The 62,585-nt window shown below is 56.7% G+C and overlaps 7 protein-coding genes across 16 annotated transcripts; 4 read left to right on the forward strand and 3 right to left on the reverse strand.

Annotated features, from left to right (window-relative positions):
• Window positions 1–1,801: 1,801 nt before the first annotated feature.
• ACHE (acetylcholinesterase (Cartwright blood group)) lies at window positions 1,802–7,414 on the forward strand. 2 transcript variants are annotated; one of them, XM_058569098.1, is made up of 5 exons: window positions 1,802–1,833; window positions 3,314–4,403; window positions 4,757–5,241; window positions 5,983–6,152; window positions 6,259–7,072. In XM_058569098.1, the coding sequence occupies exons 2-5, from the start codon at window positions 3,336–3,338 to the stop codon at window positions 6,384–6,386; spliced, it is 1,851 nt and encodes a 616-aa protein (XP_058425081.1). In that variant the 5' UTR covers window positions 1,802–1,833; window positions 3,314–3,335; the 3' UTR covers window positions 6,387–7,072. The 2 variants fall into 2 exon arrangements, with proteins under 2 accessions (XP_058425081.1, XP_058425082.1); XM_058569099.1 differs by lacking the exon at window positions 1,802–1,833 and having other exon boundaries at window positions 2,935–4,403; window positions 7,005–7,414.
• Window positions 7,415–7,596: 182 nt separating this feature from the next.
• Window positions 7,597–8,538, forward strand: UFSP1 (UFM1 specific peptidase 1 (inactive)). The gene has a single exon (XM_058569107.1). The coding sequence runs from the start codon at window positions 7,970–7,972 to the stop codon at window positions 8,396–8,398; it is 429 nt and encodes a 142-aa protein (XP_058425090.1). The 5' UTR covers window positions 7,597–7,969; the 3' UTR covers window positions 8,399–8,538.
• A 68-nt stretch (window positions 8,539–8,606) lies between these two features.
• SRRT (serrate, RNA effector molecule) lies at window positions 8,607–19,640 on the reverse strand. 2 transcript variants are annotated; one of them, XM_058569095.1, is made up of 20 exons: window positions 19,491–19,640; window positions 19,141–19,280; window positions 15,924–16,052; window positions 15,519–15,665; window positions 15,074–15,262; window positions 13,095–13,264; window positions 12,778–12,962; window positions 12,466–12,564; window positions 12,271–12,388; window positions 11,954–12,108; window positions 11,542–11,603; window positions 11,348–11,426; window positions 10,853–11,041; window positions 10,341–10,514; window positions 10,107–10,260; window positions 9,730–9,923; window positions 9,383–9,539; window positions 9,138–9,227; window positions 8,890–9,016; window positions 8,607–8,792 (listed from the first exon to the last, which is right to left on the reverse strand). In XM_058569095.1, exons 2-20 carry the CDS (start codon window positions 19,260–19,262, stop codon window positions 8,717–8,719), a joined length of 2,616 nt encoding a protein of 871 aa, XP_058425078.1. In that variant the 5' UTR covers window positions 19,263–19,280; window positions 19,491–19,640; the 3' UTR covers window positions 8,607–8,716. The 2 variants fall into 2 exon arrangements, with proteins under 2 accessions (XP_058425078.1, XP_058425077.1); XM_058569094.1 differs by having other exon boundaries at window positions 11,954–12,111; window positions 19,491–19,639.
• A 1,103-nt stretch (window positions 19,641–20,743) lies between these two features.
• On the reverse strand, window positions 20,744–24,541 carry TRIP6 (thyroid hormone receptor interactor 6). Of its 2 annotated transcripts, XM_058569100.1 has the most exons (9): window positions 24,063–24,541; window positions 23,658–23,785; window positions 23,447–23,572; window positions 22,779–23,162; window positions 22,365–22,458; window positions 22,080–22,249; window positions 21,474–21,652; window positions 21,090–21,210; window positions 20,744–20,963 (listed from the first exon to the last, which is right to left on the reverse strand). In XM_058569100.1, exons 1-9 carry the CDS (start codon window positions 24,169–24,171, stop codon window positions 20,832–20,834), a joined length of 1,443 nt encoding a protein of 480 aa, XP_058425083.1. In that variant the 5' UTR covers window positions 24,172–24,541; the 3' UTR covers window positions 20,744–20,831. The 2 variants fall into 2 exon arrangements, with proteins under 2 accessions (XP_058425083.1, XP_058425084.1); XM_058569101.1 differs by lacking the exon at window positions 23,447–23,572.
• Window positions 24,542–24,636: 95 nt separating this feature from the next.
• SLC12A9 (solute carrier family 12 member 9) lies at window positions 24,637–34,010 on the reverse strand. Of its 7 annotated transcripts, XM_058569089.1 has the most exons (15): window positions 33,729–33,861; window positions 33,102–33,305; window positions 32,769–32,991; window positions 32,432–32,566; window positions 31,787–31,951; window positions 31,095–31,403; window positions 30,330–30,437; window positions 30,089–30,200; window positions 29,363–29,520; window positions 29,175–29,257; window positions 28,877–29,001; window positions 28,541–28,733; window positions 28,195–28,369; window positions 27,844–27,990; window positions 24,637–25,901 (listed from the first exon to the last, which is right to left on the reverse strand). In XM_058569089.1, the coding sequence occupies exons 3-15, from the start codon at window positions 32,947–32,949 to the stop codon at window positions 25,012–25,014; spliced, it is 2,781 nt and encodes a 926-aa protein (XP_058425072.1). In that variant the 5' UTR covers window positions 32,950–32,991; window positions 33,102–33,305; window positions 33,729–33,861; the 3' UTR covers window positions 24,637–25,011. The 7 variants fall into 7 exon arrangements, with proteins under 7 accessions (XP_058425072.1, XP_058425070.1, XP_058425073.1 ...); XM_058569087.1 differs by lacking the exon at window positions 33,102–33,305; XM_058569090.1 differs by lacking the exon at window positions 33,102–33,305 and having other exon boundaries at window positions 31,820–31,951; window positions 33,729–33,860.
• LOC131422897 (uncharacterized) lies at window positions 33,154–34,751 on the forward strand. The gene is made up of 3 exons (XM_058570531.1): window positions 33,154–33,183; window positions 33,684–34,152; window positions 34,524–34,751. The coding sequence occupies exons 1-3, from the start codon at window positions 33,154–33,156 to the stop codon at window positions 34,688–34,690; spliced, it is 666 nt and encodes a 221-aa protein (XP_058426514.1). The 3' UTR covers window positions 34,691–34,751.
• A 10,148-nt stretch (window positions 34,752–44,899) lies between these two features.
• On the forward strand, window positions 44,900–60,627 carry EPHB4 (EPH receptor B4). Its single transcript, XM_058569108.1, has 17 exons — window positions 44,900–45,365; window positions 48,155–48,225; window positions 48,445–48,732; window positions 49,529–49,925; window positions 50,908–51,063; window positions 51,251–51,583; window positions 51,932–52,056; window positions 52,460–52,625; window positions 53,980–54,082; window positions 54,291–54,355; window positions 54,470–54,583; window positions 54,670–54,917; window positions 57,330–57,545; window positions 57,851–58,000; window positions 58,411–58,604; window positions 58,769–58,924; window positions 60,022–60,627. Exons 1-17 carry the CDS (start codon window positions 45,314–45,316, stop codon window positions 60,149–60,151), a joined length of 2,964 nt encoding a protein of 987 aa, XP_058425091.1. The 5' UTR covers window positions 44,900–45,313; the 3' UTR covers window positions 60,152–60,627.
• The last annotated feature ends 1,958 nt before the right edge of the window (window positions 60,628–62,585 follow it).

Consider the following 62,585-nt stretch of genomic DNA (forward strand, 5'->3'; position numbering starts at 1 on the left):
TCACAGTTTGTTTTCATCATTCTAATAATTCACAATCACCACGCTCGGAAACCTGCCTCAGATCCTCTTCTCTTGTATCAATGTCCCCTACCCCCATCCACAGCCCTATGCCTGCTCTTCAGGGAGGGGGACTGGGGACGTGGTCTGATCAGTGGGGCGCTCTCAACCAGTGGGATCAGGACGCTGAAGGCCGGATGCAGGGAACCTCGGTGTCCAAGCAGGGGACTGAAGAGTGAACGGCGGAAAGCGGACACGGTGGGAAGAGATGGCGGGGTTCGTCTCCGCAACGTCCCCACCCCATCGCAGTCTCCGAGGCCGGAGCGGCTGCCTACGGCGCCACCTAGCGGCCACCGCCCGAGAACCGAGCGTGGACCAGCTGGGATCCCCGGGCTTGCGGGGTCCGGTTCCTGCGGGGCACGCGGGCGGGCGGGCTGGGGGACGCCCAGCTTGGAGAGCTGGACGCGCGGTCCAGGACTAGGCACGTCTCTGGATTCGGACGGACCCCGCGACGCTCCGCGAGACCTCGAGAGCCAGCGCTCTCCACTCCTCGTGCCGGCAGACCCAAGCCCGGGGCGTCGCGGAGGCGCTCGGCGACCGAGTGAGCGTGCGCGCGCACGCCCCACGCAGCGCCCCGCACGGCCGCGCGCACGCACGCCCCGGCGCTCGCCCGCGCCGGCCGGTCTCCCACGCAGCGGGGCGCGCGGGCTGGCGAGCAGGCTGTCCCGGGAGACAGAGGCGTTCCCGCGCGGCACCCGAGCGCGGGCGCGCCGCTGCACACTTTCCACTCTCCCCTTGGGCTTGGGGACGCCGCCCCGGCCAAATCGTCCCCATCGGTGCCCCCCTGGAGGGCAGGACGTAGGGGTCCGCGCGGCTCAGGCCCCTCGGAGCAGGTTAGGGACGCCAGGGCCAGGCCGCTCCCACCTGCCGGTCGCGGCGTCCAATGAGAGCCTGGCCTGGTGATGTCATGCCCCGACCGGACCCCGGTGACGAAAGTCCGAGGTCACCCATCAGGGAACCAGCGCAAACCCACCCGCGGGGGTTCCGGAAGTTTCCACTGCGGCGGGCAGCGGAGTGCGGCCTCGCCCCGTAGCCGTGCGCTTGCCGCCACGGTGGCCTGCCTTCTCGGGTGTCCCGGAGTCACCTCTCCCTCCCCTGGGGTCTCCTTCCTCCACGGGGGCCCCCTTCATTTCCACTCTTGATCTCATGTCCGTATCTTCATTCCCACAGGTGTGCCCTCATCCTCAGGAGTGTCCCACGTCACCTTTTCTCCACCAGTGCCACCCGGACCCCTGAGGGGGTCCTCAGCCGTATTTTCACCTGCCAGTCCTCCCATGCCACCCCTGCCGTGTCGTGGCCAGGGATGCTCATTTATTCGGCCCCCAGCCCCGACCGAGGCCGTCAGTGTGTCTGAGTGTGTCCGTCCGTCTGTGAATGTCGGTCGCTGCGTTTGTGGCTGTCACTGCATGAGACCGTCTGCGTGTGTCTGTCTCCGCGGGCTTCTGTTCGTCTGTCTGTCACTGTGGGTGTCTGCTCCGCCGCTGCGGGTCTTTAGGTCGTGTCTGTTCACCGCGTGTCTGTCCGTTTGTCGGCGTCTGTCACTGGAGTCCGTCTGGGCTCCGAGGGAGGGAGAGAGAGGGGAGGTGGCGGCCCGGGGAAGCGGGGAGGGGCGGGGGCGGAGACAGTGGGCGGGGGCGGGCGGGGGCGCCGTGCGGCCCGGAGGGGGTGTGTGCGGGGGGCCGGAGGCGGCGGCTGTCAGAGTCGGCTCAGCCTGCGCCGGGGAACATCGGCCGCCTCCAGCTCCCGGCGCGGCCCGGCCCGGCTCGGCCGCCTCAGGTGAGTCTCCCGTCCCGCCCGGGACCCTCCCCCGGCCCGCGGCGCATTCTGCGTCCGAGGGACACTGCGCTCCCCGTGGGATCCAGGCCCCCAATCGGGACGCCCACCGCGCCCCCGGGCCTGCCCAGCGACGCCCCCCGCCGCCCCACACGCATCCTTAACTCTTCCGTCGCCGCCGCGTACCTACGGTCGCCCGCGCGGGAGCCGGCACCCCGCAGGGCCGGCCGCCGCCTCTGCTCTCGAATTCCAGTGGGGACCCCCGAGCGCCCCTTCCCCCGCTCGCCCCCAAGTCGGGCCACTGGAAGACTCCCCCTGCTTAGGGCGGAACCCGAGCTGCGCAGGTTCCTGGCGCCCGGCTGGCCCCCCCGCCGCCCCGGATCCCGCGAACCCAGCGCCCCTGCGCAGCGCCCAGCCGAAGCCCCCTCCGAGGCCCAGGCGTCCCCCTCCCGCGGGGACTCCGTCTCTATTTTTGGGGAAGGGGAGGCTCAGCGGAAGCCCCGAGTTATAATTAGCACCACTCGGGTTTCCTAGTTAAGCTCCAGCACCACCACCCCACCTCAGGGCGGCCGGGACTGGGTGAGGGGTGACCACCGGGAGAGGGGGGAGTTCCGACCCGGGGAATTTTGATCCCTTGGCTGGAGATGCCGGAACCGCGGCAGCTGCTGCCCAAAAATAGCGCCCCCGCCCCTGCAGCCGGGGATCTCCGGAGCCCCGAGAACACAGGCGTCCCGGCTCGCCCTTCAGACCTTTCTGCAACGCCCGCGAGCCCTCAGACCCCCGCCCCAAGTTCCCGGCTCCTGGACTCCGGGCGGGGAGCGCCGTCCTTTTCTCGGTCTCTACTGCCCCCCGCTGGCGGCAGCGTGCATCACAGCATCCGACGGATGGGGGACTCGAGTCCTGGAGGGCCAAGGCCGGCGAGTCTGTTCTGAGGCTAGGCGAGCGGCGTGCGCAGCTGACGGGCACCAGCGCGCTGTGCCAGACAGTGGATGAGGCGGGGCAGCGTGGCGCAGGGTGTGGAGTAGGCAGGATTTGGGACCTGCGGCTTCCACACCCTGAATGCCCAACCCACCCCCCAGCCCTGGCCAACACAGGAGAGGCTGCGCCTTCACGCAACCGCAAGGTCCCCCATGGGTGGCCCCGACCCTGTCGGGGGGGCCGTGCCCACCCTGCTCACACTGGGCCCAACCCAGGCCACCCAGCCCTGGGAAGGAGGGGAGGGTGTAGCTTGGCAGGGCTCAGCTCTGTTCTGGCACTTGTCTGTCTGGGTGTGTGCGTGCCTGAGCTCTGTCCCCTCTTGGTTCTCCCTGTCCGCCTGTGTCCTTTTCTCCCTTCCTCCCTTCCTCCATTTCTCTTCTCCTCTCTGACAACCTGCGCCACCTCCTCTGCAGCTCAGTGATAACCCCTGGGCAAGAGAGTTACCTAATCTCCTCTCTTCTGGCAGCCTCCGGCCTTCACCCTCTGCCTTTCTTTCTCCCAGCAGACGCCTGCCTGCCCTGGCAGCCATGAGGCCCCTGTGGTGTCCCCTGCACACGCCCTCCCTGGCCTCCCCACTCCTTCTCCTCCTCCTCTTCCTCCTGGGAGGAGGGACAGAGGCTGAGGACCCGGAGGATCCAGAGCTGCTGGTGACGGTGCATGGGGGCCGGCTGCGGGGCGTCCGCCTTATGGCCCCTGGGGGTCCTGTCTCTGCTTTTCTGGGCATCCCTTTCGCGGAGCCACCTGTGGGCCCCCGTCGCTTTCTGCCACCAGAGCCCAAGAGGCCCTGGCCAGGGGTGCTGGACGCCACAGCCTTCCAAAGTGTCTGCTACCAATATGTGGACACCTTGTACCCTGGCTTTAAGGGCACCGAGATGTGGAACCCTAACCGTGAGCTGAGCGAAGACTGCCTCTACCTCAACGTGTGGACACCATACCCCCGGCCTGCATCCCCCACCCCTGTCCTCATCTGGATCTACGGGGGTGGCTTCTACAGCGGGGCCTCCTCCCTGGATGTGTATGATGGCCGCTTCCTGACCCAGGCCGAGGGGACTGTGCTGGTGTCCATGAACTACCGGGTGGGAGCCTTCGGTTTCTTGGCCCTGCCAGGGAGCCGGGAGGCCCCAGGCAACGTGGGTCTGCTGGATCAGAGGCTGGCTCTGCAGTGGGTGCAGGAGAATGTGGCAGCCTTCGGGGGGGATCCAACATCAGTGACTCTGTTTGGGGAAAGTGCAGGTGCAGCCTCAGTGGGCATGCACCTGTTGTCACCACCCAGCCGGGGCCTGTTCCACAGGGCTGTGCTGCAGAGCGGTGCACCCAATGGGCCCTGGGCCACGGTGGGCGTGGGAGAGGCCCGCCGCAGGGCCACACTGCTGGCCCGCCTGGTAGGCTGTCCCCTGGGAGGCACTGGTGGCAATGACACAGAGCTGGTCGCTTGCCTGCGGACCCGGCCAGCTCAGGACCTGGTGGACCACGAGTGGCACGTGCTGCCTCAGGAAAGCGTGTTCCGCTTCTCCTTCGTGCCTGTGGTGGACGGAGACTTCCTCAGTGACACGCCCGAGGCCCTCATCAACGCTGGAGACTTCCACAGCCTGCAGGTGACTAGTGGCTGGAGGGGTTGGAGCTGGTTCTTCTAGGCCTGTTCTCCCACCCATCCCTCCCCTTGGGGACCCAGGCATGAGGGCTCCTCAGACCCACTCCCGAAGGCTCTGGCTTCTGTTACCCTGGTCACACTCTCCTCCCTGAGGGCTGAATCCCAGGGTGGTCAGTGGGACAGAGGAAAGGAAATGTGGGTATATTTTCTCTCTCTCTGCCCCTTCCCCAACCTTGTACTCCTTGCCTCCACGGTTCTGGGTCTATAACCGTTCATTTCTCTGGCTCTTTGTCCATCTGTTTCTGTCTGCCTGTCTGTCTGTGCCCCCGCCCTTTTCCCTCCATCCTGTCCCCCCAGGTGCTGGTGGGTGTGGTGAAGGATGAGGGCTCCTATTTTCTGGTTTACGGGGCCCCAGGCTTCAGCAAAGACAACGAGTCTCTCATCAGCCGGGCCCAGTTCCTGGCCGGGGTGCGGGTCGGGGTCCCCCAGGCGAGTGCCCTGGCTGCCGAGGCTGTGGTCCTGCATTATACAGACTGGCTGCACCCTGAGGACCCGGCGCGCCTGAGGGAGGCCATGAGTGATGTGGTGGGCGACCACAACGTCGTGTGCCCCGTGGCCCAGCTGGCTGGGCGACTGGCTGCCCAGGGTGCTCGGGTCTATGCCTACATCTTTGAACACCGCGCGTCTACACTCTCCTGGCCCCTCTGGATGGGGGTGCCCCACGGATACGAGATTGAGTTCATCTTTGGGCTCCCCCTGGAACCCTCGCTAAACTACACCGTTGAGGAGAGAACCTTTGCCCAGCGACTGATGAGATACTGGGCCAACTTCGCCCGCACAGGGTCAGCAGTGCTGTGGGGAGGAGGGCCTCTGGGAGCCAGGGAGGCAAGGAGGGGACAAACAGAGAGAGAGAGACAAGCAGAGACAGACAGAAATGGCCAGAGAGGGAAAAGTTCACAAAGGAAAGGAGACAAAGGGGGAGAGAGAGCCCAACAAAGGAGACCCAGAGAGGAAGGGAGGTGGGATAGCAGATCCTGAAGAGATGAGGACAGAGGTGGAGGGAGGCGAAGCGAAGAGAGAGACCAGGAGAGAGACAAAGGAGTCACCACAGTAGTCAGAAGCATGAACTGTAGAGCCGGCTCAATTGGACCAGTAGTGATTTTATTAACTGTGACTGGGTGTGCACGCACGCACACATACACACACTCTTTACCTGTCTGAAGGAGACAATAAATCCAACATCACTTGGGTGATGTCAAAAGTACAGGTGATGTTTGTAGAGACAGGATGGTTACATAGTAAGGACTCAATAAACCGTAGCAATTTTTTAAATGGGAGAAGCAAAGACAAAGATGGAGCAGAAAAACAGGGAAAGGGAGAGACAGAAAGAGGGAGGGCAGAAGGAAGGGGCAGACTCCAGATGATGCCGGTACTGGAGAAGAGAAAGAAGGGTTAAAGAGCTGGTGGGAGGGAGGGCACGGGGTCAGGAAGCGGCCTGCTCCCTCCTACCCTCCATCTCCCGTCCCCAGCCCCCAGGGCAGGGAAGGCTTGGCTGAGGCTGAGCCTTCCCTTTCCTCCCGCAGGGACCCCAATGACCCCCGGGAACCCAAAGCCCCGCAGTGGCCACCGTACACGGCGGGAGCGCAACAGTACGTGAGCCTGAACCTGAGGCCGCTGGAGGTGCGGCGGGGGCTGCGCGCCCAGGCCTGCGCCTTCTGGAACAGCTTCCTACCCAAATTGCTCAGCGCCACCGGTACGCAGGGGCCAGCGGGCGGGGCTGGGTGAAGGGGGGAGAAAAGGGGAGCGGAGAGAGAGAGGGGAGCAGTCGGCCGGGTATAACCCCTCTCTTCTCCCCCCAGCCTCGGAGGCTCCCAGCACCTGCCCAGGCCCCGCCCACGGGGAGGCTCCCCCGAGGCCCAGGCCCGGCCTCCCCCTGCCCATCCTTCTCCTCCCCTTCCTCCTTCTCTCCCGGCTCCTGCGGCTGTGACAACGGCCTCTTCCCCCTCCGGCCTCAGGGGGCCCCTCCTCTAAGGAGTGGTCGGACCGTGGGGAAGGGCCCCACTCAGGGATTTCCGACCCAGAGCCCCCTCCCTCCTCAAGCCAAGACTCAAATTGGACACGGCCGAGGGCGGGGGGCGGGGAGGGGTGTGACCTACGACCCGTCTCAGGGACACACACGCCTTTGTTGTTTAAATGGAAATGAAAAAGCCAATTTTCTTTTTTTATGAAATTATTCTTTGGAGCCTGAGCCTGGTTTTGGGGGGAGAGGGAGGACCTGGGGCTATTAGCATACCCCAGTGAGGCTATAACCGTCAACCATTTCTGTCTCTTCTCTTTTCCCCACCAACCCACGGATCCTCCCCCTTCTGATCCCGTCTGTCCCCCTGTCTTCTGGTCATTTTCTCCCCCTCCCTCCTCCTCCCCGCCATCCTTCTCGGGCCCCGCCTCTACCCTCATCCTCTGGTCTTCTGTCTGCCGCTTATCCTCCTGATCCTCTCTCCACCATTCCACGTGTCCTCCCTGCACTCACGCCCCCCCACCATGTCCGTTCCTTGACCTTCCCCACGTCCTCCCCGCACCCACTTGCCGGGCGCCCTGGCCGCAGACACGCTGGACGAGGCGGAGCGCCAGTGGAAGGCCGAGTTCCACCGCTGGAGCTCCTACATGGTGCACTGGAAGAACCAGTTTGACCATTACAGCAAGCAGGATCGCTGCTCAGACCTGTGACCCAGGCGGGACCCCCATGTCCCCGCCTTGCCCGCCCCGCCCGGCCCCCTAGTTGTATATACTATCTATCTAAGGGCTGGGATAGAACACAGAGGAGCCCTAGCCTCTGCCCACCCCGACTTTCCCCGGGGCTCCCCGTCCTCTGCATGTCTTGGGCCGAGCCCCTTTCCCCGCGGTGCCTTCGCCCCTCTGGGCTGCCAATAAACTGTTACAGCCACAAGAGTGTGCGCCACTGGGGAGCGGGGGCCGGACAGAATGCCTTGACCAGTGGGGCCGACTGAACGGAGGAGAGGGTGCTGGAGGCGGCAGACTTGCGGACCGCCGAGGCGGCGCCCGCACGCCGCCGCCGCCGCCCCTTCCCGCGAGGCGGAGCTCGCGCCTGCGCAGTACAAACGGCGGGGGGCGGGCGCGGCGGTGCATTGTGGGAGCCCCGCGCATCCGCGTGGGTCCCGCGGCCGTGGGAGCGCCTTTCTTTCTGCTGCTGCTTCGGACCGTTCTGCCCGCCGCCAGCCCGAGACCCAGGGCCGAGAGAAAGCACTAGAGCCCGGAGTTCCCACCGACCTGCCGGGAGGACGCACCTGCCTGGCGCGGCGAGAGCCGCTCCCGCCCACCGCCCTGGAGCCGCTAAAGGACGTCCACCTGGGCCTAGCCCCGCCCGGCCGCGGCCCCGCTCGCGTGGCCGTTCTCTCAGGCCACTACCTCTACTATCACTACGGCTGCGACGGCCTGGACGACCGGGGCTGGGGCTGCGGCTACCGCACTCTACAGACGCTGTGTTCGTGGCCAGAGGGCCGGGCCGCGGGCGTGCCCGAGCTGGGTGCCGTGCAGGCGGCCCTGGAGGACATGGGCGACAAGCCCCATGGGTTCCGGGGCTCCCGGAGCTGGATCGGCTGTGTAGAGGCCAGCCTCTGCCTGGACTATTTCGGAGGGCCCCAGGGGCGCCTATGCCACGTGCCCCGTGGAGCAGGGCTTCAGGGGGAACTGGAGAGGCTTTACTCCCACTTCGCAGGGGGCGGGGGGCCTGTAATGGTTGGAGGGGATGCGGATGCCCGTTCCAAGGCCTTGCTAGGAGTCTGTCTGGGGCCAGGCCCTGAAGCCTATGTCCTGGTATTGGACCCTCACTGCTGGGGTGCTCCGAAAAACTCCAGTGAAATACAGGCTGCTGGGTGGGTGGGCTGGCAAGAGATAAGCACAGCCTTTGACCCCAACTCCTTCTACAACCTGTGTTTGACCAGCCCTAACTCCAAAATGCAGCAGCACGCCCTGGACTGAGGCTAAGGTCCCAGAACTGTCTCTGGCCCCATACACACTCACCTAGCCGCCTTTCAAAGGCAGAGGCTGCATGATGTCAGGCCCCCAGGAAGTCGCAGCAGAGCCTGGGGCCTTTGGGGTCAATAAAGTGGTAAAGAGTCAGCTAACCGTGGCCCCAGCTGATTTTTGGGAGAACTGGGGAAGTATATAATATATAGTCAGTCAGGAGTCTGTGGAAGTGCTTTTATTGGCAGTAGGGCTGAACGTACAAAAAATCAAAGCTGGATGGGACAAGGCAGTCACAAGTATAGGTATCAGGAGTAAGGAAAAGTAGGCGGCTCAAAAGAAATCCACGTCATCTGGAGCATCCAGGTCACGGTATTCCACAATGGCCCGTGGGTCTCCACGGACCATCCTGTGAGATGACAAACAGGTAAGATGGGATGAGAGTTGAGGGCCCCTGACAGAGTCTGAAGAGGCAAGAAAGCTTGGACATCTTGGCTCATTCTCACCTGTTTCGAGGTTTCCCAGGATAACCTCCCTGGCCTCGGAAGGCATCATAGTTCCCTCGGCCAGCACCATACGGGGCATGCGGGTATGGAGGCCCTCCTGTGGGGACTGCAGGGCGGACAGCACCAGCTATGAAAAAGATCAGTGTTGAGTTGAAAAACTATGACCTCAACTACATCCTAGCTAAGTTTTCTTTCTGCCAGCCCCTCACAACCACCAAGCCGCCCTTGCAACTCCCTCTTGCACTTACCTCCATAGCCCAAGATGGGGGGCCGGGGCTGACCATAGGGCATCAGGCCCTGGGGAGTCTGGTGTGGGTAGGGGAGTCCCGGGGTCAGGCCTGGGGGGAGTACAACACAGACAGGAACATGAATTACTGCGGGGGGTGGGGAGGGGGCAATGACAACTGGCTAAATGCAAATTAAAAAGAGAACCAGGAGTCTGTGAATAGTCAAGGGAGAGGAATGTGGCAGACCCTCATGGATCGTATCTTACTCTGCGCAGGGCCAGGTGGCTGAGCTGGCTTGATCTCCGGCAGAGCTGGGCGCTTGGCATCGGTGAGAAAGTTGTTAAAAAACGCCACCTCTTTCTTCACTTCCTCAATTTTCTCTGCATGCTTGTTGAAGATATGTTTGCGTACAAACTCAGGGCCCTGGGTGAAAAAAGAGAGTCAGAACAGAGCGAGCACTGGGGGTTCCCTAAATCCCAGACCCAACCTGGAAGGTAATCAACCACCCCTCCCACCAATCCCACTAAGCAGTTGCCTCCTCGGGCTTTGAGGAGGCTTCCTGGCTCAACCCCCTCCCCCACACTCTAACACACAACTCGCTAACATCCCAGACCTTGAATTTCTTGCCACTGAGAGGGCATAGCCACTTATCCTTGCCCAGTTCCTGGGTGTTAGAGGTGACAAACTTTTCCACTTCCTGCTCAGGGTCTTTGCGACCCATCTTCTGGGCCTCTTCCTCTGAAAGAGATTCCCGCACACTCAGTAGCGGAGTCAGCTTCTCCTCAAATGTCTTCTGCCACTCTAGCACTGTGGTTTGGGGACAGAGACAAGACAGCAGGTTGGAGAAGGGAGCCAGAGCAAGGAATAGGAAAGGAAGGGATTAGAGAAGAGGGTGGCAAAACATTGCTACCAGAGCAGAACTAAGACCAGAGGCAGCTGGGGAGAAAGGGAAACCAAAGGGGAATCAGAAGTGGGGGGCTGGGAGCTTACCTTCTCCATGACTGATGCGGTTGGGTGGCATGGGCCCCCGAACATGGATGATGCCACAACGGTTGGGCATTTCATCCTCATTGGGGTACTCGCACGTGTTATAATAATCCAGGGAATGCACAATGCGCAAATAGAGAAGGAGTTTGTCCAAAACCTAAGAGAAATGAGAAGCCGTGAGTTCACCAGACTCTTGCCCCTTTGCTGCCCCAAGCCAGGCTCTGCTCTCGCCAGCACCTTGATCAGCTTCTCATCCCGCTCCACGTTGATCTCTGCTGGGTTTCCTTCCTTAGGAGGCTCCTCAGGGGGGGCCCCCCCACTGCTCCCCAGCAGCTCCTCCTCCTCAGCACTCACTTCCTCGATCAGGTAGTCAGTGATATTCTTCAAGATGGGGTTCTGCGAGGGCAGGCTCTGGCAGGGAGGGAGATGTGGGGCAAGTGAGGCAGAGAAAACCCCTCAGGTTAGGTAGCCTAGGAACCTCCTCATTTGAGAGACAAGGTGAAGGAGGAGTTCAGGGCTCACTCAGACTAACTAGTATCATTGCCTCATTATCTGTCTTCATTTTTGTATTTGGTCTACCCTAGCCCACAAATGATCACTAATGCCAGTCTGTTCTGTTGGAAGCGAGAGGTGCTGCCCGATAGATGAGAGGCAAACAAGCAAGTGGGTACAAGAGGTCAATGCCAGAGGTGCCCTTAGATGAGGTGGCATCAGCTGCTTTTGAAAAAGTCCCATGGGGAGTGACTGACTGTTGGCAGAGGAGGTGTCCCAGGCTCAGAGGCCCAGAGCTGGGTCCTGTCGTCCAGCGTATGGATCAGCTTGGCTGCCAGCTTGATGTCGTTGCGCACTATCTGCTTGTGCTGGGTGATGCCGTTGATGTTGCGGACGCGACGGGTCAGGTCTCTGTTCACGCCAGGGCTCAGCTCACACTCTCGGAGCTGGAGGGAACAGAGAGCTTACCAACACTTGCCCAAGAAGTAGCAACTCAAAGGCTGGCCCTATTGAGAGCACCAGTGATTAGACTGTGAGCTCCCTGAGGACAGGGACCAGGTGTGTCTTGTTCCAGGTCACAGGCCCAGAGCCTAGCCCAGACACAGGAGTATATAGTTAATGTGAACAGACAGAATGGATAAAATAGGGGGCAGAATGAATGAAGCAATCAACAAGCAAAGGAATCAGAGGCGTGTGCAGCATGGAGAGCCCCACTTTCTCTTCCTCAAAACAGTCCCCCTCCCAGCACTCACTCGAATATTCTGCAGGTTCCAACAAATCTCTTTGATGTTAACACTGCGGTCAAAGGTCACCCAGCCACGACGGAAAAACCTAAACAAGGAAGAAAACATCAGCATAATCCTGGGGTGGAGGTGATGTTGGCCATTAACCTCCCCTGCACCTTTTCTCCAAGGAATCCGGGGTCACACTTCTTTCCATTCCTCACCTCCTCTCCGGCTGAGGCTCTGACAGTGCCACACGCATAAAGCCGGGATACCTTTTACAAAGCTGGAAAAGCAGAGGAACAGAAACCCCATTTAGTGATTCTAGGATTCACTTTTTCCTCCAATCCCCATGTTCTCAGAACCCTGGGGAACTGCCTTTACATCTTTACTCAGACAAGGAGAAACCAAAAAACAGCTTAAGAATTAAAGCACTTGAAAGCAAATGGTGCGATTAGGGTCAGCCCTCAAAGGGCATGGGCCCGTGGAAAGGGGGGCTCCCTATTAATGCCTGTGGAAAGGGGGGCTCTCTATTAGAGAAAGAGGAATCTATGTCAGAAGCAGGGCCAGATCGTCTTCTCCCTGCCGTGCCCCTCGATGTCATCTCTGCCTCCAGTACCATTTGTGACCACTCACAGAAATGATCTCAGCCCGGGAGATGTTGGGAGCGATGTTGCGCATGAAGAGCGAGCAAGTCTTATGCAGGGGCCGGGGTTTACATTCCAGCCCAGGGGTGTCCTTAGGCTTCTCCCTTTCTTCCTCCTTGGGCTTCTCCTTTTCCTTGAGTGCTTCTTCTATGCAGAAGTGGTGGGAGTTGGTGAATTTTTACTGGTGATTTTGCAGTGGAGGATAGAGAAGCTGTCAAACTCGCCCACCCCCCCCATCAATTTCTTACCTCCCCCACTGTTGTTCAGTAGAAAAAGAATGGACTAGAAGCAGAAAATAAAACCTACCAGCATCCTCCTTCTCCTCCTCAGCTTGGCCACTCTCAGACTCCGACTCCGACTCCGACACACTGCCCTCGTCAAAGCTGTCCTCACCACTGTGCTTTCTGTTCCGCTTCTTGCTACTCTGTGATGGCCACAGCAAGAGGAGGTGAGCAGACAACCAGGACCCCTGACACTGACCCCATGCAACAGCTGTCCTACCTTTTTGGCTTCTTTCTCCGAGTCTTCTTTCTTCTCTTCCTTGTCCCCATCACCCTCGGATTTCTTAGTTTTGTCATCACTAGAACTGTCATTTTCAGCCTACAGGTGGAGACAATCACTGGGGATGTCGATGTCCCCTTCAACCTTTATCAGAGGGTCCCCCCACCCTCTACAGCAGAGCCCAGAAGTTCGCCTCTCCTCCACCCAACACACAACCCCCTAGTTCCAGCTCCTCTGGAGCCCACACCACCCAAGCAGCTCTGTTCTCCCCAGGCCCTCACAGGCAGCACCCAGAGGCCCCAGCACTCAGACCTGTTTGCCCTCTTCTTTCTTGTCATCCTTATCATTGGCCTTGCGCTCTCCATCCCCCAGGACTGGTCCAGCCCGGCCTTCCTCTTTCTTGCTGGGCTCCCCAGGCTTTCCTGCCTGTTCTTCCTCCTCCTCCTGCTCCAGGATGCGTAGGTCATTCTCTGTACCTCCTTCCATCTTAATCACAGCTACCAACAAAGGGAGCAGAGGTCAGAGTCCAAGGGCCCTGGACTTCAGCCTCTGGCTTTCTGTCACCCTAATTCTATTTCCCAACCAAGACCTTGGTCACCAGACACCCCCACCTCTCCCAATCCACACACCTGCATCCAGCATCTTGACAATGGCATCAGCTTTGTCTATGTCCAGGAGAAGATTATCAAACCAGCCACTCTCCATGAGGGACAGGAATACCCTCAGTCGGTTTTGCAGGGCCCCCCGGGCCTCCTGCCGACGCTTCCCCACCTCATCTGGGTGGTACTTAGACCGAAACCTGGGAAGGAAGGGGGGAGGGAAGAGACAAAACAGTTACTGGAGGCCAGGGCCAGGACATGGGGAGGGGCCCAAGAAAGTTAGGGCATAGCCCCCATCCTCTCACACCCATAAAAGCCGAGAGATTGAGGAGAGGGGCTAGAACCACCCAGTACCCCCAAAATGAGCCAGAGGTTATACTCTGAGATTTGGGGGAGAGCCAAGAACTAAGAGCTCTGGATCTGGGAAGAGCAATGACTATAGGGGGAGGCCAGGATTGAAGAGGCAGACTGCCTTACATCTCTGGGAAGCACTAACTTTAAAAAGTGTAGTTTCCCAAAGCTTCTGAGAGGAAGGCTTAAAAAACATAGGCTCCAAAGAACGTCCCTCTCCTTGCCAACCCCAAACTAGAGTCATTAAAAGGACTGCTCCCACCAACTCCCTCCATCCCTAGGTGAAGACAGAGGGAAACCTGAAATGCACCAGATAGGAAAAGCCAGAAAAGGCAGGATACCTTTCTCCCCCCTTGGGAAGACAAGCAGATGGTGAAGGGACAGGGAAAGACCAAAGGGAGAACCAGAAGTGCCCTTATAACCTCAGGTACTGCCCACAGGGAGAGCGAGAGGAGGACGGGGGCAGGGCATGAAAAGAGAACATTTAAAATAGGACCTTGGGGGAAAAAAACAGAAGAACTTAGGAGTATGAGAAAAAGGAGAACGGGAAAGTGTGAAAATCCCAGAAATCAAAAACAAAGGGAAAAACTAAAGACTAGACAGAAACAACAACAAAAAAATCAGGAAAGTAGTATTAGGCAGGGAGCAAGAACAGGGACAAAGAAGGAAGGAACGGTACATGAGAGAGTGAGACAAAGAGACAGAGAGAGAAGAAAGAGGGGACAGTGAAAGACGGAACAGAACCACGAGTCGAGCATAAGAGGAAAGGAAAGCCGCAGGCGTCACCTCCAGGATCTTTACCTTGGCCGCTTGGTCAAACAGAGCTCAAGATTTAACTAGCCGCGCCCAGGGCCCATGCTGGCAGGTGGGCACCGCCTGGCTCCTGGCTGGGGCGTCCCGGCCCAGATGCCCCACCCCCGCGGGACTCCGCGGTGGGGGCCCTGACTGACTAACTGCCTGAGCAATCACATTCAGCTAAACCGCTGCATTGTGCACAGCAGTGCCCTGCCTGTCTGCCTGGCCGGGGCAGCGCGGCTCAGCCCAGGGGGCTCATGTATGGGCTGGGTATGGTGGGGGTAGAGGTGGGTTTGCTCCGAGCTCCGTCGATGGGCGGGTGTAGTTCCCAGTTCTGGCTCTTTTCAAGGAGGAGGAGCAGAAAGAGGATGAGGAGGAGGAGCAGGAAGGGGGGAAAAGATGGTTGATTAAAATTAAAACATCCACAAAAGGAAAAAAATTAAAATTCTTTTTCTGTCAAACGACCCTGAGATCTTTGCTTTTCTTGTCTGGATTCACTCGTTGCTTTTGGGAGGACGCCACAGCCACACAGGGTCCCGGCGATCAGGGATGACAATGACCCAATACCAGCAAGTGGGAAGCAGTCTGTCTGCTGCCCCAAGGGAACAGGTGGCTCTGACCAGCTGCCTGGAGGTGTCCCACTCACTGAGGACAGTGGGGAAGGGAGTTTGGGGGGGGTGGGGGTGTGGCAGATGTTGAAGTGAGGAGGAGAACCCATCAGCCAATGCTGCTGTACTCCCATCCCCCACCCCCAGGAAGTTCTGGATTGGGGGAAATGGGAAGAGGACAGGGCTGCAGGCTCCACTGGCGGGGCCAGGGGAAACATGCCAGGGAAAAGACAGCAGGAGAGGAGGGGCACTCACCACTCCTCATCTTTATGAGCCAAGAAGAAATCCTGCATCTGCTGCCTTCGGAAATCCAGCTTGTAGTCATTATAGCGCTTAACTGCCTCTGTCTCATCCACAGAGTCATCCAATGACAGGAGAAACTCCTTGAAGGTCTTCATCACCGGTGGTGGCACACCCAAGTCGATCTCTGCAATGCTGCCCAGCCTGGAGGGGGGGACCGTCAGGAAGTCTTGGTTGTGGGGGAAGAGGGTGGGGGATGGGGGGGCCAAGGTAGCCAGCTGCCCCCTTCCTTTGCCCACCATGGACATCACCCCAGGCACCAACTGCTACCACACCCCCAGGCTCTGCTCTGCGTGCCCAACCCACTTCCTGGCTCCCAACACGCTCTGTAGCAACCCCAATCCATCCCCCAAGCCTAGCAACTCCCTTCTCCCGAGAACCCAGAACCCCAGGTCTTTACCTGGCCTGGATAGGCAGAACATGATGCTGCATGATGTGGACGTCTGGGTGGCCCCAGGGCTGAGGGGGGCCATAAGTTGGGCCCCCACCCCCCCCAGCATAGGGCATCTCATAGCCACTGTGGTATGGGTCAGAGCTGTGCTCATCCCTGAGGGTGGGGGACACAAAAGTCACACAGAGAAGGAATCATCTCTCCAGAGCACGAAGGAGAATGTGATGGGGGCGGGGGGGCATTTGGAATATGGTCTCTCACCCAAGGGTTTAAAGGGACAAGAAGATGGGTTTACAGGAAGTTTGAAAAAAGGAAATGACACACAAAGTTCTCAGCAGAAGTGAGGGAAGACAGCTGAGGCCCAAGTGGAACTGAGCCCAAAGAGAGAAGACAGGGACACTGCTGCCATCTCACCAGTCTCGTCTCATGCGCTTCTGCGGGGGGCTGAGCTCATGGCGGGGAGGAGAGAAGCGCTCTCGCCGATTCCGGTCATAGTCACGATATTCACCCCGACTGCGGCGCTCCCGGCCACGGTCCCACTCTCTGGCGATCAGGACAGGTAACAGTAAGGCACAGCTGGATATCCCGAGGTTACACTCCTGGACAGGCCCTTCCTGTCCTATCTGAGACACCAGACTAAAAGCCTAAAATGATAAAACTACTCTCTAAACAGAAGGACTCTTGCCTACTTCCATCACTGTAGCCATTACCCACAAACTGATAACTCTCCAACTGTCCCTCCCTCCAGCCTGGCCTTTTTCCTGAGCTCCAGACCAACATCAACAATTCCCCACTAGACGGCCATTGCGTGTCAGAATTGAGCCTATTATTTCTACCACTATGGGCCCGAATCTGCTTCCATCCTCCTTTCCCACTCTCGGTTATATCAACATATCACCACGTATCCAGTTATCAAGTGTCACCCTCACCACTAATTTGTTACGGGCTTGTTAATCCCCTGTCTCAAAGCCTATTAAAGCTGTCCTCTTCCTCGCCATCCCCACACACTCTGCCCTAGCCTGCGTGCCTGGTCCTGATCGTTTCTCCTACAACTGCAGCACTGGTTTTGCTTTCCTGCTCTGGTCTCTGCCCCTTCTCTACGGTCAAAGTGAATTTTCTCAAACACAAATCTGCTCATGCCATACCCTTGCTTAAATACACAACACTGTTCAAAACCTTTGTTCCTGGGTGTTATTTCAGGCTCTCCACCAGTCACCAGCCACCTCCATCCCCATCTTCACAAAATAAAAAAGAACATCCTTGCTCTAACCCAGTGGTTTTCAAACTTTTTGGTCTTGGGATCCCTTTACACTCTTAAAAAGTGTTGAAGATTAAAGAGTTTTTGCTTATGTGGGTTCTATCTACCCAGTATTCTAACCACATGTGAATACTGTATTCAAAATTGGAATAGAAAAAATTAACACCTATTAATTTTGACGTTAAATATTAACATAAACTACATCATTTTATGAAAAATGGCTATTTTCCAAAAAAATTTCAGTGAAAAAACTGGCATTGTGTTTCATTTACAACTCTTTTCAAGGTCTGGCTTAAGAGAGACAGCTGGAGTCTCATATCTGCTTCTACATACAATCTGTTATAATATGGTGTTTGGTTGAAAAATATGAAGAAAATCTGGCCTCACAGATATGTAGCTGGAAAAGGGAATACTTGAATAGCCTTTTCAGATAACTGGCGATATTCTTCCGTACTACCCAAAGCTTGAGAAATAGCTTCTTAAGGGCTAGTTGCAATGCTGAATCTGAAACCGTATCAATGAACATTTTGTACTCTGGTACATTAAAATCTATTGTTCTATCTTGCTCTTTGAATGGATCTTGACACATCTTTTTATATAATATCAAAACATCATACTCATTAGTATCACTTCGTATCTCATCAGAAGAGTCTTTAAGTAAGGGGAAGCTCTCAAGCTCACATTGGTAGATACAAGTTTTCCAAAATTTTAGTTTTCACTGGAAAGTTCCACTTCCTCACTGGCAACAAAACTGACAATTTTCCTTGCAGTAACAGATTCTCTTAGTTTGTTTTCAAGAAAATGTCTGTCAAATACCCAAATATGAATAACCACTGTTTGACAGTCTTTCATTCAGGTAAAACTGGCATTCCAGGAAAAAAAATATTGTTAGTTCAGCTCACAACTCGATCCCACAAATACTATTCCTCAGGGTGACCACTGTACTCCTATATGCAGAAGTACTTTATGCATCCTTCTCATCCATCATGTGTATTAAAAAGATGTACAGTCAAGAACCCAATTTAATAACATTAAAAATTTTCACTGCTTCATCAAGGACATTAAGTGAAACTGGATTGGTGCAAAGGCGTCAGCAGTTTAATTCGCCAATGCTATAGCATCACACGTGCAAATGTCACTACGGTGAAAACGACACTACCTAGTGTTACTATAACAACAGTTGTAACCTCACAGATCCCCTACAGTGTGTGGGCCACACTCTGAGAACCACTACTCTCAAAATATTAGAATATGTGCTCTTTTCTGCACACGGCATTATGTCCCCAATTCCAAGCTGTTCACGCCACTTGTGTCTGGGGAATTCCCACTCATCTTTCCAAGTCTTGCTAAGTGTCGCTTTCCTGTAGCTCTCCTCTTTTTTTCCCTTGGAAAATCTGTTCCCTCAACACTTACCATCTTTATAATGATCTCTCATATATACTCATTTGCAGCATACACCCAAGGCCATTTTGCCCCTGACTCCAAGCCCCAAACTGTAAACTCCTTAAGGGTAATAACCACATCTCATCCATCTTCAGAATTCAGAAGAGCACCTTTGATTTTCTTCTGACTTTCGTAGAAAATACCAAGGAACAAAGTGCCACATGGAGCGTCCACAGAGAAGAGACTCACTGACAGACTGACTGATTTACTCATTTTTCAAAATGATACTGAAGGAATAAATGTTATCACAATAAGTCACCTCAAACTCTTTTTTTCTGGTAATCTGTATCCAAATTGAGCCAGTGCCATCAGCTCACTGACTGGATATTTGTGATGCCCTTTAGATTAAAAAAATCTGCCACGGTTCCTCTTATCTTGATTACTTTATTTGAAACCACATTAGATGTTTCTTATGTTATAGTTAAGGAAACACCTTAACTGTAATTAACTCAAAAACATCCCAGAAAACTAATCACTAGCCAGTCAAACCTAATCAATTAACCCAACCATTAGCATCCAAAACTCTGATGTTAGCCAAAACAATTACAAGAAATTTAATCACATTCTGCCAGGGAACTGGCCTGACAACCTCACCAGTTAAAGGCAATTCTATATTGCTTTTTTTTTGAATCAAACTTTTCGAGGTATAATCTACAAACACTAAAATGCACACATTTTTAATACATGTATAAATATTGCTTTTTCATACTCAAACTCTCTTAGCTCTATTGCTTTGATCTTCTGGACATTTCAAACATCAAGCCATACCTAACTCTTCCGCCAACAGCAAATAGGTTGAACCACATGCAACCGTCAAGAATGAGCGATTTCACATGGTTCGCCCTGATAAAATTATAAACGCAACGCCATGAGAGTGGAGTACAACAGAATGAGACAGGGGCACAAAACTGAGGAAAAGCAGCGTCTCACCGGTCATTCCAGTCGTCCCCTCGACGTCTTTCATCTCTTTCCCGGGAACGGTCATAGTCGCTGCGCTCTCTTCTAAACTTGTCCCTGCGTCTACGATCATACTCGTCATCACTGTCACCCATGGCGCGGTCGCAGGGGGCCTGGAGCCCAGACAGGGGCCATCAGTGTATCGAACAATGCCGGGAGGAGGGAAGGCTCTCCCATCCGCAGCAGCACGCCCGCCCCGCTCCGCAAAGGCCAACCGGCCGCTGTCCCCGCCATCCTAAGCCCTCTGCCCCGACACTGCACTCGCCCCCACGGGCCCCCCGCCAGCCCCGGGCCCCTCTCCCTCCGGCCCTCCCCTCCCCCACCTGGGAGCGGCCGCGGCCGTTAGTCTCGCGCTCGGGCGGGCTGGTTTTCCGGGCGACCTGGGCCCGCCTCTGGCCTCGGGCACGCGGCGAGGACGGCGAGGAGAGTGAGAGGGAGACGCGGGTGTCTCAGCGAGGGGGCTGAGGAGATGCGAAGAAAGTGGGACAGCGACGATAGGCGGTCGGCGCGCGCCGCTCGCGCTGCGCCTGCGTCACCGGCAGCAGAGCGCCTCGAACCACAAAAGCCCCGCCCCACTCGCGGCCAGAACTGGAACTAAACCAAAGACGGAGAGACGGGGAGCACCGGGGCATGACGGGAAGGGGCGGGGCCCCGGAAGTCTCGCGCGCTTTCCAGGACGAGAACTGCGGGAGCGAGAGGAACTACGGGAAGCCGGCTGGACCAAGCATGGCCTCGAGAGGGCGGTAGAGCCCTCTGGGCGTGAAGCAGATCTTGCTCGGGCCGAGGTCGAAGGCTGGGATTCCCTGGCTCTGTCCGGAGCCTCTTCCAGTTTCCATCCAGCCTTTGCGCACCCCGCCTCACCTTCCTCTGGGCGCCTCCTGACCTCCTCCTGGGTGGTTTCGCCCCTCTCCGTGAGCAGGGCAGGGGCTTGGCGAATGCATTGGCTTAACGAGATCGAGCAACCATTTTAAAGCATCTCCTCCCACCATTTTGTGCTCCCACTAGATAACCAGCTTTTGTTGGTGCCTCCGTACACGCTACCTGCGAAACCCCTTGTTCCTGCTCTTCTTCGAGAAAGGCGCCCCGTCTTTGAGCAAAACTGGCAAATCTCAGTCTTATTCCCAATCAGTACTTTGATGAGACAGGTTGTAGGTTGAGCTCCCTACCAATAGGCAGGATTTTGCTTGCCCCAGGTTAAATAACACCACAGGGATACCACGTCCTGTTCAGTGAACTGAGTGTAAAGACTTAAGACTAGGAAATACTGCCTCCCCAGAGCGTGCTGCTGCAGCCTTGCTCCCAGCACCGAGAGGAGGGGTGTCCTTACACCAAACTACATTAAAAAGAGTGTATAGTAGAGTTACAAGAAACTGGACTAAGACTAAGAAGACCAGGTTCTGATCTTGGTTCTGCCATTTGGGAAGCATGCAGTGTGGGGAAGTCACTTCCCAGCTAAAAATACAGACAGTCGCAACAATCGTGCTTGTGTTGGGCTGCGGTGAAAATCAGATGAGACAACAGACTTCAAAGTGTTTTGTAAACTCTTGAGGGATTGTTATTTCACGATTGGAGGAAGAGCCTTGATGACAAGGCTGTAAAGGTAGTTGTCAGGGAGCGTGGTCCCTGGGAACGGAGGAGAACACAGCAGGTGCTTCTAGGAAGACTCAGCAGTCGGTGGTGACGGTGGCTGAGAGCTCCTGGATGCGCCAGGCACTGCAGGCCTTGCACAAGATGTGCCCATCCAGTGGGTAGCAGCCCTGACACTCACCCTCAGAGGACAGCAGCAGCCCACACTCCTGTGTGAAAAGAGGCAACAGCTTTCCATCAGGCCCAGACCCCTGGGTTCCTTGTCCCTTGTGCTCTACCATACCCAGGACCCCAGACCCTGAGAACCTCTTTTCCCATCGCCCAGGCTCCCTGACCTCACACTTGTAACAGCCAATGTGAAAACTGCGATCCAGAGCAACAATTCGCACCGTCTCCTCCTGACCTGGTTCAGGCATGATGGCCCCACCACACACTGAGCATCGTGGGGCAAACTTCCTGGGGTGGAAGGGAACCAGGAGGCTGTCAAGCCACAGGCTTGGAGAATACTAACAAGGGAGTCCTGAGAAGGTGGGATGCAGGAGGGAACAGCAGAGGCCAGAGGTGTGGTCTTGGATCTTGGGGATGAGAGTGACGTTAACAAAAATGAGACATGGCTAGGGGTGGGAAACAGGAGAGGCTGGTACTGAGACATTAAGGAGAGAGGAGGAAGATAGGAAAGGCCAGACATCCTGAGACAAAGGTGGGGGACCCAGCCTGACCTGTGGAAGTCCTCAATGCAGTGGATCTGGCTGGTGGCATCCACCGTGAAAGGGATGCCATCGAGGCCGCGGTGGCACACCACACAGGTGAAGCAGCCAGGATGGTAGGCCTTCCCCATAGCCCGCAGGATCCGGTCTAGGATGGGTTGGGAGCATGTGGAGCACTTCTCCAGGGTGGCCTGTTGGGAAGGAAGGGAGGAAGGTTGAGGGCTGGGGTGACCCATGGCAGCCCCACAAGCATCCTGCCAGCCCAACCATCTGTTCGTGTATCCACCTGCGTGCGATTCAGTGAAAGGTGGCAAGTCTCAGCAATGCAGCTTCATGGACAAGTTATTTAACCACTCTGAGCTTCAGTTTCCTTCAGTAGTAATATCTGCCTCACAGGGGTATGGTGGGAATTTAACACTTTCCTTAACTCTAAAATAAATGCCTCACACTTGTAAAGGGACTGTGGTCCTTCCCTCCAGCAGGCAGTATTTAGCTACTTAAGTCCTCCATTCTTCTTGTACATCAGTTTTAGTCCCCTACCTTCGAGTCCTGTTCCTCTTTGGGGCTTGGACATCTAGTTCCCACCTTGGATGGAAGCCCCCCACCCCAACCACTCACCACGTAGCAGCTCTCACAATATGCCCTCCTCTCCACAGCATAGAAATGCTGGCCCCGAAGATGGGCCCGGCACGTAGAACACACAAAGCAGCCAACGTGAAAGACGCGGTCCAGGGCCACAACCCCAGCCCCATCCCCAACCACATCTTCTCCGCAGCCGCCACACCGGCCTGGGGACAGGGAGGGACAGGGTCAATCTGCACAAGCTAGGAAGCTGGATCGGCTGTCCCTCTGACTCTCTAGCCCCACCTCCCCCTTCCCACCCCACCGGTGGGGTCAGCTCACCGAAGTACTCCCCGCTGGGCGGGTGGTTCATGTCATGCACCAGCTTCTTGGTCAGCCTCTCAAGCTCCTCCTCGGGAGGCTGGCTCAGGGGCACCTGGGAAGTGAGAATCAGGGGTTCGGCCCTACCTCTAGCTCCTGACCCTGTGAAAATCGCTGAGGGTGACCAGGCAGTTCTGCCCAGAAAGCTCATCTGAGAACGTCTCAGCCCAGCGTCCAGGCGGCACACCTCGGGGAGCCAGGGTACAGCTCCAGTCCCCTCCGTCCTGTACTTCCTGACCTGCCCACACTCTCCGGGGATCTAGAGCTCCGACACCTCAGACCTCTGACAACCAGGACATTAAACACCACTCCTCACCCCGCCCAATCAGTGTCCAGTTGTCTGTGAGGACCCCAAACCCCATACACGGTGCTTACCGGGGGCCCATACCCGCCTCCTCTTCCTCCTCCTGCATGGCCAGAGACCCCGGCAGCCTCCTCTTCACTTCCCGGCCCTGGCTCTCGGTGGCTCCTATAGCCAGGCCCCCAGACTTCACCTCGGCCTGGGAGAGGAAAGTGGGGGCCCGGCAGGGACCCGGAGGCCTGAGAGGCCCCCCGCCTGGGGGGGCCACAGCCTTTCACTGGTTGTGCCACCTTCACTTGCACAGGGAAGGCAGGGCCGGCGGGCGTGCTTGCTGTTGTGTAGGAGGCCGGAGTGGGGCCCCCGTAAGTGGATGCTGGGAGCGGTGGGGAAGGAACACCCCCTCCATTCGGCTTCAGGGAGCCCACGCGGTAGGCAGGGGGCTGAGGGGGCTCATAAGCCTGAGGAGAAACGCAGACCAGGAGTGAGCTGGGCCCATTCAGGACACACACCTGTGGAAATGCCCCACCCATGTGTGTGGCACCCAGGTAAGTGCTGGTTTTTGACAACGGCCCGCCTTCAAGTGGCTGACAACCTAGCAAGCTCTGGTGGCCCAGCTTCTTCCACAAGGTAGAGGTGAGGGGTGGACTGGGTTGAGAATCCAGAGAAGGGACCAGGCTAGGGGGGCGGGTGGGGGGACAGGGGACAGGGAGCAGAGGAGGGACGGGGCAGGACAGGGGGTCACCTGCCGGTCAGGCTGCCGTGGGGCATGACCACGACCCCCATCCAGCTCAGCCAGCATGCTGGTCAGCGAATCTATCTCAGCATCCAGACTTCCTGGGCGCAAGCCCCCTCTGTCTGGGGGGAGCCCCTGAGGATGGAGCAGAAGCAGGGAGAAGCAAATCACACGGCCCTCTTCTCCTGCCCTGCCCTCACCCCCCCATCCCGGTTCTCACCTGTGAACGCTGGGGTGCTCCATGGCACCCCACCCAGGCCAGCCCCCGATCCTCTGGTCCCCCTGGGGCCTGGTAACACTGCTCAGATGGGAGACGGCAAAAATTGACCCTGGGGTGGGACTGGAGTGCTGCGGTGAGGGAAGAGAGAGGAAGGGTAGATGGGGAAGGAGACGAGGGTGACACTTGTGGAGGACGCCCTCTTAGGTCCCTCGTCTCCCCTCCCCCTCACCCCCCCCCTCCCGCACCTGGGCTCCGAGAATGGGACAGGAGGTGGGGAGGGCTGCGAGAGGGCAGGGGCGGCTAGTCCCAGCCTGGCTCCGGGGAAGGGGCGGCTGGGCAGGCTGGGCAGGAGGCAGGAGCCTCAGGGCAGAGGTGGCCTCCTGGGCCCACTGGGGACTGCCTTACCTGCTCCGGGGGCTGGTGGCGGCCCCGGGGCGCCCCGGGGGAGCACTCTCCCCTGAGGGGCTCTGACGGGCTCCAGCTGCTTCGGGGGGAGCCAGGTGGGCCCCGACATGGCCTGGAACGGGGGACCTCCAGACCGCGGTCAGGGCCTCACGGAGCCCTGAGCCTCTGGCCTTGACCCCTTCTTCCGTCCCTCGTTTGGGACTCCAGGAAAGAAACTTTTTCTGGCTTTTTTTCCTCTTCCTCCCCAATTTTGGGGATGGCCACGCCCCCTGTGACATCATCGCATTCCTGGGGGAGGGTCACGTGGCCCCCTAGGCCCTAAACTGCTGTCCCTCCCTAGTCAGCCCCCTCCTGCTGAGCGGGGAGGGCTTTCCGCGGAGCCGGCGTCTGGGAGGCTGCAGGCAGCCTCCATTTCCCCGAGTCCCCCAGGCCCTGCGCCCCGCGCCCCAGGTCCTGCCCATGGCCACCTCGACGCTGGGACGCTCTGGCGCTCCTCTTTCCCACATCCCCCCATACAGATGTCTCCCTCCTCCCGTCCCATCTACCCACCCCCCAGCAGTGCTCCGCCAGCCCGTAGTGTTTTGGTCTTTTATTCACGTTCAGCAGTTAGAAAAATAAAACAGAACACAAATATCACAACCTCAGGGGTCAGTGAGTCTGTTGGGTGAGGGGGAGACTGAGGTAGCCTGAAGTCACGAGCGGAGACCCAGCCCCGGACAAGGCACCGGTGAAGGGAGGGAGGCTGACGTGGCCAGACAGCTGCCCTGCACGCGTGCACCAGGGCCCCTCTCCCAGAGACAGCAGATGCCGCAGATCAGGATCACCTAATACCTCCACCTGGCTCCGTGTACCACGTGTGGGGCAGGCGGGGAGGCGGCCCTTCTCCTCCTCATCTGCTACTCAAGGTGGGCCTCCCGGCCTGGGCACCCTCTGCTTTAGGGATGGGGCATCAGAGATCAGTACAAGTGACGGGGGTGACGCCATGAATGAGCAGCGTGGGGCCCAGATCACGGCTCAGAATCTCCAGGAGCGCCAGGTATCGGGGGTATCGGGCAGAATCAGCAGGCGGCCGAGGCAGGTACAGGAAGGTGAGGGCAGTGGCAGGCCCCTCCACACCATTCCCACCCTCAGGCCCACCTGGCCCTCCTCCTCTGCCATGCGCCTGCTGGGCCCGAACCAGGGCGTTGGCGCTGCATGCCAGGGCCTCTGCCTCCGCGTCTCCCCGCCCACTGTTCACGAAGTCCCCTTCCTCCTCCTCCTCAGGCTGCCCGGACCCAGCCCCCTCGCCCCACACTACCTCCTGCACCTCAGCCCGGATCCTCAGCTGGCTCAGCAGTGCCCTGAGCCGCCCCTCGGCCGCCCCAGGGGCCTCCCGAGGCCCCAGGCACAAGAAGATCCGGAGCCGGGCACTGTGCCAAGCAGGCACCATGCCCAAGATGGTTGCCATCTGCAGCAGGAAAAGGCCGCAGACGTCTACATAGCCAGGCCCACCCCGGGGCCGCAGCAGGTTGAGGGGCCACACGTCCACGTGATGCGGCTGAGAGGTGCCCCCAGACCCCCGGCTCAGCCGCTCAGGGGGCAGGGCGCCACAGGCCCGGGCCAGGACCACATTCTTGTTCATCTTGAGGGCATCTGCCACCGTGGCCACATAGTCCTGGGGAGTGAGAGCCCGAGGGCTCCCAGGAGCCCGGGGAGGAGGGAACAGGGTGCTCAAGGCTGGGGTCCCGCCCTCCTGGGTGCCACCTGCAGGCTCAGAGAAAGCCGGGTCTGTCAGGAAGTGGTCCTGCGGTGCAGCATCATCATAGAAACCCAGGACCAGTGTGTTGGGCTTCATGCCACCTGGGGGCAGATAGGGGGAGGAGGGAAGGAACCAACAGGAGTCACACTCACAGGCAGAGACTGCCCCACGCTCATCCCTGCCCACTCCTACACGCTGACAAGGAAATGTGTCAGCCGTCAGGTATGAGATTCGCACCGGGCCTGGTCTCTTAAGGCAACATTATGCACATTTGCATGATGACTTTTCATTTTCCCAAACACTTGCACATGCATTTATTCGATTTACCTCCATGACTAATCTCCCCCACTTAAATAAGCAGAGGCCACCTTGGGATTCTTTTAACTAATGAGCACTTCCGGTCCATGGCAGTCAGATGCATTTGCTCCAAGCTTCTCCCAGCACACCTTTTTCATGATGGGAGATGAGTTTGACTCCCGGGGGCAGACCAGACCCCCTGATTAGTCAAGCTCATGGCCTCAATCCCCAGGGAGACAGCACCCGGATTCTGCTGGGGAAGGATGAGAACTCGGGCTGGGGCTGCACAATGCTTCCATGACTGCAAAGCCCTAATGATGGTGGGTCCAAAGCACCGTCCCCAGAGAAGAGACAGTTAACATCTGCCCACTAACCGGGGGCCACATGCTGTTGAAAGAAAGCACTTCGTGTTTTAACTCATCTGATCCTTGAAGCAACGCCACGAGGTAGGGACTATTTACTTCAACCCCTTCTACAGATAAGGCACAGAGCGGTGAAGTCACTTGCCCAAGGGCTCAGGGCTGGTAAATATGGGGTCGGCAGGTGAGCACAATGTGCCCAGCACCAGAACACACTCTCTGAGCCTCTAAGCTGGTGTGTGTACCAACCACAATGCCCCAGTCCCTGCCAGCAGCCGCTGGTTTTTAATTTTTGGATAACCTATATGGAATCAGATAATTCCCTCTTTAAAGGGCTGCATGTACAAGAAGGTGCTGAGACCTCTTCTGAGACTCCTTCTCGTGAAACAAATGGGTTGCTTAAAATCTACCAGGAAATCAAATTTTACTTGCCAGGCAAATTTACTATTTAGAGAAAACCTTTTCTGTTTTATTTGAATCGTTTCCCACAGGATACATTTCATGAAAGTAGTGGTTTGTTTGCACAGGTTTCCCCAAAAAAGGTGGGGCTGAGGAGAGACCAGGCCTTCAGGTGCTCCAGGGTCTGTCTAATAATGCTGGAAAACAACCCAAAACACCTCAGCAGGTGTGAACTCCAGCTGATCTTGCAAAGTAAGCTAGTTATACCCCCTCCTGAGCATTTTCCACGGTTCTGATTTACACCGAACAGGGCAATGTCCAACACTTGAACTTTAGCCAGATTCTAAATGGAGAAGGCAGCATGCACTCAGAGAGGGATTAAGAGAGAAGGAGGCAGCTAAGCACAGATCTGGAGGAAGCCTGGGTGCAAGGTGGGAGGCCTCAGTACTAAGACGCAGTCACAAAGCTGGGAATCCTCCACTCCATCCAAACGCATCAGCCCCATGCATCCCCCACATCCTCTGTGGTCTCTGGGGGCCATGTTACATCACTCTCTACTTCTCCACCCCTTCTAAGGCCCAGCTGAGACACCATCTTGTCACAAAACCTTTGCTGGCCACGTCAGCACATGGTGAGCTTCCTTTCTCTGAACTCGGGTGGTTAGAAACCTTCTGTCCTAGATTTGATGGGGCAGCCCCCAGGCTCAAATAATTCTCCCATTGTCCCCAGAAATACAACATGCTCTTCAGAGCCTGTGCCCCAATTTTTGGATCAGAAAAAAATAACAGTTGCCCCATCTTGAGTCCTTAAGCATCTCCTCTGAGGTTTTATCACACACTGTCTGTTAGCTTTGAGGCTGTGTCTTATCTGCACTCGACAGTGAGTACCTTTTGGAGTCTGCAATCTGTGGTTTATTCTCTGGGGGAGGGGAACAGATTGAAAGGGGCCACACAGAGGCCCTAGGGGGCCGGGGGAAGGAGCAGCTCACCAAGGCCCGAGATCCGCAGCAGATGCTGAGCTCCCTGGCGCACGGAGGGCGAGAGGGTGAGGTCCACGAAGGCCTTCACTTGGGCCCGGTCCACCAGGCTCAGCCATGCCCCGTACTGCGGCTGCACAGGGTCCGAGGGCAGGCAGTCTGCGGGGAAGGCAGGCAGCAAATGTGGGCCAAACTCATGTACTTTCTCCTAGAGTTCAAATCCCAAATGGGCAGAAGAAAAAGGTCTAGGCAGGGCTGAGGCTGGCTGGAAGGATCGTTCGGGAAGAACCACGAGCCTCTGGGACACAGAACCCAAAGAGCGTCTGAGACTGAGAGGGAGAAGAGGAGTGGGGGGCAACTCACCGAGGTCTCCCAGGGTGACGTGGCCCAGCACGTAGAGGCCCCCCTTCTTGAGCTGGTTGGCCAACCGCAGCAGAGGCAGGGCACCCCGGGGGTTCCCCACCAGGAGCAGCAGCTGGGGCCGCCAGAACTTCACGTGATCCTTCCGGACATCCAGCCGGAGCAGGTACTTACGCACCTGGGGACAGGAGTGGGGTGGTGGGGAGGAAGGGCTCAAGCAGGCGGCCCCCACTCAACACTTCTCAGACAGGAACCCCAGCTCCAGCCAAGGGAATGGGAGGCCTCCTTCAGGGGTGGGCATTCCCAGACTGCCTCCTCCCCTCCCCACCCTCCTCCAAGCCCCCTTGACCTGGTGGAAAAGCAACGCCTGGCTGACGTAGCCCCAGCTGCTGGGGCCTCCTCGAGCCGTGAGCAGGGCGGAAAGCAGGCCCATGAGAAGCAGGGAGCCGCCAGCAGCCCCGGGGCTGATAAGAAACATCATGAGCAGACAGGAGGCCACCCCCAGCAAGCAGGTGTGCCAGGAGAACAGGCTGAAGGTGGGGCTGGGAGTGGACGGAGAGAAGGAAGGAAACTCAGGGCCTGAACACCATGCCACTCCACTCCAACCCCAGCCTCGCCCTCTCGTCCGTGTCCTTCCCATTCCTTTCTCTTTTTCTCTGGGGACACAGGCATCTTATTCTCTCACCGGAAGTTGGGGGCCGAGGCCCACTCCAGGCTCAGGCAGGACAGGTCCACCGCAGCATAGGCCACCAAGTAGAAGACAGTGACCACAGCAGCCAGTGTATTCAGCTTCCCAGCCAAAAGCACCAGCTAGACAAGGACCAAGAGGCTGGGTGCTGATGCAGCAGCACCTCCCCAATGCCAGTGCATCCTGCCTTTTCATTCACATCTCACAGCCCGCGCCTAAGCCCCTCCTGGTCCTGTGAGCGTAACCAGGAGGGGCTTAGGGTGAGGGGAAGGGCAGCCTGAAGAGGAAGGCTTACCTGCACTAGGGCCCAAGAATAGAGCACGGCCCCCCAAGGGTTTCCCCCTTGGGACACAACCTTGGCTGGTGCCAAGATTACTCCTGTGCAAACAGAAATGCAGCAGACACGTCAGCCTGGGCCAAGCGGAGACAGAGACAGACACGGGAGGGGCAGTCAGAGCTGGGCAGGGGCAGGGGACAACAAACCAAAGAGGTCGTCCTGGGCCAGGGCGTGGAGGATGCGGGAGGCGCCGATGAGGGAGCTCATGGAGGCTGAGAGCGAGGTGGCATAGACACCGATGAGCACCAGCGGGGGCCACAGGCTGATGGCGCGAAAGAACCCGTAGTCTTCCTGCAGCAGGGTCCTAGCGAGAGGGAAAGGAGGAGGACACGGATAATAAATGTGCGCTCATCCTGGGGTCCTCGTGAACAAGTGCTCACGACACTGTGTGAGGTTAAGAGCTGGGTACTCTCAGCTGACCCCAGCCTCAATCTCAAGGACCATAGGAACAGATCAAGTGTGCTGGGGGAAAGACTTGGCATTCGTCGGTTACCATTGGGCTGCTTTGGATTTAATCACATGGTGGGCATTCCCAACAGTAGGTGCACAAGAAGCCAACTGTTTCTGGAAATACAAATTGACTAGAAAGCCGTTCCCCACCCCAACCCCAACTCAAGAGCATATAGCAGTACCAGGGACACCGCAAATGCTGGCTGTGGACTGGCTCTCACCACTTCACCAGCCCTCCCCATCGGTGGTGGCAGCTTCCTCTCTCCCCCAATGCGAGAAACAGTCCCCAATTTCCCTGCACTCCGACAACTTGGGTGCCTGCTCTCTAGCCTGTGTTTCCTTTGGTGATCCAGGTGCGCCAGCCTTGTCCCGACACCCCACTCCACCCCCTCGAGGGCCAGGCTCACCCCCTCCCCAGGCACCTGTCACAGGTGAAGCTGGAGAGGAAGAAAAGCAGGATGTAGATGAAGAAGGTGTAGGCTACAGCGACGATGGTACCCAGAGGAATCGCCCGGCTGGGGTCCTTCAGCTCCCCTGGAACGGAGGAGCAGAGGGAAGAGGTCAGCCCTCCACCATCCCTACATGCCTGAGCCCTCAGCACTCCCGTAGGGGCACAGGGTGGCAGCCCCACACCCCCAGGAGGCAGCAGACAGGTGGTCTCACCTGACATGTTGGCCCCGGCCATGATGCCCGTGCAGCCATTAAAAAGGACGGCAAAGACGCTGGCAAAGGTCATCATGGCCCCCGTGGTATAGTCCTTGGCATAGCCAGCTGAGGAGGGAGCGTTCCCAGGGAGGAGAGGATGTCAGCATCCCTCCTAGGGATTCAGGCATCGTGGCCCTGCCACCTTCTCCTCACATTCCACAATGTGGAATTCCACCACCCTCACCAAGACCCCAGCCCTGAGCCATCTCTGGCCCTGGCTCAGCTGGCCTCCTCACCTCCTGCTCCCCCCATACTCCTCTGTTCCTCTCTCCAGGCCTTCAGTCATGCTCCTTCCCATGACTCCTTCCCTCCTGCTCCATGTGAACTCCTCAACCCACCTGGGCCACATCCAGCTCCACCTGCTCCCCCTCTCCCCAGCCCATGCTCAGGTCTCCCTCCGCTCCGCTCCTCTCCTGACTCTTGTCAGTTTGACTCACACTCAGTCTTATTGCGCTGTTTGTTTCCTGAATGTACATCTTATCTCTCCAACTAAACCAGTTCCTCTAAGGCAGGGATTGTCTTGTGGTCACTCTCGCGCCCCACTGGGCCACACACACAGTGGCCAACACACGCCCGACAGATTCCCCTGCACTGCTCCAAGTCCAGACCTGCTGCCCCTGATTCTCTCTGACATCTGTTCTCATCCAGGGATTCCAACAGCCTGGCCCCCACGTGTGCCCGCCCCTTGCCCAGAAAGCCCCAGCACCCCTGCGCCCAGCTCACCACCCAAGTTGGCCTTCAGAGTGCTGCTGTTGAAGCCTGTGAAGTGGCCAAACTGGGGCGGCAGAGAGGAGCCATTGGGGCCAGGCCGAGGGCTCAAGGGGATGTTCCTGGGCCCCACAGCCACAAAGCTGACCAGCACCGAGGCCAGGGAACCCGAGACCAGCAGGAATGTAAGGAAGGAGGCGCGGGCGTAAAGCCCAGCCCCTAGGGTGCAGACCCCACCCACGAGGCCCAGTAGCACGGAGCCATAGAGCAGGCTCCAGCCGTAGCCCTGGGGCAGCACCCGGAGCCCGCTGGACCCTGTGGCATCTGCAGAGAGGAAAGAACAGAGTTAGAAGGCCAGACCCCCAGGAGGGACCCCAACATGACTCAAAGCAGGAAAAGACCCCCTCTTTGGCCCACCTGTCCTCAGAAAGGCCACCTTTCCCAACCCCCCACTCAATTGTACCCCAGCATCCTAGCCCTCCCTGGTGGGTACCACCAATCTTGCTCTGTTGATTTTAGGGGTATTAGCCTGGCCTCTCCTAGGAGATGGTGAGCTCCCTGTGGGCCAGGACAATCTCTCGGACGTCTACACAAGGCTGGCACACAGTAGGAGCTTGAGAACGCCAAGCTAATGGGCCATTTTGCCCTTCTCCTGGAAAGGGCTTCTCTCCCTCATGATCCCAGAATCCCAGACCCTGAAAACCCACAGAGCATCCTGGACCGGGGTGGGGAGCACAGACCAGCCCCAAAGATATCGAGCACAGCCTCCACCAGCCCCAGCAGGGAGACGGCACAACCACAGACGTTTGCCAGGTAGAACATGAGGCCGATGCTGCCCCCGACCTCAGGCCCCAGGGTCCGGCTGATCATGACTGAAAGTGGAAGCAGAGGTGAGTGTTAAGGGAAAAGAAACTGAAATGGAGCACGAGGAAGGGCCCTGGCACAAAGCTCTCTGCAGTTGGCCCTGCATGCCTCGTCTCCTTGCACACACTGGCACTGTTCCCTGCGGCCAGGTGTCAATGTGTCCCAGCACAACCACTCTTAAGCCACGTGGCTTTGCCCAAGTCACTAATACACTTGAGCTCCAGTTTCCTCATCTGTAAAATGAATACTATCTAATTGACAAGACAGTAGAACGAAAATGGCAGCTGGGAAGACACCTGGTGGACCAGAAAGCGGCGCCAACATGAAAGGCCACGTTGGTCACCTTCCCCATACCAGCCTGCCCACTGGACAGTCATTAGAACTTGCCTCCCTCTTGCCCTGCCCCCCTGGAGATGGAGGAGGGGCCCCTACCTCCTCCCCACAAGACAGAAGAGCCCAGACCCCAGGCCATCGCTGTTGGAGGATACAGTAGGCTCCACCTCCCCGCACAGCTCCATTGGTGGCGATGGCACAGACAGAGAGGACGGTGAGGGCCAGGATGAAGTAGGCAACCAGAAGCATGGCCAAAGCCTGCAGCAGCCCAGCATGGCCTACCACGAACCCTGGGACAAGAGTGGCAAAGCAGGTCAGAGGGTGGCTCATGCACCCCAACAGCCAACCCCCACCCCACTGGTTGTCAGTTACCCCCAGGCCAGAGCTAAACACAAGGCTACAAGGAGCCCTCTCCCCAAGCCCTTCATCCACCCACTTCTGCCAGGGCCTTTCCCCGCTGCACCCCCAAGTAAGCCCCACCACCCCACTCACCAATCCTCAGGAAGACAACTATACTGAACATGGACAGGACCGTGGGCACCACCACACCCAGGAAGGTGGAGAGCTTCCGGGCAGATGCCCCTCCAGGACCCCCAGCCCCATTGGCAGGGAAGGCAACCCCTTCCTCCCCCAGGAGCCGGTAAGCCAGCAGAGGAGAGTTCTCGCTGGCCATGGCTGAGAGCAGGCAGAGGAAGCCACCAATGGGTTATGAGGCCTGCAAAAGGGAGGATGCTGAACGGAAAGCAGCTCCATGGAGCCCCCCAAAACACCTCTAACCAAACACCCAGAAGCCTCCCCAACAGGGAAACACACACACACACTCACCAGCAACTCAGAGTTAGTGGGGGGAAGACTGGTCCTGCCCGCTGCCCAGAGAATGGCAGGCTCAAAACCCCTCCGCATTTGGGTACCAAGGCCCCTCCCAGCTCCCCTTCTCCCACATCCCTGAGACTAAGGATGGTTAGTGGTTCTGGAAGGTGCAAAGATCCTCTCCCTTCTTAACTGGCAGTACAAGAGGAAGCAAATCTCCTAAAAGGGAAGTGAGTTATGGGCAGGAAGCCTTCCTCACCCCCTCCTCCAGAGTCCTAAGCTGCCCCCCTAAGTTCCTCTTGCAATCACCTCACCCAAGGCAACAAGAAACTTCTGCATCTTCCAAAGCCCCACCTCCGCCAACCCTCTCCCTCAACCCATCTCAAACCTGCTCCTCCTCTCTCCTCAGCCTCACCAGATTCCTCCCACCCACACGAGGCGCCCCTCAAATTCTACCCACCCCAACACGCCCCTCGACTACCAAAACAAAAACACAGGCCAGCCACACAAGCTGGGTCCTCCTCCCCCCACCCGATTCCTGCCCACTTTCTCCTGGGGCGGGTGGGTGGCGGCCGAGATCTGCTTCTCCCCGGCCAGGCGCACCCCCATACCCCGGTCCCGGCGGGGCGCTCCTTCACTCACCGGAGGACGCAGCCGCTCGGGGGGATCCCCGAGAGCTGGAGGGGTCCGCTAAAGCGGAGAGGGCACGGTCGCCGGAAAGATAGCTGCGGCTACCGGGATGCCAGGCCAGGAGCCTGCCTCCCCAGCGCACGCGCCATTGGTCGCCGGGCAGGCCCCGCCCCGTGGGCGCGCCCGGTGAAGCCCCGCCCCCTCGGGGGCTCCAGTGCCAGCGCAGCTCCCGCTCCACGTGCGCCCGGGACCCTGCCCCGGGGTCGCCCCTCGGGCGTACGTCTCCTCCGGGTGTGGGCCACGGCTCCTACAGCCCCCATCACCCTGGTGCAAACAAGCGCCCGCTGCGCCGGCAGGACCCCACTCCGAGCTCGGAGGCGCCGGGAGGAACCATCGCTGAAAGGCGCGTGTGGTGGCCGCGGAAGGCGACCTGCAGGTGGGCGGGGCCGCGACACCTGGCCCAGGTGCGTCGCCAGGAACGCGGGGCCACGTGGGTCGGCGCCCTCTAGGGTCCTACTCCTCTGGTCTCTCGAATCCCTGGAATGTCCGCCGGGTCCCGGCTTCAGCTCTCACCCCCGCGAGGGCCCCCCTCTCGCACCGGGTCCAGACGACCGGCTGCGCTCTTCGCTTCCGCCAGCGGAGGGAGCCACTGGCCGCCGATCCCGCGAGCCCTGGCGGCGCAGGCCACCATCGGTCTGCATCGTCCGCCGTCCGCTTTCTTGCCTCCCGCGCCGTGTTCTCCCCTCTAGCAGAGATTACAGGGCTTGTGAACCTCCGGGAGTTGGGACACCTCCTCACTCTTGACAGGTACTCTCAACATCAGCACCATCAGCACCTCATCTGCAAAATGGACATTAGCTGGAAGCTCCCGCATAAGGCTGCTGTGCGAGTTCAATGAACTAACAGGCGATGAGAACAACGCCGAAACGTTCATTGTTATTGTCTGCATGCAATACTACATTAAATATGCATAACCACTCTGTGAGGTAGGTACTGCTATGATTTCCATTTTTCATTAGGAATTTATTAATTGACGCTTGCTTCAATTAATAAATTCCTAATTTTTATACCGTCCTTTATGGCGACACTGTCATCTGAACCTCAGGCAATGAACACTGCTTTTCCTGCCACAGGTCTTTGGCTGTAGATTATCTGCAACATTTCCCTAGGAGAGGAAGGGCTCAAACCAGCCCAGATGTGGGACAGGTCTCATGAGCAGTTTAACTGTGGCATTTTCAGAGGTCATCTCTGCTGCCCGCAACACAGAGTTTGGCTCCTGGATCTCTCCAGCACCTCTCTTGGCACAATTTCTGGTGATTTCAATATTGTCATGGATGAGACTTCCAATACCCCGCCTGAAAATTGCTTTTGCCTCTATCTCAGGCTCCACAATACCCAGTGGTTATGCCTAGACTTTGTCGCTACCAACAACTGCAGCCCCTCCCTCTTTCCGTTCACCTCTTCTAGTACTCCTGTTAAGGGAAAAATTAATCTGACACTTGTTGAAATGGTACAGAAGACTTTATTCAGGACTATGGCAATAGGTGTCAAGACTATCATAGTAGGAGAGAAATCAGGCTCAACCCCAAATACAGCCAAGACAGCTGGGGATTTATAGCCAACAAGCAGAGGAGGGAGTCAGTGGATGGAAAATCACTAAGAGGTAACACCAAGCATAGGGGGATTCTAGCTAAACAGACTTAACAGGATTCTTGCTGAAGGCAGGCAGGTGATCAGATATCAAGGGGTGGGGGGGGTGTGGATATTCTCTCTAAACTGGGCTAGGAAGGCCCAGAAAGGATGGAGGCCAAGGGCAAGGCCTAGTCCAGAAGAGGGCTCTGAAGGGCCTCACTGAAGTTTGGTCAAGGAGAGGGTCTTTGTCATGCCCTGACCCCAGTGATCCTCCACCTCACTGGACCCCCAATCCATTGGTCCTGCCCTCTTTCCACTGTCCCCCATCACTTCCCTTCTTACCCAGCTTGAGGTTCACGGTTGGAGAAAAGCACTCCCTTGCTCCTCTGGCACTTTATCACACCTCCCGGCCAAACCACAGCCCTGGTAAACGCAACTCTCTGTCTACCCTGAGCCTGCCCAAGCAGCTGAATGTGGCTGGAGAAAACACCCAACCACGGTGGCCAGTCTCATTTCAAATTCATGACCGTGTACCTCAGGTGGGCCTTGATGCTGCCCAGCATTCAGACGAGATTTCTCTAGTCCATTCACTCTCCCACACTCCTAGATGACTGTGAAATCTTCACCCCTCTTCAACCCTCCAGTGCTTCCCCAACCGTTCTCACTCTCAGCTCACTATCTTGCTTCCCAATTCATTGAGAAGACAGAAGCCATCAGAGACACTCTAAAAGCTCCTATCCACCCACCACACTTTGCTCTGCCCTCCCTCCTGTTACTAGGGACAAACTGATCATGCTCCAGCTAAGGTCAACCTGCCACCAGGATCCATCTCATGATCTTGTTTTCTCTCTCCAATGGATCATTCCTATTAGTATACAAATACACTTTTATTTCTCATCTTAAAAAGAAAAAAATTTTTATTGAATCCTTTACTCCCCTCCCCAGCTATTGCTCCATTTCTTTGTGGTTTCTTCTTTACAGCAAAATTTCTTATATGATTGTCTGTACTAGCTGTTTTCCAATCCTCTCCTCTCGTTTCTTCTTAAACCTACTACATGTAGGCGTTTGCCCCTCAGCAGAAGGGAAACTGCTCATCAAGTCACCAGTGACTTCCACTTAGTCAATCCAAGGGTCATTCATTGTTCAGTCCTCATTTTACTAAACCACTAGCATCATTTGACACACTTGATCACTATCTTCTCCTCCAACACTTTCTTCACATGGCTTCTAAGACTCCACACTTGCAGATTTCCTCCTGCTCAGTCTCCTTTGCTGGTTCTTCCTCATCTCTCAACTCTGGAGCCCCCCTAGGTGTTGGAGGAACAGCCAAGAGGCCACTGTGGACTGGGGGCTCCATTGAGGACTGGAAGCTCAGTCCTCAGACTTCTTTTCACCATTTACACCCACTCCCTTGGTGATCTCATCCAATCTCATAGTTTTAAATACCATCTCCATAATAGTGCCCCCCAAGGTGTATGTATCTCCAGCCCAGATCTCTACTCTGAACTCCAGACTGTATGTCAAACAACCTACTAACATCTCTGCTTGGATGTCAAATGGGCAACTGGAACTTGGTATGCCCAAAATCAAACACCTAAACTTACCCTTACAACCTACTCCTCTGGTGGTCTTCCCACCTTGCCAGTTGCTTAGGTCAAAAACCTTGGGGTTATGCTTGAACACTTTCTCACAACCCACATCCAACCCATCAGCAATTCCTTTGGCCTCTGCTTTTATAATTTTTATTTATTTATTTTTTCCCCCAAAGCCCCAGTAGATAGTTGTATGTCACAGCTGCACATCCTTCCAGCTGCTGCATGTGGGACACGGCCTCAGCATGGCCGGAGAAGCGGCGCGTCGGTGCGCGCCCGGGATCCGAACCCGGGCCGCCAGCAGCGGAGCACGAGCACTTAACCGCTAAGCCACAGGGCCGGCCCCTGGCCTCTGCTTTTAAAATATAACCAATATCCAACCACATCTTATCACCTTAGTCCAAGCCACCATCATTTCTTACCTGCATTACTGCAGTAGCCCCCTAACTGGTTGGCCTGCTTCTGCCCTTGCCCTGACAGTCTATTCTCAACAGAGCAGTTAGAGTGATGCCATTAAAGCAAGCATCAGTTCATAATGCTTCTCTTTTCAAAACTTTCCAGTGGTTTCCCATTTTCCTCAGAGTAAAAGCCAAAGGCCCTTATAGGTAGGGTCACCATACTTTCCACCGGACTCACAGACTACAGTCCAACTACAACAGCTTATGCCTGTTGCCTTGACGTAAGTATTAACAGTGTTTCCTTTGTTCAGAGTGACCCAGAGTAGTCCATAGATTATATGGCCATCCTACCCGTGTAGCCCTACCCCATCTGCATCCCGCTCCCACCTCTCCAGGTCTCCTGCTTCTGCCCCACAATGGCCTCTGGGCTGTTCCCAAGAATGCGCTGTGGCGCACAGGGTATGAGCCTGCTTTGTCTTCTGGACTCAAATATTATTTTCTTAGTGAAATCGTCTCCGCCAATCCCACTTAAAATTCAGCCACAGCTTCCCATCCCACTTTCCTACTTTTTTTCCCACAACACTTAACACCATCTAACTGATATATATCGTTTACTCGCTTATTTTGCTCATTGACTGCCTCCTCCCAACAGAAAGTTAAGCTCCACGAAACAGGAACTTTTGTTTTCTCCGCTGCTGTAGCTCCGGTGCGGCTACAGCACTGGCACTCGGGTGGCCCCCAATAAGGATTCACTGACTGTAGGAGTCTCCGTGGACCTGAGCCTCGCCCCTCACGTGACACCAGCGGCCCCGCCCCGCTTGCAGGGCAGGGAAGATGGCGGCGCCCAGGGTGGCCTCAGAGAGAGGGCAACCAACGAGAGGGCGCTGGCCTGCTAGAGTGTCCCCGCAGCTGCCTTGCCTGAGGTTGCGTCCTGGGAAGGCGCGAATTCTGGGGCTACGTCCTGGTCCTCCTCCCCACCATTTTTTAAGGGGGGAAAAAAAAAAAAAGCCAATCCTCAGAGACGGCTTGGTGTGACCTGCTTCCAGCCTCCCCACTGCTGGGGATCCCCGGGGTCCGAGACGTGTAGGACCAGGTTGTGGGATTCGATATCTGAGTTTTTCTCCCTTGGTGTTGGCTCCTGGGTCGACGTATTAGGTGACCTCGGGGTGTCCGTCCAGCCATCAGTTCTAGGGATCCCCGAACACACACCTGGGCCGCTCCCCAGGGACGAGGACGCCCAATCCGCCCAGCCCCCCGGGTGCCCTACTCCGAGTTCAGGCCCTAAATGCGATGCTAATTCCCCGGCGATCTACCCTCCCCACCAGGACCGTGATCTTCCCAGGATTGTCTGGTGAATCTGGACCCCCTCCCCCAGGCCCCAGGGGCAGATGAGCCCTTGGCCACCGCCCCTACAATTTCCTGCAGACCCAGCAAACAAAAGGCTCGGGAAGAGAGGCGAGGCTGAGCTGGGCGCCCTTCCTGCAGGAACAGCTGATGGAGCAAAATGGCCCAGGAGGGAGCAGAGGGGAGGGATGAAATTCCAGGGTTCCTGGAGGACCGCAGTGGAGGCCAGACTCCTGGATCCCTGGGAGGGAGGGAATCCAGCGAAGTGGATGTGGAGGGCCCAGGCAGGACACTTGAGTTTGCTGGGCTTTACCAGATCCCAACTGCCCTGGTGGGGGTGATGTCAACCTTAGGGAATGGAGGTGGGGGGGACACTGGGGTTCAGGTGAGCTCTCAGGTCCCCAGGCTGGAATGGTGGGGGCTGGGAGAGGCCTGAAGCCCTGCGTCATCTCCTTCGGGGCCCAGCCTACCGGCCCCCTGGCCCGACCTACTACCCTCTGTGCTGGCCCCACCCAGGCCTGGCTTCCTGCTCCTCCCCAGGCACAGAGCTTTCCTTGCCAAGCTCCACGAACCAGCCCCGGGGGGCTTCTTGTCCCTTCAGGACCCTGGTAGCCTAGCCCCCAGCCACGAATAGTCCTTCTTATATTCCCTCCTGGAGCCAATAGCCCTGCCCCCATTCCTGTCAAGGACACAATGGTAAGGGAAGGGCCACGTCCAGTGGGTGGGGGGATGCTGGCATGGAGGGGGGGCTTGGCCTCATATCCTGTCAGGCTGCCAAGGGAAGAGAGGAAACAAAAGACTTCCCTCTGCTGGGACAATGAGCCTCCGACTACCTCCCCTCCACACCTCTCCCTTTTAGCTCTGGTCCCCAGCCCCTTTGCCTCCCTTGTCTTTGCCTTCTTGCCCTCTGATAGCCTTGGCCTCTGCTGTGAGTTCTGCCCTTCCCCTTCCCGCCTTCCTATCTGCTGGCACTGATGCTCGCTCCCCGTCCCCTGCTCTCCCATCAGTGCTCAGGGTTGCTTCCTCTATCCCCAGCGCCAAGATTAGGGGCTGGGTGGGCAAAGCTCTGGTGAATTTAGGGGATAATCACACCCCTTTAATGGCTAGTGGAATGTAGGGGCTCGCAAGAGAAAGGCTCGAAGGCAGAGGGAGGGAAATGCCCTTTGCCTGGCCTGAGTGAGACAGGAAGGAGGGCAAGGACGTGCAGTGTCCTACAGGCCCTTGGAGGCGGCTGCTGCCTACTAGCTGAGTGCACTGGATGGGTCACTTAACCTTCTGAGCCTGTCTCACCTTTAAAGTGGATGTCATAATAATGCCCATCCTGCCTCTCTAACAAGGTTCTTATGATGACTTAAATACAATAATGTTTATTTTTAAAAAAGAAGAAAGACAAGGTGAGATAATAAAGCTTTCCTCAGTCTTCCTGATCTGCAGTCTCCTCCACATCCCCCATTCCCACTTCCTGCAGCTTCCATCACCATCGTATGCCAATAACTCCCAAACCAGCATCTCCAGCCAAAAGCTGTCTCCGAGCTCCAGACCCGAAGACCTAGTTGGCTTGTGGACCCACTGCCTGAATGGTACACAGGGATCTCAAACTCAACATGCCTGTCATCTTCCTCCTCCGTGGTCCCTGTTTCACGAGCTCCTACGTAGCTGCCCAAGTCTGAAACTTGAATCATGCTTGATTTCAGTCTCCCTCACTCCCACAGCCAAGCTCCAAGTCCTGCCTACTCTAGCTCCTTAACATCTCTTGAATCCTCCCCCACTCTCTTTCTCTGTCTCTGTCTCTCTCTCTCTCTCTCACAAACACACACACACACACACACACACACACACGCACACACACCCCTGTGTCAGTTCAAGCCCTCACTGTCATTGGAGAAGTGCATTTGGCTTCTCTGCCTTCAGTCTTGCTCCCTTTCAATCTATTCTCCAAAGTTGTACAAGTGGGATCTTTCTATACAAATCTGACAATGTTACTTCTTTGCCTAAAACCCTTCAGTGGCTCCCAAGGTATTCAGGACAAAAACACGCTCCTGGAAGTTCCTGTAATGACCAAGGCTGGCCCTTGCTCACCTCTCCAGCTCATGGTCCATTGTCAGGGTCCTTGCACTCTACACCCAGGCGTTGTGAACTCTGGCAGCTCGGGGACAATCTCACTGTGTCCATCCTTTTGTATTTGCTGCTCCTTCTGCCTTTATTTTTATTTTTATTTTTATTTTTTTCCCTTTTTTTTCCTTCTGCCTTTAAAGCAACCTTTCCTGCCAGTCTCCTCTAGGACTCATTCAGACAGCATCATTTCTCCAGAAAGCTTTCCTTGAACCTGCAGGCTGAATTAGGTGTGCTTCCTCCGTGATCCCATGGGACCCTCTGTATGCCACCACTTACATTCAACACTAGTCTCCTGAGTTCTGTTGAGGTTTCATGGCTATTTCTACCCCTGGGCTGTCAAGTCCTGGAAGGCAGAGGATGACTTTGTGTCCCCAATCCTGTGGCCCATAGTAAATGTTCAATAAATAATTGCTGAGTAAATTAAAGAATGATTAGTCAATAAAGGAATAAATAGTTAAATATTTACTAAGCATTTACTATGGGTCAGACCTGCACTGGACTTACAGTGGTAGCACATGTTGCACCTGCCTTTATGAAACTTAGGACTATGTACAAGTAAATACACAACCACTAATACATTAATAAAGGCTTTTACGCACATGTCTTTACAACATTGTATATGACGAATTCAGGAAGATTTGTGGTGGTCAGACAAGGAGTGGATTCAGGTTTTGTGGGTCCTGAAGTTTATACAATTTGGGGAACCCTCCTTAATAAAACAAAAACAAAATTATGAATATAAAATTAGGTATAAAAGTTAATGTTTATTTAGATTGAGAAATCACAACCAGTTGCAAATGTTAAGGTGATGAATACCATAAATATTACAAAATCTAGAGAAACAACATAATATTTGTATTAAATCAGCAGTGGCACAGCAGTTAAGTTGGTGCATTCCGCTTCGGCGGCCCGGGGTTCACTGGTTCAGATCCTGGGCATGGACCTACTCACCGTGCATCAAGCCATGCTGAGGCGGTGTCCCACATAGAAGAACTAGAAGGACCTACAAGTAGGATATACAACTATGTACTGGGAGATTTGGGGAGAAAAAAGAAAATAAAAAAGTCTCTGTATTAAATAACTGGCCAAAACACCTCTGTGGTACTTCCATGTCCCACCGTTTCCTTGGATGTGTACTCTTTGACCACCTCTTCATGTGATAATGATTTTGTAATATTATTTTCTGTTCTCTACATCTCAGGCTTTCCTTTAGTATGACCAATTGAATTTTTTTTTCTTTCATTACTGAGAACTTATAAAAATCTCTTTGAGCTTTACAACACATCATTGGTAATGTCAAAACCTCTAACAAATTCCTTTCGTATAACAGCTGTGAGATTTCGGCCATTTCAAATGTTCTCATGCTGTGACTCACCTTAAAAACCGTTTAAATTGATGGCACTCATTAACCAGGGGTGGTGGGAGGAGCCAGACAGGTGCGGGACCTGAAGCTTAAACTTCATGAGTTTCCAGGTAAACTTAACTCTAGACTGGACAGGGTTAGGTGGGCCAGATGAGAGGGGCTGGGATATGGGAAAAGGAGTGACGATTTCTACAATTTATGGTGAAAAGGGGTGACTTGTTTGTTTATCACATACAGGAAAAGTCCTAATTCCAAGACTGCTCAAAACAACTATAATGATGCGGATGGCAAAACAAAACCCCACCAGGGATTCCTGGGGTGCTCCACACAGCACTGCCACGGTAATAAGTGATAGTGTGTTGATCGTGGGCAGGGGACAGAGGTGACAGGCTAATATTTGGGGCAGGGGGACAGTGAAGTGCTCTGACAATGAGAAAAGGAGGGCCCAAGATTTGTTTGGGCCTGTGGAGCAAGCATGGAACCAGGTAGTGACAGGATGCTCACCCGTGAAATATAATTCAGTGGATACTGAATTAGCTTGCCTGGGAGGTGGTCCTGGGTGGTCAGAGGATGGAGGAAAAGACCTTACACCCACAGGATAGACCCAGGGTGATTCCTGAGCACTAGAGCGAAAATTTCAAATATCTCCATGGAAAGGGGGAATAATGGGATTTCCACCAGACTGTAGATCTTTGAGGTCAGGAGCCATGTTTTACAAATCTTGCAAACTAGAACAGTGATCACCCAGCACATAGCAGATGATCAACAAAGGTTTCATTTTATTCATTCTTTTTTTGGTATATACTAGGTACTAGGAACTGGGTTACACGCTGGAGGGTGGGGGCTGAGGACCCCATGATATAGGATCGGCTGGGTATTTTCTTACCTAAGGCACTCTCTTCCCTCTAGCTGAGGGGGGCCTGGTCCTCAGGGGTCAGAAATAAGAATTCGAGTCTGTGGTGAGCTGTCATACCTCTTCACTTCTCTGTCTCATCAGCCCCTCACTCCATCCTGCCCCATTTCTCTGTGCATCTGGGTCTCTTGCCTCCATTCAGGCCATGCACACACCCTGTAATAATGAACTGCATCCTCCACCAAATGAGACAATTCAAGCAATCAACGGCCTGGGTGAGGGGAATGGGGGGTTGCGGGGAGAGCCCAGGAGGAGACAGAGACATAACTTCAGAGGCTAGAGAATCTAAGAGCAGAGTGAGAGCAGGAGAAGGTGCGTGCGGGGAGATGGATAACCTGGAGAAGCTAAATAAGAGAAGGGATACTGGGCTTGGATTAGGGAGGGCGGACGGGATTCCCAGCGCAGGCCTGGTCTGCCTGGCTCCAGCCAAGCCGGCTGTTTCCTGCCCTCAGTGACCCCCCACCCCGGAGCAGGACCCAGGCAGGGCGACGAGGAAGGGCAGGGGTGTGGGGAGCACCACTTGTGGCAGGAAGATAAGTGCGCTGGGACAAGAGGTCACAGCAGGTCTGGCTGTGCTCTCTGGGGGGTTAGAGACGCTTGGCAGCCCCCCACGCATCGAGGACTCCTCTTTCCCCCTCTCTTGGCTCCTCAGCTCCTCTAGACTCGTCACCCTTAGACATGTTCTGGGTCTGAGCCCTTTCCTTCCAGCTCTTCCGCTGGCGGACTCCTGCAGCAGCCCCTCCATCCACACCATGACCCACCCTATAGGTGCCCTGACGTAGACGGGGGTTGGTGGGAGGAGCAATGCTTTCCTGGAGCCTCCCCTCTAACTGATGAGATGCGGGGGGCACGGCAATGAGAGGAAGGGCCCTCCCAGTCATCCTGAGGGCCCCCAGGAGCCAGACAGGAAACAGCCTCAGGAAAGACAGCAGCAGCCCGGGCCCCAGCCCCAGGGGTCAGGGCTGCGGGCGGCGCAGGGCCCTCCCAAACGCAGCAGTGAGAGTGAGGCCGATGATTTGGGAATCCCTCCGGACCCCTCACTCCCTCGGACCCACCTACCTTTTATTTACCCTTGCTTCCCCGACTTTTCTAAACCCCTCCCCCTCTCAATCCAGTTGTTCCATTTCCTCCCCACATATTGAGCTTAGGTTGCGCGCACAGAAGATCCCCAGTACTTAATGTTTGTTGAATGATTTTGTGAACGTTCGCTCCAGGATTATCTAAGCTGTGATCGCCGCCTCGGGGCCCGCTGGGCCATCCTCCATGCTCAAAAGCTTCCCCAAACATGGTCCCCTGCGCCAACTAGGGGGTAGTAGGCGCAACCTGGAGAAGAATCTGGAGTCCGCAGGACGATTCGAGCGGGCTTCGAGTGTGTGGTGCACTTTTTTGCGCACGTCCATGCGGCCCCTCGTGCTGCTGGGTGTGTTTCTCTGCTCCCTGGCTTCTGCCGGGTCGGACCTGCGCCGGGGGTCCCTGAGCCCCGGCCCCGACACGCGCCGTCGCGGCCGGGACGCACGGCCACTGTGCACTTCTGGGCGGTCCCCGGGCTCCGCGCCCGCCGCCCCTCCCCCTTCTCCAAACTTTCTCCCAACTTCCCGACCTGCTCCACTCGGCGCCCTGCCCCGCTTCCCTCATGAATTATTCAGCAGCGCGCGCGTTCCAATCAGCGCGCCCCGGCCCCCTCGCCAAGCCCCGGCTGGGGTTGGGGGAGCTCCCTCCGCCCCCCGCGCGCCCCTCCCTCCCTCGCCAGGCGCCGCCCGGCCCAGCCCCGGCCTGCCCGACCCCGCGCTGCAGTCTTCCTCCCTCCCCGCTCGAGTCCCGGCTCCGACTCCCACCCTCCTGTCCGGCGCGGAGCGCACTGGACCTGGCGGCGCTAGCAGCGCCACTCCAGGGAGGGGAGGAGACCACGAGCTGCCGGCCCATCCCCAGCCAGTTAGGGTGGGACCCCGAGGCCCCGGAGGGACCCCGACTCCAGCCACGTCTTGTTCTGCGCCCGCCCCGCGCGGCCACTGCAAGGACGCCCCCCGCCCGCCGGCCCGTGCCCGCGCGCGGTGGGGACGCGGGGCCACACCTGGGCGCCGCCGCCCGGTGCCCAGCGCGCCCTCATGGGCCCGCGCTGAGGGCCCAGACCGAGAGTCCCGCGCGCGGAGTCTGCGTCCACCCGCTCAGGAGGGGTTCAGACCTGGGGGGGCTAGCGCCCCCCAAACTAGGATCGGATCCAACCGAAGTGAGGCGGCGCCATGGATCTCCGGGCTCTGCTCTGCTGGGTTTCGCTCGCAGCTGCTTTAGAAGGTGAGTTCCCATGGGGGCACCCCGCCGCTCCTGGGGCCCCCAAAGTTGGGCCTCGGAGTGGAGGGTCCGACCTCTCTCTTCCCCGACCCCGGCACCCCAACCCCGAACACTTCGGACCAATAGTGCTGGACCGAGCGGGGGGCGGGGAGGAGGCGGCCCAGCGGGGAGTGGAGTTTTCTTTTGTTTAGGAAAGAGATGGAGTCAGGCTCCGTCCCGGGACATGCCCCTGCCCCGGGCCCCCAAACTCTTCCTCCTGACTTCAAACGCCCCTGGCAGCCTTTCGTTTTCCCTCTACTTCAGTCTTCAAAATTCTTTCCAAAGTTTCTGCCCCTCTTCCCACCTCCGCCAAACATGAGGAATCGTTTCTAGAGGAACAACAGCAGACAAGGCAGAACTTTGTGCTAGGCCGTAAAACCACCCCCGGCCTCCATCCCCGGGCATTCACACCTTGATCCTACAATTCCACACGCCTCTGTCGGGATGGCCCCCTTCTCCGTTCACACTCCAAACCCCCAGTCTCCCCCAAAGCCACTGCCGCTTTGCAGAGAGGCCCCCTCCCTGGTTTCCCCAGGCTGCACCCCAGCCCTTTAAATGCTGTCTACATGCCAGCTCTGCCCTAGCCCTGCCTGAGCCCCTTTCTCCAACCCTACAGCTAGCAGACACTGACCTACACAGCCTCCATGTCGCCTGAACTGAGCCTAACTACCACCTCCTAGTCTCTCTGAATTTCTAATTTTTTCTATATTTCCCCCCAATGTTTCTTCATCAGTGAGTCTCTTCCCTCTCCTCACCCCCTAGAGGGGCAGCTAAGAGTCCCATAAACCCTCCTCCTATGGCCCTAATCTCCTTTCAATGAGCTGGCTCCCCGCCCCGCCCCACCACTGCCTGGAATCAAAGGGGTCTCCAGGGAGTGGGCCATGGGGGGCTGCTGAGGAGGAGGAATCACAGACAGTCATAATCCCTCTCCTGTGGCTGGGCGGTGCTGCTCCCGGCTGCGGATCAAAGGCTGGGTGTGGAGGAGAGGAGACTTGCCCAGCTCAGAGAAAGAGGGGGAAGAGCTATGGGAGAGAGAAGGGAAGGCAAATAGGGGAGAAAAGCCACCAGGAGGAAGTGGGAGATGGACAGAAAGATGCAAAGAGGAAAAGGGAATAATGTTTCTAATTCCTTTTACCTGAGTACTTCCCAAGCCCCAGGCCCGTGCTGAGGGCTTTATATTTTCACAGTTCCAGCTACCCTGTGGGTGGGAGGTGTTGTTGCCCCCATTTTACAGATGAGGAGACTGAGGCTTAGAAGAGTTAAGTAATTTATCCAAGGCCACGTGCCCCAGGGGAGGTGAAAGGTGGGAGACAGAAGACAGGGGAGAGAGAGTGACAGAAAGAGAAGTGGAGGCGGAAGGAGAGTGGGAGAGAGAGGTGAGAGGCCAAGAACCAACAGATCAAAGAGGGCACGGGGAAGGCAGGACGGACATAGGGTAAGAGAAAGTGAGCCTCTCAGAGTGCCGAGGACAGCCTTGAAGCAGAGACAGTGTAAATGGAGACAGGAAAACACTATCCAGGCTGGAACAATGGAGGGTGGAGACTGCAGCCTCTATCCAACCCCTTCCCAGAACCCCAGCATCCTGTCCCCAGCGTGCTGGGCTGTCTCCTGCCACCCATGGGGGCCCAGGCCTCACCTCGGGCTGGCTGGGGTCCCACCTGACCCCTTGCCCTCCATGGACATCACTTGGTCCCTAGGAGGTGGCTGCCTCACCTGCCTGCCTTCCCTTCTCCCTTGCGGCTTCCACTGGGGGGGGGGGTGCTGGTCCCAGGTGTGCTGCTGGCTCCCCTGGGGGCACCTCTCTGCTCCTCCCAGGGCCGACCTTCGGCCCCTCACATTGCCCTGGCCTCCAAGGGGATTCCCCTGCCCTCCCTGCACCCTCCACTGCCGCGGGATGTGCAGCTTCTCCCAATCCCCGCCTTCTGCCAGAGACCCACCCCTCCCCCGACACCCCTCCCCCAGTGCAGGAGCTGAGCCAGGTGTGCTCACCCCCCACCCCATTACACATCCCTAAAATCTCCTCCCTTTTTCCTTCCCTTAACCAAATACAGATGTGAGGCCCTGCAGGCGGGGGCCAGGGCGAGAACCCAAGCGTCCCAGCCTCCAGCACTTCCTCCTCTGACAGCAGTGAGCTGGTGGGGAGGGGGCGGGGGTCAGGGCTGGACTTCAGGATCTGAGCATCACCTTCAAGGGTCTGAAGGACTTGAGTGTTTGGGCCACGAAGGAAGTGAGTGGGGACTTGGAAGAGGAGCAGAGTTGGGGGAAGGGAGGCGGCGACTTCGGATTTGGGGAAGGGACTGTGGAGGCCAGGCAGGCCCTATACGAGGGTGTCCCCAGCCTGCAGCCCTTTGCCCACTGCAGGGTCAGGGCCGGGTCAGGGCTCTAGTTTAACCCTCTCTGAGCTGTCTGTCCTTCTCCTCTTCCAGCATTTGTGTCTCCTCCCCTCCTCCTCCAGGGCACAGTGGTTCACAGAGGCCTAGATCTGGGAGTCCTGAAGGGGCAGCCCTGTGCCTGCCAGCTGTTAGGGCTGGGGTTGGCACTCAGAAAAGGCGAGAAATCCAGGAGAGGGGGGGACACGGATACAGGGGACAGACAGAGGGTAGGGCTTTCTCCCTCTCATCTCGTCTCATCTCAGTCTGCTCCGACTCCTCCAGTTTAGAGCTAAGAGGACCCACCTGTTCCTTTCCCAGGGATCTGGTCTTCCTGGTGTCTCCCCGAAGTGCTGACTGACTCTGTCTGTCTGTCTGTCTTAGAGACCCTACTGAACACAAAATTGGAAACTGCCGACCTGAAGTGGGTGACATTCCCCCAGGTGGAGGGGCAGGTAAGAGCCCACGAGCTGGGGCTCAGAGGGAAACTGATGGAGGAGGGACGAGGGGCACCTGTGCTTACCTGCTTCCCTGCGCCCCCAGATTGCAGCAGCCAGAGCAGGTGTCCTCAGCCCTTTCTCAGAGGTCCCCTCCCCCAGCCCCTCCTCGCCTTATGACAGACACCCTCACCTCGCTCGCTCAGCAGCCCCCAAGCTAACCTCCTTCTCCCACAGTGGGAGGAGCTGAGTGGCCTGGATGAGGAGCAGCACAGCGTGCGGACCTACGAGGTGTGTGACGTGCAGCGGGCCCCAGGCCTGGCCCACTGGCTGCGCACTGGCTGGGTCCCGCGGCGGGGCGCCGTGCACGTGTACGCCACGCTGCGCTTCACCATGCTCGAGTGCCTGTCCCTGCCGCGGGCTGGGCGCTCCTGCAAGGAGACCTTCACCGTCTTCTACTTCGAGAGTGATGCTGACACGGCCACGGCCCTCACGCCAGCCTGGATGGAGAACCCCTACATCAAGGTACCCAGGCGCCCTGGGGCATGGCCATGGGCCAGGGTGGGGCTGGGGCAGGCCTGTGGTCAGAGGCAACGGATGAGCTTCCTAGGCCGTTGGCGGGGGTAGGGGGTTCTGAGGGCCGGAAGCAGGAGGGTCGGAGGCTCAGGTCTGAGGAGGGAAGAACGTGGTCTGCTAGGTGGAGCAGCAGCCAGCAGCCGGCCTGGCCCCTGGGGGATGTCTTGTCATCTTGGCCACTCTGCTCCACTGTGCTCGGGCCACCCTACACTTTCCCATTCTTCAAGTACACCTCGCTCGCCCCTTTACAGCCCCCTGTCTTTGCACCAGCTGCTGCCTTGCCCTGGAATGCCTCTGTCTGCCTCTTCTACCCACCTCCTACTGGCCTTCTCACTTCCAGCCCCGAGGTCTCCCCGGGACACCTTTGGTGATGTGGCCTGCCCTGGGGTCCCTCCTCTTGTAGCACTCATCAGACTCTCAACTTCTCTGTGTTTCCTTCATGTCTGCTTCCTCGGCACGGAGTTCAGGGCCTGGTTTAGCGTAGGTGTGGATAAATGTTTGTAGGATGAGTGAATGAACCGAAAGGGGGTGCAGGACAGAGGCTGGACACATCATAGGAGCTCAGCGAGTATTAATGGACAGTGTTGGGGCTTGCAGGAAAGTGCACTTTGGGAAAGGTGGAGAGAAGGTTCTGGAACAGGAACCGAGGAGGTCAGGAGAGGGTGAACTGGGAAGAAGAAGACAGACTCCTGGGTCCTTAGAGAGTGGAGGATGGCAGCAGTGAGGCTGTTCTCCCACCTGGCAGGTGGACACGGTGGCGGCTGAGCACCTGACTCGGAAGCGCCCGGGGGCCGAGGCCACCGGGAAGGTGAATGTCAAGACGCTGCGTCTGGGCCCCCTCACCAAGGCCGGCTTCTACCTGGCCTTCCAGGACCAGGGCGCCTGCATGGCTCTGCTGTCCCTGCATCTGTTCTACAAGAAGTGCCCCCAGCTGACCGTGAACCTCACCCGCTTCCCGGAGACTGTGCCCCGGGAGCTTGTGGTGTCCGTGGCCGGGAGCTGCGTGGCGGATGCCATCCCCGCTCCTGGCCCCAGCCCCAGCCTCTACTGCCGGGAGGATGGCCAGTGGGCCGAGCAGCCAGTCACGGGCTGCAGCTGCGCTCCGGGGTTCGAGGCCACCGAGGGGAATACCAGGTGCCGAGGTGAGGGCTGGCGCCTCCCCTGTAAAGCTTGGCCATCCTTGCAGGGAGGGTCCTGCACCCTGCCCTTGGACCCACTTTTTAAATTTCCATTTCAAACATTTTTCACTCTCCTGGGCACTTGGTTACTGGAGGGCCTGTTTTCAGCGCCCCCAGCGTAGTTCTGAGCTCTTCCACACTCTTCCTCCGAACTGTGGCCAACTCCTTTCTGGACATGGCTGGCCGTCCTGGGCTGCAGGACCGTCCTCAGTGAGGGGACCTTGTTGGGCTCAGAGGACGAAGGTATCCTGGTGTCTTTTCTTATTCATTATGGTTTCCTCTCATTTCCTGATACTGAATTCTCACTTAGCTTCTTCTCTGGGGGGGGGTTCTGAATCTGGGTTTTACGGATAGAACGTAGGGGATCTGCGAACTTGGGTGGAGGAAAAGATGACCTCTTATTCTCACTCATCTCCATCTGAAATTGGCCGCTCCTGCCTATGGACTGTCGGCAGCAGAGCCCCGGGGTCGGAGCGGACCTGAGACTTGGGCACCATTCAGATCGTGGGTATTTTCACAGCCCGTGACAGGTGATGCAACAACATCAAAATGCTATTTTTGCTCATCACAACTTCAGTATTAACAGTGGCCATTAGATCTGCCACTATATCATGTTAGTAAGGAAACGCTTGCTATGTCACAAACTTGTTTTCATCGTTGTATTTCAACTTACTTGGTTTCCTTTGTAATCCTGTGTTTTTTGTGCTGTGCATTTAAAATCATTATTCTGAGCAGGGTTCCATGGGTTTCACCAGACTGCCATGGTGGGGTGGGGTGTGTGTCAGGGTTAATGAAGGTTAGAACCGCTGCTCTGGAAGGAGGTCTCTCCCTCCTCTTTCTTAGAGGCAAGGTTTCTGAGATCCTCTCTCGCTGCCCCCACTTCGCACTTCGTGCAAACTTAGTTAAGAACACAGCATGTTTTTGATGAACACTTTCTCTCTCTCAGCCTGTGCCCAGGGCACCTTCAAGCCCCTGTCCGGGGAGGGGTCCTGCCAGCCGTGCCCAGCTAACAGCCACTCCAACACCATTGGCTCACCCGTCTGCCAGTGCCGCATCGGGTACTTCCGGGCCCGCACAGACCCCCGAGGTGCACCCTGTACCAGTAAGTGACCCAGTGACCCCTGGGGTGGACCCCCACCCCAGCCCCCATCCTCCCAGGCCTTCCTCCTCTTGACCCTGGTCTGTTGGTGCCCAGGCAAGATGAGAAGTGAGTGTGGCTGCCTGTCTGTCCCACTGCCCCCTCCCCTGCCCGTTTGGTCAGCCTCCGCCTGACTCCTGCTCTCCTGTAGCCCCTCCGTCAGCTCCAAGAAGCGTGGTTCCCCGCCTGAACGGCTCCTCCCTGCGCCTGGAGTGGAGTGCCCCCCTCGAGTCAGGTGGCCGAGAGGACCTCACCTACGCGCTCCGCTGCCGGGAGTGCCGCCCCGGGGGGTCCTGCACACCCTGTGGAGGGGACCTGACCTTCGACCCTGGCCCCCGGGACCTGGTGGAGCCCTGGGTGGCAATTCGTGGGCTGCGTCCTGACTTCACCTATACCTTCGAGGTCGCCGCCTTGAACGGGGTGTCCTCCTTAGCCACCGGGCCGGTCCCATTTGAGGCTGTGAATGTCACCACCGACCGCGAGGGTGAGACTGGGGGCTGAGGGCAGTCTGTGGTGAGGTGGGAGAGATGTTGGTGGGAAAGGCCACCACAGCGTGTGGACAGCCCAATGGCCTGAAGGAAAAAGGCTGCGGCTGGGGAGTGGGGTCCCTGGGAAGTATGCAGGATCAGGGCTTACAGGGAAAGAGGCAGAAAGAAAGAGTGAAGAAGATGCAAAGGAGGCTGGAGAGTTAAGGACGGGACAGAGAGAGCCAGAAGGAATTCCTGAAACAGCTGGAGGACCGAGACAAGTGTAGCCAGCAGAGGAAGAGTTGGAGAAGATAAGGGACAGACCTGCCATGCAGAAGAGCCCCAGCCTGTCTCTTCTCTCACAGTGCCACCCCCAGTGTCTGACATCCGGGTGACGCGGTCATCACCCAGCAGCTTGAGCCTGGCATGGGCTGTCCCCCGGGCACCCAGTGGGGCAGTGCTGGACTACGAAGTCAAGTACCATGAGAAGGTGAGACCAGGCCTGCCCCCAGGGGTAGGAGTGGACAGTGGGACGTGCTCCCGGCCTGGGGGCCACCTGAATTGCAGGCATCCGGCAGGCATTAGAATTCCAGCTTTGCCATGTACTCGCTATGTGACTTTGGGCCAGCCCCTTGGCCTCTCTGAGCTCAGTAGCCCCACCGTAAAATAGTTACGATGACGGAATCTACCCCACAGAATTGCTGTGAGAATTAAATGCTATAATTAATGCAAAACACAGGGCACAGTGCATACACAGGTGAGCACAAAGGCCTCACCTGCCACCCAACAGGACCGAGATGCTAGTGATGGAGGCCCGGCATGGGGGAAGCTGGGAAGAGCAGCAGAAACTGGGGGCCCTGTTTACAGCCAGCCCCTTCCCCCACCCCGGACAGGGCGCGGAGGGCCCCAGCAGCGTGCGGTTCCTGAAGACGTCAGAAAACCGGGCAGAGCTGCAGGGACTGAAGCGGGGAGCCAGCTACCTGGTCCAGGTTCGGGCACGCTCTGAGGCCGGCTACGGGCCCTTCGGCCAGGAGCACCACAGCCAGACCCAGCTGGACGGTGAGCGGTGGGGGGCAGGGCGTGGGGGGGGCTGTTGCCCCCAGCAGGCAAGAGGCCTGGCCTCTGCCCCCAAAGGACCCCCAAAGTCATATTCACATGCTCCTCTTCCTCTCAGCCATGCGGCATTTTGGCCTGGTGAGGAGGGCACGGGATGTAGAAGCCAGAACACACAGCTGGGAGTGAAGACCCCCTCGCCGCTTTCCAGCTGTGTGATCTTGAGCAAAAACTTGACCCCTGAGCCCCAGCTCTGTCATCCAAAAAATGGAAATATCCCGAGGCCTCTCTCACAGGGCTCCAAGGATTAAATGAGGTGACACCTGTGAGTTGTAATATGCTGGCCCCTGGTTTTCTAAACCTTTTAATTTTTTTAAGTTTTATTGAGATATGATTTACATACCAAATAATTCGCCCATTTAAAATGTACAGTTCAATGGCTTTTAGTATATTCACAGAATTGTGCAGCCATCACCACAAGTAATTTTAGAACATTTCAGCACCTCAAAAAGAGACCCTATACCCCTTCCATCACCCCCCAGCCCCTGGCAAACATTAACCTACTTTCTGCCTCCATGGATTTGCCTGTTCCGGACATTTCACATGAATGGAATCATACAGTACATGGTCTTTTGTGGCTGCTGCTTCACTCGGCATAATGTTTTCAAGGTTCATCCCTGTGGTAGCGCTTGTCAGTGCTTCATTCCTTTTTACGGCCAAAAAATATTCCCTTGTATGGCTACAGCGTGTTTTATTTATCCATTCATCCCTTGATGGACGTTTGAGTTATTTCCACTTTTTAGCTGTAAATTTTTTCATTTTTAGCCTTTGGAACTTTTCATACAAATGGGACTTTTTTTTTTTTAAATTTATTTATTTTTCCCCCAAAGCCCCAGTACATAGTTGTATGTCATAGTTGCACATCCTTCTAGTTGCTGTACGTGGACGCGGCCTCAGCATGGCTGGACAAGCGGTGCGTCGGTGCGCGCCCGGGATCCGAACCCGGGCCGCCAGCAGCAGAGCGCGCGCACTTAACCGCTAAGCCACGGGGCCGGCCCTCAAATGGGACTTTTTGTGGTCACCAGTACTTACGACAGAACAAAATCAAACCCGCTCTGGCAGTAATAAGGTTGGGAAATTTCCTCCTTTGCCCTGAGGGACTTCGGCCTCCCCAGGGGCCGGGGAAAGCAATTCGAAAACCACTGTGCGAAAACCACTGTGCGTGCTCTGCCTCTCCTCAGTCCTCCTCGCACTTGCGCGCTGTGCTGGGGGCCTCTTAGGGGATTCACAGCCTGTTCCTCAAGGATGTGCGGGGCCCCAGGGGCTGTTGGGCTCTCTGATCACCACTTTCTCTCCCCAGAGAATGAGAGCTGGCGGGAGCAGTTGGCCCTGATCGCAGGCACGGCAGTCGTGGGCGTGGTGCTGGTCCTGGTGGTCATCGTCATCGCTGTCCTCTGCCTCAGGTGAGGGCTCTGGGCACCTGGGGGCCCCTGCAAAGCCCTGTGTAGATGGCCACCTGCCCTCTTGCTCCAGGGCAAGCCTCCTTCGATACCCTAGGAGCCTGTTTTCACTTGGAATCTTTTCCAATCTCCGCTCCTCTCTTCCCATCCTGTCCCTCTGGGAACATAGAGATGGTGACTCAGTTTATCTTTTCTTTCCCATTGGCTCCAGGAAGCAGAGCAGCGGGAGAGAAGCTGAGTACTCGGACAAACATGGACAGTATCTCATCGGGCACGGTGGGTAGGCCTATTCTGAAGGAAGGGGGGCCGGGCAAGAGCTGTGAGCCAAGAATCAGGGCAGCTGAGTGCGGGGGATGTCACTTGGCTGACGGGCTCTGCGTGATTCCTCAGGTACTAAGGTCTACATTGACCCCTTCACTTACGAAGACCCTAATGAGGCTGTGAGGGAATTTGCAAAAGAGATCGACGTCTCCTATGTCAAGATTGAAGAGGTGATCGGCGCAGGTGAGGGGAAGGATGCCGGCTCCCGGGAGGGAGGGCAAGGCCAGACCAGGGCGGAGGAGAGCTGACCCTCGGTGTCCTTCCTGAAGGCGAATTTGGCGAGGTGTGCCGGGGGCGGCTCAAGGCCCCAGGGAAGAAGGAGAGCTGCGTGGCCATCAAGACCCTGAAGGGCGGCTATACGGAGCGGCAGCGGCGCGAGTTCCTGAGTGAGGCCTCCATCATGGGCCAGTTCGAGCACCCCAACATCATCCGCCTGGAGGGCGTGGTCACCAACAGCGTGCCCGTCATGATCCTCACTGAGTTCATGGAGAATGGTGCCCTGGACTCCTTCCTGCGGGTGAGCCCCCCTGCCCCCAGCCTCCCACGTCCGTCCTTGCTCCCCCAGTGCAGCCAAGGAGCTCGGAACCCAGGGCAGACGGTGGGTCCCACGTCACTCCCCCTCTGCCCTTCATTCTCCCTGCAGGAAAGGTTGAGTTCCTAGGACTGGCCTTTTGTTCGGCCGTGGGTGGACCTGGCCTCTATCGGGCCAGCTGACCCCAGGATATAAAGGGTCATCCTTGTGACAAATATTTCCTGAGCACCTTCTATGCACCAGCCACCATCCTAGGCTCCGGAATAAAGCCAGGAACATCTGCTCTTGGGGAGCTGACAGTGTGATGGGGAGACTGAGAATTAACAAGTAAACAAGCTTCTATAAAAAGTGAACAAAGAATTTTAGACGTGAAAACAGTTAAACAGGATCATGGAAGAGTGGCTGCAGTTGAGGGTGAAGAGCCTATTTTATTTTTGTAACTTGAACAGGTTTTATTGAATTTTATTATTTTGTTAACTTTACAATGCAATTTTTAAAAAAAATCAAAACATTTTCCCACATAGCAAAATGACATTGCATGTAACAAAATTAACAACAATTCCTTGGTATTGTCTAATACTGAGTGGATATTCACATTTCCCCATTTGTCCCCAAAATGACCCTTACTGCGGGTTTATCCAAACCAGAATCCAGGATCAAGCATTGCACCTGGTGGTTACTGTTTTGAGTGTCTTCAAAATCCAGGACAGTCTCTCGTCATGACACTGACGTGCTGAAGAGCTAAGCCACTTGTCGCCATCAATGTCTCACTTTGCAGATTTATCAGATTCTTCCCTATGGACTCATTTAGCTTGTTTCCCTGTATTTCCTGTAAGAGAAGCTATATCTAATGTTTTGATAAGTTCAAAATGAAACGTCTGTGGCCAGTCTACACCGGGGGTGCTGTGTACTTCACACGGCACCCCATCAGGGGAGACAGGCTGCATGGCTCCCACCATGAGTGATGCTGAGGCACAGTCTGGGGTACTGCGATGACAGCCTGACCTTCCCTTGTGGACATAGGAGTCTGCTCCATTGGCACCGGACAAAGATCCAGTTGCAGGGAGGGGAAAGGAGTCTCTTGGCAGCGATGACATTTGGGTGGATGAGAAAGAGCCAGCCCTGAGAAGATGGGGGGAGAAGCGCGTTGGGGCCAGAGTGTAGAGACTCAGAGTGGGCAGGAACTCACCACGTTCAAGAAGCAGAAAGGCCCATGAGGCTGAACCTGGCGAGCAGAGGAGTGATGGTAGAGCGTGATGGTAGAGCGTGATGTAGGTGGTGGCCAGGCCACGTGGGCCTCGTGGCCTTAGTCAGGAATTTGGATTTGATGAGAAGTTCAAGGGGAAGCCTTTGGAGGGATTTCAGCAGGAGTGTGGTGTGAGATGATTTAAGGAGATCTCTCTGGCTGGTGCTGGGGAGCAGGAGCAGAAGCCAGGAGCCAATGAGGAGCGTTGTAGTCATTCAGGCCGTGGGGGTTGCAGTGGGGTGCAGAGGGGTGTGTGGTTGGATTTGGGATGTGTTTTGGAAGCAGGCCCAGCAGAACTGGCTGAGGGATTGTAAGTGTCAGGTGAGAGAGAGAAAGGAAGGAATCAGGGAGACTCTGAGGTCTATACCCTGAGCACCTGGCATGTGTTGTTTCCACAAACTGAGTTGTGAGGCCTGGGGTAGGTGCAGGCTGGGAGGACAGATTCAGAATTTGGGTTTTGGACTCTGTCCCTGGCCCTGCGGGGCTGCCCAGGATCCCCTGCATGCCAGCTGAACCCAGAAGATGGGATTAGTTAACTGTCCATGACTGGCTGGCTTACCTGCTAAGGACAAACTCTGAAGGTCAAGGTCGAGATTGAGACCCTGGTTTTGGCGCTGTGGTCACTGGTCACACCCCGATTCCTCGCTGTTCTCTTGCACACTACACACAGTTGGTCCAAGAGGGCTGAGCAAGATTGCAGCTGGGTTAGCACCAGTGCATCTCCACCTGTGGACAGATAGCACAGTGAGCGCAGAGCACTCCTAACCATCAGAACTCTGTTGCTGTAAAATAAAAAGAACAGATTGGGTCAAAAGCATTTGTTGAGGATTTCCTGGGTGTAAAGTACTATACTAGGTTAAATGGAAGAAATTTTTAAAATATTTCCTTATAGATCTAATTAAGAGAGACTGAATGCATATATTTGAAATGGGAACAATTATAAGCAGTGTGTCATGATACTGTAGTAAGGGCTGAAAGAGCTCAGGGTAAGGGAAAGGGGAGGAGGGCTTACCTGGGAAGTGGGCAGCTCTGCCCTACAGGTGAGCATGAGATGGATCTGGAAGTGGCAAATACGGTTTAGAACGTGGAAGGAAGATCAAATGGTGGGTGAGCTGTCCTAACCATGCCCGCCTCCCTTCTCCCGTCTCCAGCTGAACGATGGACAGTTCACAGTCATCCAGTTGGTGGGCATGTTACGGGGCATCGCCTCGGGCATGCGATACCTTGCCGAGATGAGCTACGTCCACCGAGACCTGGCCGCCCGCAACATCCTGGTCAATAGCAACCTCGTTTGCAAGGTTTCAGACTTCGGCCTTTCCCGATTCCTGGAGGAGAACTCCTCTGATCCCACCTACACAAGCTCCCTGGTGAGGCTGGGGGACGGGCATATGAACTAGGTTCTTAGGGCCAGGTGGGGAGGGGAGGTTGGAAAGGTGGGAGGCTGAGGGACTATCAGCTCTGGTCCAGTGACAGGGTGTAGGAGCAGACCACGGAGGGGGCGCTCAGCTTAGGGAACCTGTCTTCTGGGTATCTAGGAAAAGTACAGAGTTGGGGAGCTGTGCGCTGGGGTCCCAGAAAGAGGAGGCCTGAGCCAGGGGCACAAGTGAAGGCAGGGGCCAGAGTGCCTGGTCCTGTGAGTCCCTCAGCTCACCTTCTCCTCCCCCATTTTTAGGGAGGAAAGATTCCCATCCGATGGACAGCCCCTGAGGCCATTGCCTTCCGGAAGTTCACATCTGCCAGTGATGCCTGGAGCTACGGGATTGTGATGTGGGAGGTCATGTCATTTGGGGAACGGCCATACTGGGATATGAGCAATCAGGATGTAAGTGTCCCATGGTCCTACCAAGCTTTTCTGGAATGTTCTCTCACCTGGGATATGGGGTGGGGGGTAGGGTTCCCAGAGCACTCATCACTGCTGGGTGCTTGACACAGAGTGGCACAAAGAAGAGCTGGTCTTTGTATCCAAGACTTTGGTACCGCAGGTCTGGTCACAGAAGGACACAGAGATGGAGAGCAGGGTTAAGAGTTTACATGTCTGGATTATAGCCCAAGAGCTGCTGGGGCATCGAGCCACAGCCAGCCTCGCCCTGGCCAGGAGGACCCCCAGATCTGCTGTTCTGGGGGGCTGTGGCACCATCCCAGCATCTGCTAAGTCACCATTTCCTTGGGGTCCTTTCGCAGCCTTGTTCTCCCCAGACGTCTTTCACCCACTGGTTCTCCTTGTCATTGCAGGTGATCAATGCCATTGAACAGGACTACCGGCTGCCCCCGCCCCCAGACTGCCCCACCTCCCTACACCAGCTCATGCTGGACTGTTGGCAGAAGGACCGGAATGCACGGCCCCGCTTTCCCCAGGTGGTTAGTGCCCTCGACAAGATGATCCGGAACCCTGCCAGCCTCAAAATCATAGCCAGGGAGAATGGCGGGTGAGGACCTCAGAGAAAGAGCCCCCTTCCTGCACTCTGCCACACCCCCCACCCTGAACCTCCCTTACTCTCCAGAAGTATCCGTCTTTTTGGTGGTATGTGGGATGGTCCCTGTCTGCCTTTCCGAGGTTGGGCTCAGCATCCTCCCCATCCTTGCCTCCCAGGGCTTCACACCCACTCCTGGATCAGCGGCAGCCTCACTACTCAGCTTTTGGCTCTGTGGGTGAGTGGCTTCGAGCCATCAAGATGGGAAGATACGAAGAAAGTTTTGCAGCCGCTGGGTTTGGCTCCTTCGAGCTGGTCAGCCAGATCTCCGCTGAGTAAGTCGTGGCAGGGGCTGGAGGTGGGGTTGAGAGCCGAGCAGTCAGCAGCACCTGAGGACCAGAATCAGGCCCACAGTTTGAGCAGGAGCCTTTGAGGTCAACTCCTGGTGACAACTCTGTTTTGTAGAGTCCCTCAAAGCAGTAACAGCTGCTGGGGCTGAAAGCCCAGGGAATCTTCCAGACCAGCTGTGCCCGCCTCACCCCCTGGCACCATCTTAGCCCTGGGCCATCTCGCTTCTGGCCTCACAATCTGTATCTATCTTTGTGCATCTATCTGCATTCCAGACCCTGCTCTCACATTAACAACGTGTCAAGTCTGGATGTTTTCCCACCCATAAAAGGAGAAGGTTGGACTGGGTTTGAGAGATCCTTTCCAGCTTTAATATTAAATGGTTTTATGATTCCAGCACCTCCCGAAGACTGTCTTTCCCTAGTTGGCCTCTGCTGGTACTCCTCCTTTCTGCTTTCCCATTTCTCTCCCAAGGACTCTGCTCGCAGGAGGTTTGAATAACAGAAATAGAAGGCACAGAAACCTGGGCAGGGCAGGGTGCTCTCCTCCCTGACTAGTCCCAGCCTGGCCTTGTCACAGGTTCTTGCTTCCCACCTCATCTTTTTTCCCTTATCTCAGTCTCCAGGCATCAGGATGGAGTGGGGCGCAGTTTGGTTTCGCCCCTTCCCTCCCCTTCCTTTCCACCCAGCCATTTCTCTCTGGCCTTTTCCTTCTGACTTCTTTATGCTTGGAAGCAATCTGTGCAGCCCCTTCCCCCAACTTCATTTTGTGGGCCTTTTTCTCTCTCTCGTTCCTCCCCTTCTCTGATTCTCCTTTTCCTAATCCTTGCTAGAGCATCCAGGCCGCAGCCCCCACCTCCCGCCTCTCTGGCCCCTGCGGGATACCTAGCCCCACCCCCCACTAGGGCTGCGCAGTTCTGCGGCCTGGCTCCTAAATCCTGCCCGGCAACTATTGACGTATGCCCCCCTCTCCCGCTGGCCTTCCTGATTGGCTGACAGTCCCGGTCGGGACGGTTTCTGGAGCTAAGCTAAGAGACCTGCCCCAGGAGCCCTATGGCCTCACCTAGCTCTCCGTTCTTCCCTAGGGACCTGCTCCGAATTGGAGTCACTTTGGCGGGACACCAGAAGAAAATCCTGGCCAGCGTCCAGCACATGAAGTCCCAGGCCAAGCCTGGAGCCCCAGGCGGGTCGGGAACGCCAGCCCCCCAGTACTGATCTGCGCCTCCTCGCCTGGCCCCACAGCTCTGGAGCGGCAGGAGCCCCCAAGCCGGGGACACAGCTCCCCATCTTCCCTGGGGCAGAGTCGGGGGGCAGGGACCCAAGAGTCCCCCTTCCGTGTGCCCCACTGGATTGCACTTTGAACCCATGAGAGTGGGGAGTTGGCAATTTGGAGACACAGGATTTGGGGATTCTGCTATATGGGAGTATAGAAATCACATGCCCCCCAGGCGGGAAACCCCACACCAAGGGTGTGGAGCCCTTCCCTCAGGATTGGGTGTGACCAGAGGAAAAGGAAGTGCCCATGCTCTGCCAACTTCCCCTGGGAGTGGTGGGGCACAATCCCCACAGCCTCCCTCTGATCCCCTTTTAGGGCTCCCAGCTGCTCCTTGTCACCTTAAAGGGCCACGGCCCTGCAGACCAAAGAAAAGAGTGGCCAGCCTGCGAGCTCTGGAGTGGAGCGCCCCGGCGGGAGGCGGGAAGGGGTGTCGTGGCCCAGTGACAGAATCATTGGACTCCGGTGTCCCGACCTTGCTGCTGTCTCCACCAAACTCAGTTTTCCCTTGTAAATGCCCCTCCCCCATCTGCTGCCTTCATATTGAAGGTTTTTGAGTTTTATTATTTGTTTTTGGTCCTGTTTTCCTTTTCCCTTCCCGTTTTTTTGTTTTTGTTTTGTTTTTCTACCGTCTTTGTCATAATTTTTTGTGTTGAGAGGACCTGTTTTATTATCGCCTCCTTTGCCCAAGTTGAAGCAGGGACCCATCATCGTGTCTGTTTCCAGAACAGTGCCTTGGTCACGCCACAACCCCCAGACATTCCCCTGCCCCCCCAAGTACCCCCAAGCTGTGTCCATGGTGGGGGGTGGGGGGTAAGGTAGTGGTGTGGAAACCAGAGACAGACACCGGTGCTTGGAGGGGTTCTTAAATTATATTTAAAACAATTTTTTTGTATAAATAAAAGAAAATGGGAAGTGTCGCAGCTCTGGGGGTGATTGGGAGCGGAGGGTGGGATAGATTTCTGAGGAGAGTGGGGTCTGGGTATGGAGGAGCTTTCCAGCTGGCCAACTGAGAGGGGTCAGAGGTCTGGAGACAGGACTGTGGGGGGCTGGGTGCTTGGTTCCCACTCCCAGGGTGTGTTTGAGGTGGTGGGGTGGGGGCAGTGGGAGATGAGTCATTGGCAGCTGCTTGTAATGGCTCCAGATGGCTCTGCCAAGAGCCTGGGGCACCTCCAGAGTGGGGCTGCCCACTTCCTCCCCTGCCCTGGTTCCCTGTCCCTGACGGGGCTGTGTGAAGCAGAGGAGGCCTTGAGCTCACAGTCCCGCCCTACAGCACCCTGAAGGGGAAGACAGCATCTGCTGGGGTGGGGTCCAGTCAGATGAAGGAGAGAAATGTGGGCCAGATGTTGACAGCTGGGGTTGGTTTAGAGGCAATGGGGGAAGCGTGTCTGCATTGGCTGTGGGGGAGGGGCAGAGCTGGCATGGAGGCCATGGACCTCCCACATGTACACGTACACACACACACACACACTCACACTCATTGATGCTGGGCTGGGTCGGGAGGACAATTCCTCCTTTCAAGATGCTGCCCAGGCAGGTTCTCCCAGCCTCCTGGGAAAGGGAGGGGAAAACCACCTGAATGTCTTCAACTTGTCCCTCCCAAACAGGAAGATGAGGATGGGGTCAGTCCCCTGTTGTCTTTCTCACCATCCTCTGTTTCCTTCTTTGCTCCCAATCTGCCTGCCCTCGGGACACCTGCAGGGGCAGGCCTGGGCCCGGCCGGCCCGTCTGGCTTTGTTCAGCTGGCGCAGCCTTGCCATCTCCGTGTCTCACTTGCCCCCTGGTGTCGTGTTGGGGTTGGTGCAGGACCCCACATCACAGCTGCTGCCCCTCCCAGCCCAGGGAGCCTCAGGCAGAGATCTTGTCCCAGATTTCCTGCCTCTACAACCCTCTTCTGGAGTCCCTGATACTTCTGGAATCCTGGCCCCCCCCACCCCGATGACATACCGCCCATGTTTTGTAACCCCAAGAGGGGGTGGGAGGAACTCAGTCCTGCTGAGAACGGAGAGGGTTTGGGTCCAGAGGGAGGTCTATCTGGAGAATGCCGGCCCAGGCCACCCCTTTCCCTTGCCAACCAGACATCCTGGCTAGATAAGGTGACCTTAGCTAGCAAGGGGAGATGCAGAGGTCAAGGGAGCAGCGCACAGTTGAAGAACAGAGGCAAAGGGTCAAAGACCAGGTGAAGGTCAGGGCAGGCGTGTGGCAGGGAGCCCTGTGATGCCCAGGTTAAAGCATGGGCAGCCTAGTTCCAGAGACTGTCCAGAGCCTTCCTGCCATGCTCAGAGTGTGAGCTGCTCCCCGCCAGCTAAGGGGCAGGGTGGCCTGGTCAGGGCACCCCTCCCTTCCCCGGGTCCTTTCCCCACCCAGGTTGGGTCT

This window comes from Diceros bicornis, chromosome 26 (assembly GCF_020826845.1).
Source record: "Diceros bicornis minor isolate mBicDic1 chromosome 26, mDicBic1.mat.cur, whole genome shotgun sequence".
Lineage (NCBI taxonomy): Eukaryota > Metazoa > Chordata > Mammalia > Perissodactyla > Rhinocerotidae > Diceros > Diceros bicornis.

Excerpts from the sequence above, each read along its gene's own strand:
- TRIP6 (XM_058569100.1), bottom strand. The coding sequence starts at position 24,171 with ATGTCGGGGCCCACCTGGCTCCCCCCGAAGCAGCTGGAGCCCGTCAGA. Across the intron at positions 23,573-23,657 it reads GAGCACCCCAGCGTTCACAG|GGGCTCCCCCCAGACAGAGG; the intron begins GTGAGAACCGGG and ends CTCCATCCTCAG. Across the intron at positions 21,211-21,473 it reads TGCATTGAGGACTTCCACAG|GAAGTTTGCCCCACGATGCT; the intron begins GTCAGGCTGGGT and ends CTTCCACCCCAG.
- UFSP1 (XM_058569107.1), top strand. The coding sequence starts at position 7,970 with ATGGGCGACAAGCCCCATGGGTTCCGGGGCTCCCGGAGCTGGATCGGC.
- SRRT (XM_058569094.1), bottom strand. The coding sequence starts at position 19,262 with ATGGGTGACAGTGATGACGAGTATGATCGTAGACGCAGGGACAAGTTT. Across the intron at positions 12,565-12,777 it reads AGAAAGAAGAGGGCAAACAG|GCTGAAAATGACAGTTCTAG; the intron begins GTCTGAGTGCTG and ends CTCCACCTGTAG. Across the intron at positions 12,389-12,465 it reads CGGAGAAAGAAGCCAAAAAG|AGTAGCAAGAAGCGGAACAG; the intron begins GTAGGACAGCTG and ends TGGCCATCACAG.
- EPHB4 (XM_058569108.1), top strand. The coding sequence starts at position 45,314 with ATGGATCTCCGGGCTCTGCTCTGCTGGGTTTCGCTCGCAGCTGCTTTA. Across the intron at positions 48,733-49,528 it reads TGGAGAACCCCTACATCAAG|GTGGACACGGTGGCGGCTGA; the intron begins GTACCCAGGCGC and ends CCCACCTGGCAG. Across the intron at positions 58,605-58,768 it reads ATAGCCAGGGAGAATGGCGG|GGCTTCACACCCACTCCTGG; the intron begins GTGAGGACCTCA and ends CTTGCCTCCCAG.
- ACHE (XM_058569098.1), top strand. The coding sequence starts at position 3,336 with ATGAGGCCCCTGTGGTGTCCCCTGCACACGCCCTCCCTGGCCTCCCCA. Across the intron at positions 4,404-4,756 it reads GAGACTTCCACAGCCTGCAG|GTGCTGGTGGGTGTGGTGAA; the intron begins GTGACTAGTGGC and ends CTGTCCCCCCAG. Across the intron at positions 6,153-6,258 it reads CAAATTGCTCAGCGCCACCG|CCTCGGAGGCTCCCAGCACC; the intron begins GTACGCAGGGGC and ends TTCTCCCCCCAG.
- LOC131422897 (XM_058570531.1), top strand. The coding sequence starts at position 33,154 with ATGGCAGGCTCAAAACCCCTCCGCATTTGG. Across the intron at positions 33,184-33,683 it reads CAAAACCCCTCCGCATTTGG|GCGCACCCCCATACCCCGGT; the intron begins GTACCAAGGCCC and ends CTCCCCGGCCAG. Across the intron at positions 34,153-34,523 it reads CCGCGGAAGGCGACCTGCAG|GTACTCTCAACATCAGCACC; the intron begins GTGGGCGGGGCC and ends CACTCTTGACAG.
- SLC12A9 (XM_058569087.1), bottom strand. The coding sequence starts at position 32,949 with ATGGCCAGCGAGAACTCTCCTCTGCTGGCTTACCGGCTCCTGGGGGAG. Across the intron at positions 30,201-30,329 it reads GGCCGGGGCCAACATGTCAG|GGGAGCTGAAGGACCCCAGC; the intron begins GTGAGACCACCT and ends CCTCCGTTCCAG. Across the intron at positions 27,991-28,194 it reads CGTCACCCTGGGAGACCTCG|ACTGCCTGCCCTCGGACCCT; the intron begins GTGAGTTGCCCC and ends CCTTCCCCGCAG.